Source organism: Oncorhynchus tshawytscha, linkage group LG02, assembly GCF_018296145.1.
Source record: "Oncorhynchus tshawytscha isolate Ot180627B linkage group LG02, Otsh_v2.0, whole genome shotgun sequence".
NCBI lineage: Eukaryota > Metazoa > Chordata > Actinopteri > Salmoniformes > Salmonidae > Oncorhynchus > Oncorhynchus tshawytscha.
In genome coordinates this window covers 72600568-72672656 of record NC_056430.1, presented here as the reverse complement: position 1 = coordinate 72672656, position 72089 = coordinate 72600568, and the positions used below count along the sequence as shown (strand labels likewise).

The following is a 72089-nucleotide window of genomic DNA, read 5'->3' as shown; positions in this document are numbered from 1 at the left end:
TTTGTGTTGGTCTCGGTTGATGACTTATTGTGCCGTTGACTCTTTCAGAAGCCGAAGTGGTCGCCAAGAAGCCAGTAAAAGCACGTAAGTCATTTATACAAGTTAAACTCGTAAAGCTACAGTATTGGACAAACCACATCTTGTGTACATTACCAATGTATTACATATGTAAACTTAACCGCTAGATGCCACTGGCTACACATGCAGACATGGTGTATTATATTATGAAACGTGGTGGTGGACAGTATGACATCACCATGTTTGTGTCACCTCATGTTCTAATTCCCATGGTCCTCTACAGCCAAGGTGCAGTTTAACTGGCGTGACGCCCTGGAGCTGGACGGCCTGCTGACAGAGGAGGAGGTGATGATCAGAGACTCTTTCAGGACCTATTGCCAGGAGAAACTAATGCCACGCATCATCATGGCCAACAGACACGAACGTAAGCACTGGCAGTGTGTAAGCACAGACACAGGCTGAGGCATGGTCATGGCCAACAGACACGAACGTAAGCACTGGCACAGTGTGTAAGCACAGACACAGGCTGAGGCATGGTCATGGCCAACAGACACGAACGTAAGCACTGGCACAGTGTGTAAGCACAGACATAGGCTGAGGCATGGTCATGGCCAACAGACACGAACGTAAGCACTGGCACAGTGTGTAAGCACAGACACAGGCTGAGGCATGGTCATGGCCAACAGACACGAACGTAAGCACTGGCACAGTGTGTAAGCACAGACATAGGCTGAGGCATGTTCATGGCCAACAGCGACAAGCTGAGGCACTGACAAATGGCCAGCGGACACGAACGTCAGCACTGACACAAGGCCAACGGAGATAAATGTCAACAGTGACACATGGCCAACAGACACAAATGTAAACACAGGCTGAGGTGCTATTCCTGGAGAGAAGACTTCTCATGTCATACAAGGAACTTCTCTATAAACTATTTATTCATGCTCACTTTCTGTTTGTTCACCCCCCACAGATTTCCATCGTGAGATTGTCTCAGAGATGGGAGAGCTGGGTGTCTTGGGGCCAACCATCCAAGGTAAATAACATATGAAACATGCATCATCCTGTTATTGATGTGTTCATACTCAATCTTCATGCTCAACTCGATTAGTCCAATAACTGTCCATCTTCCTCAACTTTGTCTCTTCTTCACCCAGGCTATGGTTGTGCCGGAACCAGCTACGTGGCCTACGGGCTCATTGCCAGGGAGGTGGAGAGGGTGGACAGTGGCTACCGGTCAGTCATGAGTGTCCAGTCCTCACTGGTCATGCACCCCATCAACGCCTACGGCACAGAGGAACAGAAGGAGAAGTGGTTACCCAGGCTAGGTAAGCAATAACTACTATATATTCCATAGTAAAATGACACATAGTATAGAAACTAGATCTGGGCGATATGGAAAAAATCCATATCCTGATAAATTGAAGTATCACAATAACAATAAATTCATAACATTAATGTGCGCCAGTTACTTTTTACATTACCCTTAAAACTACTACTACTTTAGATGTTGTAGCTATCGATTGAAGAAAGGAAAAACCCGCACTCACTCAGCTATCAATTGTCCCATTAGCAATAGCCCATATTAGCAGACTTACTTCATTTCAAACTTCACATTCCTCTAGTAAAGGATTCTTATCGTTATTATCGATATCAATGTCCTCAATAAATGGTTGGTTCAGTCAGTATCAATAATTTTCGGTTTAGAAACTGTGTTGGGTTTCAGTTCATAGGTATGAAGAAAAATAACGTAGATGAACAAACAACAAGTGTTTATACATAGTTAATATTGGCACATAGATAAAAGTCTAAGTTGTTGTACAAAGTAAATGTGGTGCGAAAGTGAGAATGAAACTAATGCAGACTGAAGCAGAGCTCATATTCCAGTTAGATAAGGCCTCTTCATAATCCCATCTCTCTCTGTAATTCTGCAGCTCGTGGGGAGATCTTGGGCTGTTTCGGCCTGACTGAGCCCAACCACGGCAGTGACCCCGCGGGCATGGAGACCAAGGCCAAGTACAACCCCTCCAGTAGCACCTTCACCATCAGTGGAGCCAAGACATGGTAAGGTTCTTCTAACCTGGGTACCAGTCTATCTATCTGACCAGTCGGCATGTATGTCTGATTGGGGAGGTTCTAGTCTGGGTTAACATACGTTTCTGCTTTAGTTAACTTCTTTGAAAGGCCAGGCTAGGTAGGTAGAGTAGTTATGAGTCAACTATAAAATGTCCCAATGAGGAGACATATCCCTTCAGTTATATGGCTGCTGAAAAATGCAGGTGTAACAAACAGTTCTTCCACAAGGTTTGCTGTCTCCACTGTGGGAACTTTAGGTGGCATGACATGAAGGTTAGATGTACGTGTGACCGTCTCATTATGGAAAGAATGTTATGAGAGGGACCTCATGCACAGCTTCATGCATAGCCATCCATATATAGATGCAGTAACCTTATACCAGTTGTTGGCAAAGCCCACGCCAGACTGCTGGCACTGTTACGTCTCTATATATGTTTCGTAATGCAATCAGTAACCCCATTGCCCTTGTATTAAAACTCAGGGCCATAATTATGAGCTCTTCTAGTTGGCCCTTTAGCTTTTCCCTGCCTGTCCCCCTATTATATACGCTTACCCTCATATATGATGTAGTTGAACCTATAATACCCTAACTCTCACTATGGGTAACTGACTTAGCGTATTCTCTCCCTATTCCCCAGGATCACCAACTCACCCGTGGCAGACATCGCTGTGGTCTGGGCCAAGTGTGAGGATGGCAGGATCAGAGGCTTCATCCTGGAGCGTGGCATGAAGGGCCTGGCAACGCCTAAGATCGAGGGCAAGTTCTCTCTGCGGGCGTCGGCCACGGGCATGATCCTGATGGACGAGGTGGAGGTGCCCCAAGAGAATATGTTGCCCAACGTCTCTGGACTGGCTGTGAGTAAGCCTAACTGTTGGACTCAAACACATAATGATGTTTAGAAATACTGTAAATAAAATGATGTACTATAGGAACAATTCTAACTCAATCAAGGTTACTGGCCGAGATACTGTATGTTTAGAGAACTCTTGAGATGGGATCTAGAAAACAAAGTCAGTTCTCTAAAGATGAAGAAAAGGTGCTCTGTTAAAATATAATACTGTATATGTCTCATTTCTGGTCAGGGTCCCTTCGGCTGCCTGAATAACGCCCGCTACGGTATCGCCTGGGGAGCTCTAGGTGCTGCCGAGTTCTGCTTCCATGCTGCCCGCCAGTACACACTGGACAGGTAAACACTTCTCTCCCTACTTATTATGTCATCAACTCTATTCATTCAGAGCACTTTTTGGTATGAACGGATGAAGTAGCTTGTTCAGGAAGACGTTAGCTCAGTAGCAAAGAGTATTGAAGGGAGTCAAGCTGCCATCCTGCCTCTTCTTTCAGCATTTTAGGACCCTATTATATGTTGCTGACATCTGATTCGTTCTCTTTTGTTTTGGTCCATTCAGGATCCAGTTTGGCGTGCCCCTGGCCAGGAACCAGCTGATGCAGAAGAAGATGGCTGACATGCTGACAGAGATCACCATCGGCCTGCAGTCCTGTCTGGCCCTAGGCAGACTCATCGACGACAAGAAGTGAGTGTAGTCCCCACTGAGTGAGCGAAAGAAATGTTTGCTTTTGGATGTGAGGAGAGACTGCAATGTGTGTTTATGCATTGGTCTGTGTACTAGTTTCAGTTTTAATATGTGAAGAGAGACTATCTCTGTGTGTGTACTGTATGTGTCCATCTTTCTTCATTATATTAAACACTGACCTCTATCCTGTGTGTCTTCCCTCCCTCAGAGCGGCCCCTGAGATGATCTCCATGCTGAAGAGGAACAGCTGTGGGAAGTCCCTGGACATCGCCAGGCAGGCCCGAGACATGTTGGGAGGCAACGGCATCGCAGACGAGTACCACATTATCAGACACGTCATGAACCTGGAGGCCGTCAACACATACGAAGGTGAGGAGAAGATTGATTGAATATGGTATTTAAAGGATGGAAAGGTTGGATAGGAGAACAGGTGATTGGAACATGAGCAGAAAGTAGTCTGGATTGGAGAGAGACAATGAGACTGGATGACCAACAGAGGTCAGTAGTGTACAAATGAAGTGTTACAGTTACTTGTTGGTTTTGTGGTATAATTCTCAGTCAGTGGAGGCTGCTGAGGGAAGGACGGGTCATAATAATGTCTGGAACGGAGTAAATGGAATGGCATCAAACACATGGATACCATGTGTTTGATACCATTCCACTTATTCAGCTCCAGCCATTACCACGAGCTTGTCCTCCTCAATTAAGATGCCACCAACCTCCTGTGCTCTCAGTATGTATGTATTATATAGCCCTACAATATCTAATGTAATTTAAATTAAAAAGTTTAGCCTCACTTGCACGTTTCTCTTATCAAATAATCTACCCACAATGCCTTTGTGTTTGCTTGTTCTTCTAGGTACCCATGACATCCATGCCTTGATCCTGGGCCGAGCCATCACTGGACTGCAGTCATTCACTGTTGAGAAGTAAACTCTCCTCCTTGTCCTCCTATTACAACGGACTGAATAACAGACTTAAAGTAGACTGGGAAAGCCTTGAGCTGCCCATCTATCTGCCTTCTGAGAAGTAATCACTGAGGGTGTGTGCCTGACTGCTGATGGACTTCCATCCCCAAGTGCCTCTGTTTGGTGAGAGAATATTAAAGTAAAATTCAACCTGAAAGAAACACTGGGTCCAAATATGAGACGGTTTTTGTTTTGCTTATGTACCTGTACTCAATCAATCGACGATTGAAATACAATGTCAGCTTGAATGTTGATACAGTAGCTTCAGTCTCCTACTACGAAGGGATGTCACAATGGCATGTAGCATGTTGATAAGGGATCTGTATCGATTAGAAAGATATGTTATGGAATAAGTTCACTTAATGGGTGAGAGGTTGTACAGTATGTATGTGTATCTTTAGAGATTTGTTCACAACTGGTCTATTTGATTTATTTCTAGGTGAAAGAAATGAACTGTACATAAAGCATATTTTGAAATGATGAATTGTATAATTTCGTAATTGTGATTCCGACGGCTGACCTAAATCAGTGCCCTGTTTGAGGACAGAGAATATCCCAATTCAATGATCTGCCATATTGAAATAGTCATAGGATTAGGGACTCATTTGCAAATGATTTTTTTTTTTCATTATTTCACATTATCTGGTCAAAAAAGCCATTGACACACAATCACACTAACTGAAATAACAAAGAAGCGAGCCTTGGCTTTGTAACAACACACTCAGGTTTATTAACCAAAACAGCACTTACAAAAGCACCAGACTTAAAACTACAGAGCAGGTATATTTAATCAGCTAGTTAACACTTGAACCAGCACCGTTATACTATAACCAACCACTGCACGGGACTGGCACAGTACAGTGGGGTCATCAATGGCTTTCCAAAGGCTGTCAAACTACATTTAGAAAAAGGGTTTATGGGTACTACATGGAACTAAAAGGATACTACCTGGAACCAAGAAGGGTTCTCCTATGGGGACAGGCAAAGAACCCCTTTGGAACCCTTTATTTCTAAGAGTGTAGTCACTCAGTACTCCGGTGCAGAGTCAGGCCCCTGTTGAGTCCTGCCAGGGCCTGGGAGACGGTGTGGAGCTCAGTGTTGAGCTTACTGCAGCTCTCCAGCACCAGAGTCAGCTCCTGGAGCGTGGCCTGCATGGCATGGCTGTTTTCTTCATAGACAGTGTACATGTGCTCCTTCATCTGCCCGCAGATCTCACCCACCTGATGGAGAGCATTGACATGGAATAGTATGTAGAGTACGCTATAATGAAACCGTTGGACAGTCTATGACAATGTAGTACAACACAACAGCCTACAAATATAACATAATATAACACTCATTTATACATATGTGCATTTAGTTTCTTGAAGTAAATACACATTGGGAAAGTACATTTTGAATTGTTGAGCAACTGGTGTGATAACTATGCCCTATGTACATAGTCATTGAACACTGGTCACTTTAATGATGTTACATACTGTTTTACCCACTTCATATGTACAGTGCCTTGCGAAAGTATTCGGCCCCCTTGAACTTTGCGACCTTTTGCCACATTTCAGGCTTTAAACATAAAGATATAAAACTGTATTTTTTTGTGAAGAATCAATCAACAACAAGTGGGACACAATCATGAAGTGGAATGACATTTATTGGATATTTCAAACTTTTTTAACAAATCAAAAACTGAAAAATTGGGCGTGCAAAATTATTCAGCCCCTTTACTTTCAGTGCAGCAAACTCTCTCCAGAAGTTCAGTGAGGATCTCTGAATGATCCAATGTTGACCTAAATGACTAATGATGATAAATACAATCCACCTGTGTGTAATCAAGTCTCCGTATAAATGCACCAGAGAAAATAAGCAGATAAGCGCAGAGAGCATCATGAAGAACAAGGAACACACCAGGCAGGTCTGAGATAGTGTTGTGAAGAAGTTTAAAGCCGGATTTGGATACAAAAAGATTTCCCAAGCTTTAAACATCCCAAGGAGCACTGTGCAAGCGATAATATTGAAATGGAAGGAGTATCAGACCACTGCAAATCTACCAAGACCTGGCCGTCCCTCTAAACTTTCAGCTCATACAAGGAGAAGACTGATCAGAGATGCAGCCAAGAGGCCCATGATCACTCTGGATGAACTGCAGAGATCTACAGCTGAGGTGGGAGACTCTGTCCATAGGACAACAATCAGTTGTATATTGCACAAATCTGGCCTTTATGGAAGAGTGACAAGAAGAAAGCCATTTCTTAAAGATATCCATAAAAAGTGTTGTTTAAAGTTTGCCACAAGCCACCAGGGAGACACACCAAACATGTGGAAGAAGGTGCTCTGGTCAGATGAAACCAAAATTGAACTTTTTGGCAACAATGCAAAATGTTATGTTTGGTGTAAAAGCAACACAGCTCATCACCCTGAACACACATCCCCACTGTCAAACATGGTGGTGGCAGCATCATGGTTTGGGCCTGCTTTTCTTCAGCAGGGACAGGGAAGATGGTTCAAATTGATGGGAAGATGGATGGAGCCAAATACAGGACCATTCTGGAAGAAAACCTGATGGAGTCTGCAAAAGACCTGAGACTGGGACGGAGATTTGTCTTCCAACAAGACAATGATCCAAAACATAAAGCAAAATCTACAATGGAATGGTTAAAAAATAAACATATCCAGGTGTTAGAATGGCCAAGTCAAAGTCCAGACCTGAATCCAATCGAGAATCTGTGGAAAGAACTGAAAACTGCTGTTCACAAAAGCTCTCCATCCAACCTCACTGAGCTCGAGCTGTTTTGCAAGGAGGAATGGGAAAAAATTCAGTCTCTCGATGTGCAAAACTGATAGAGACATACCCCAAGCGACTTACAGCTGTAATCGCAGCAAAAGGTGGCGCTACAAAGTATTAACTTAAGGGGGCTGAATAATTTTGCACGCCCAATTTTTCAGTTTTTGATTTGTTAAAAAAGTTTGAAATATCCAATAAATGTCGTTCCACTTCATGATTGTGTCCCACTTGTTGTTGATTCTTCACAAAAAATACAGTTTTATATCTTTATGTTTGAAGCCTGAAATGTCGCAAAAGGTCGCAAAGTTCAAGGGGCCGAATACTTTCGCAAGGCACTGTATATACTGCTTATCAGGCTTTTACTGTATAATTACTGCTGTACACACCTTTTCTATTCATATACTGTCCATAATGCCTATACACACCATCACATACATATATATTTATATTCTGGAGTCTGACATTGCTCGTTCTAATATTTTTCTATTTGTTAATTCCTTTTTTATTTTGGGGATTTGTGTGTATTGTTTTGTATTGTTAGGTATTACTGCACTGTTGGAGCTAGAAACATAAGCATTTTGCCACACCCGCAATAACATCTGCGAAATATGTGTACACGACCAATAAAATGTGGTTTGATAAACCGTGATGTTGGCAGTTAGCTACATACCTTTTCCACTAGCTTGTCCTGAAAGTTGTCCATAATCGTCTGGTCCATGGTGCGGCTGTCGTTTATCTTCCCAACCAGGTCCTGGACCTTCTTGCCAATGTCATCTATCCTGGAACTTAAAGCAAGAAAGTACATTTAGTTCATTCATCTTAAATCAACATTAACACATTGGTTGACTTTCCACAGATGACGTGACTTTCCTTTGAGTTTCTTCCTTTACTATATGTCCCCAAATCGCGCAATAAATGAGCTGAAACGGAGACTGGAGTAGGACTTGAACTATTCATAAACAAATAAAGAGTCTTGACTAGGGACTTAAATACCTTATCTGGTGTTCCTGGCTCTCATCCGTGCTCATGGTCATGGATGAAGATCTCTCACTGGTTGAGTCGTGGTCAGTGCCAAGACCTTCATCAGGGTCCATCTGGGGGCAGGAGGCATTCATCTGCAATCACAAGAACATACAGCGGAACTGTTAGAATCAACGATGTAAATCCGATTTAACTATCTACTGTAACTAGATATATAATGTCAGAAAAGGTCAATCAATAGCTGTACCTGGGTAGTCTCATGTCTGGGTTTAGGGGTTGATTGTGAGGTGGAAGGCAGCTTGTCAAAGAAAAAGGCATCCATTTGCAGATCTTCAGATTACATATGAGAAGTAAATGTGAATGTTCAGACTTTCGCCTTATATCTGGAGGTACAATGGCAATGCACTTCGCGTGACAGAACAGTGGGGGTCGCTGTTTCAGCTAACGTTAACTAACTGTTAGGTAGGTAACGGTAGTGGGTGGATAAGAAATGAACTAGCCAGCTGTGACAGTAGGTTGGACAAGAAACATTTTACTAAATGCACTGGAATGAAAAACGACGAACCCTATAGAAGACAGCTATTTGAAAAGTCTGCTTCTACAGGTAACATTACCTAGTTGGCTAGCTTACGTTATTGCATTTTGTCTTGTACTGCCGTTACATTAATTAAAACCTGTGGCTCGCTTACAGCGGCGATGCGGCTTGTTTACAAGCTAACGTTAGCTAGCTAGTTTTGGTACTATATCCTGGCTTGCAAGCTAGTTAATAATGGTACGACCTTGTTACAATTCTCTGAGTATAATGTTTCAAAAATAGCTGGCTACTTACTACAAGCGTCGTGTAAGAAAAATAAGCCTTTGATTTTGAGATGGAATGTCAAATTGCACGCCTGTTAGTTTCCCGGGAAAATAACTACCTAACATTCTCGAGCGCTAGTGGGGCAATATTGAGAGCCTTTCAGGGTCAGCTTTTTATTTTGAGGGAATAACATTTCATTTGAGTTAACACAACCACAGTCGGACATTATACAATTCTGCTGATTGTTAGTCTAGGTTACCTATAAGTAAAATTCTCTAGTGAATGAAGTAAAACATTTCCTGTTTTACTTCTGAATAGACTACCATAGTATGAGACCTAATTCCCATAAAACCTGGCAGAAATGGTTTTTCCACCATGCATTTTTTCCATAGGGGATTTTAGAAACACTTAAAATAAGGGCTGTGTTTTGTGTAGGCTTAAATATTCCGTCATTTGTTTAAGTTTAACCTCTATTTAACTAGGCAAGTCAGTTTAGAACAAATTCTTATTTAAAATGACGCCCTATCCCGGACAACACTGGGCAAATTGTGTACCACCCTATGGGACTATAGAATGTATCACATCTATATGTGATACAGCCAGGATTCGAAAAAGGGACTATAGTGAAACCTCTTGCACTGAGATGCAGTGCCTTAATCTGCTGCGCCACTCGGGTTTACCCAGGTATGATGTTTTCATAACCATTTATATCTCTCTAGGACAAGGTGACTACTATTACAACTTTCCAGAGTAAGTTAAAAGCTGGACTGAGTTCCCCCCTGCTGAGCCCGCACCCCACAGTTTGGGAACCGAGTCTAGTGGACTCCACTCCATAGTGAAGGAAGTTTATGTTGATTCCACCAACGGAGTGGTGCAGAGACCAGGCTTTGTGGAATCTAGCTCAGACTACATTGATATGCCCCAAGGTCAATATATATATTTTTAAATGAAACGCCTACCTTGTACTTATGTTTGTCCTCTGTAGTTGCATGCCTGTCTTTTTTTGGTGAAATCCATATTTTTTCAATAAATGTTAATCAAGTAAATACTGACTGTTTGCTCATTGCTGCTAAGATGACAACTCAGCAAAAATGCACGTGCCAATTGAATCTCACAAGGAAACAAATCGGTGGTGGTATTTGATTAACGTTTATTGAAAAAGTATGGATTTCAGCAAACAAAGAAATACACACAACTACAGAGGACAAACATAGGTACACGGTAGTCATTTCATATTATATATATATATTTTTAAGTATTCACCTTGGGGGAATCAATGTAGTCGCAGCTAGATTCCACAAAGCTTGGTTTCTGCTCCACTCCGTTGGTGGAGTCATCAGAAACTTTTTTCACAATGGAGTGGAGTTTAGTCCGCTATCCGTTGTCATGTGTTGCTGATAACTCAGAGGGTGACTTCCAGAGAGTGACGAGGGGATGAGTAAACTCATCAACTTCGAGACAGAATCGTGACTTGAATGATGCAATTCATGTTCCACTTATAAATAATGAAATGAGCATGAAACTCAAATGAACAAATCCCCCCTGTCGTTTTACAAGATATAACCCTTGGAAATAGTTAAACATTTAATTTAGGTGGTATTTAATCTTTTACACGTAAAATATAGAAATCAGACAGTCAAATGCACAAGGCATATAATTAGGCACACCTCTCAATGTTTTGTGTGAAATTACGCAAACTCAAAAATATATTTAATTTCAAACTTCACATTTTAGTATAGGCTTCTTTTCATAATGAACGTTATCAGCAAAATAGCTGTGATAAGTTATCGGTATAGACGGTGTTAATCATTTACAGTTTATCGTCCCAGCTCTAGTCTAATTAGTCTCTACCGTATTCCCTACATCATTTTCACTCCCTCAGCTTTGAGGGACACTTGTGCATATGGTGGAGGCGTGTATGAACGCAAATGGAGGGCCGAGGGGCATGGGAAAGGTGATTTGGGATTCTGTCATTACCTTTGTGCTAAGGAAGGAAGCAAATTTTGCCAATTTTGACTTTGTAGCTGTGGAATCTAGTGGAAACCTTTTATCATCTGCATACAGGCTTGAAAATCACTGCACCGCCTTCAGTGAATAATAAATGACGAAAACCCAAAAGCAGGAACTACTGCTGCTCCTAATCACAATTCTACGTGAGCCTTGACAGATTCTCACAGTTTCATCTGTCCACGAGAGATTATCTGATTGTCAACCGACACTACCTTCTTTTGCATTGACTTCTGTTCTGATCCTCTGGTTTGATCATGGGTGAGTGGATTAGGGGGCGGGACTACCCGAGGTTTCTTGTTCTCTCACAGTAATCCGCCAATCCTGTCTCAGTGAGCTATTCTCTCATCACTGTTCCCAGAGGGTACTGCCAGAGCGCCTTCAGCACCCTGGACAGTGGCCACCGCACGTGCTCTCCGACCTACGCTAGATCTAGCTCTCCTGCTAAGGAACCTCCCCTGCTTGCTCACCTAGGCAACACTGGAACACTTTTTCAAAGGGTTATGTGTGATCACATATCCCCAATATGATCGAACATAAAAGAACAGGTGGTTGTGAAGACCTGATCAAAGTTGAGGATTTTGGTGGACAGCATTCACTTTACAATTGAATAACTGAAATTCCAAGGTGAGCGTTTTATGTTTTTCCCCCAGCCTATTTGTGTTTAGAGGTGGTACTTGAAATCAGTCTCTATCAATGACTCATTTTCTTTTCATGATATTGAGTGAATAATATGCCACACATTTGCTTTTGTGTCCATTTGTTGAAATTAATACACAGTCAGTTAATGTACTTCTTATTCTGTGAATTTAAGTCTGCATGCAGCATTGACTCATTGAAAGGCTTGGATAAGAGAATCCTACAACCTCGGGACATTGTGGAGTAACTTTGTGGACGTTGTGAAGGAACTCATCGCAGAAAACATCCTGCATTACAAAGCAGCGGATCACCGACAACATGGACGTCGTGAAAAGTTTGAACTTAACAGACAAAGCAGGACATTTGATCAAAATCCTTATTAATGATGAGGATATTCTCTATAAGGAATATAAGCCTCCTCCTAGGGACATTATCCAGCTGCCTAAATCCATGCTATATCTGCTGATGGCAGCTGTCGTGGTGGTGGCTGTGGCTTACGCTATCGTCGGTCACCTCATCAAGGACCTGGCCCTGGACATAGCAGGTAGTTGGGGGGTGGGGGGGGGGACTTTAAGGACAAGGGATGTTACTTGAGATTGGGATTAACCTAACGGGTTACCTGCGCTCAGTACTATATTGATCAGAGTTTTAAAGAAAATCAAGGACCTGGCCCTGGAAATAGCTGATAGTTAATCTCTTGGGGGGGCGGATTTAAGGACAAGGAATGTTACTCGAGATTGTGATTAGCTTAACAGGTAACCAGCACATACTGTGATAGTGTTATAGTTGAAAGTTCCAGTACTATATTGATCAGAATTTTAAGTAGAAAGAACATACTGTATGTAGTGTACACTGGAGTGTATCAATCTATTGATGGATAATTGTACATTTGAGATATGTTTTAGCCTATTAGGTTTCTGACTGTACAGCAGTTGAAAGGGGGTTACCTAGAGGATAAGGAATGAGATTCAGACTAACATGTTGACTGCACACATCAGCACTGTAGGCTAGAGTGGAGTATTAATAGATCATTGCAATTGCAGAATTTCTTAGAGAAGATACTTTGGACCCATTGACTTTATGTTAGCAGGTCTCTGTGGGAAACGATTTTGACTTAAAGCAAATGTAATGCTTTTGTGGGAGAATCTACTGTATAGGAGGGATTGTGTAATACCGGCCCCCATTCGTTTCTATCCTACTAATCACAGAGAGCCGCAGATAGCCTATGCTCCTTGAGGCATGATCGGCCTAAGTAGGTACAAAGTAGGCCCTAAATCACACCATCCACCTCTCTCTATCCACAGACTGCCTGCTGAAGACAATTTGTACCCATTGAGTTTCTATTGTTTATCAGGCCTCTGAAAGATTTGGATGTGATAATAGCCTACATTTTATGAACTGGAGAAACCTAGGAGAAAGGAGTCATATCTCTAACCCCCATTCATTTCTATGCTACTAATCACACCATCTATCCCCACTTCTCTCTCTCCACACAGACTGCCTGCTGGGTCCCGTGGAGCCTGATCCCCTGAAGGATGGTGACCTGAAGCCCTGCGGTCCTTCCCACATGCCCCCCATCATGACCAACTCCCACCACAACGCCTTCCACGTCTGGGACACAGACAACATCATCATCCCCATGACCCCCATCGAGGGGAGCCCTCTGGCCAGCCCGCTGCTGAATGTCATAACCCACATACCCTCCTTCTTCCCGCACTCGCTCAGCGTCAACAGCCCTGCCTTGAGCCATTCCCTACATGGCCGAGAGATGAGAGAGTCGGACGCCTAAGGCCGACCACTGGAGGCCGGTAGCCAAGCGGTATGAGCTTTGGGCCAGTAACCGAAATGTTGCTAGTAATGGCCAACTCTGGCCTTGCCCCCATTCTCCGAGGGTGTCTCAGGGAAAGTGGGATATGCAAAATCACATTTTCCAATTCACACACTTGTACATGTGCGAATTAGGACAAATATTAGCACCCACCCACAAGATACGGTGAAATAGCCACAGAGAGAGCAAGAGGCCTAGGGACCACCCATGGGATGATGCAATAAGTACTTTATCAAAGGTGACCCACCTGCTCTAAAGATGGAGGATTGTTTAGCATGAGTGTCTTGTCTAAAATCATCTGAAGCCATTCAAGGCACAGTGCAATAACACTCATTTTATTGGTTCTTTTGAGGACAGTAGGCTTACAGTCAGAAAGGTACATTTTAATCCAGTACTGGTAAACCATATTTAGTTAGCTATTCCATTAGCGGTTATTCTGGTGTTCATCTTAATTTGATTCATATGGCTCATGTCATTTCCAGTACCAAACCTGTAGCATTCGAGCAGATCTCTATGCAGTACCAACCCTGTAGCATGCTAGCAGATCCCCATAGACTTCCAGTCATTGCGCTAACTCTTGTTAGCATTGGCTTGTGAAACTACCTCTAACTTCCTTCATACTCTTACTGGACACAGACATAAAAGTGGTATCCACAAGTTCATCTAACTCGGGGGAAGTAGATAAAGGGCCTCATTGCCAAAATCCCGAAGTATAACCGTACCAAACTTTCTTGTTTAGCCTCAACACATTCCATCCCAAAATGTCAGAGGAACAAAAGAAATACTTTTGAATGTTTTGGGCACATCATTGTGTATTCACCAGGTGAAAAGAAAATCACGGGACATCATAGGACTGCACACAATCGATTGACGGTTTTATGACGCTTTTGTAATTTCACCAACTTGGTTGGAGAGTTATAGATATCGGCCAAGCTTAATGTATTTGGATGGACCTTTTCTGGAGTTGGCCCAAGTGGACATATTCTTCACATCTTTCCAATCAAGGAAACCCCAGTTGAACATGCAGAGATACTGCCTCACTTGGCCAGGTTTCCCTTGGCAAAGAGGTCTTCTGACCTCAATGGGACCATCTGATTAACAAAAGGTGAAACTAAAGGGGTTCTGATTTAAAACCAAAGTTGGTGGGAGCAGTGCAATGATGGAAAGGGAGTGATGGAAGCGTTACCTATCATCCCTCTTTAAAGCTTGAAGGGATAGCTTCAGATTGACTGGCTGTTGTGTATTAATGGCCATGGGACAAGGAGAGGGATGCCGGACTTCCCCTGTGAACTTTCCATCGGATTTGTGACAAGTCACCACACTTCCTTCCTCTCTTTGACACCAACAGACTAGTGACTTTTCCTCCTCGAGCATTTAAACATTAAAACTACCAATAAACACACAGAAAAATGGCCACATCTGAGTATTTTATAATGAATCTGTTCAGTAGGCCTATATATCTATCTATATCTGTTATTTCTTTACTCGTATGGGTGTCAAAGGCAGCTGGTGGCATCTTCATTGGGGAGAACGGTCTCATAACTATGTCTAGAACAGAATGAATGGAATGGTATCAACCACATGGTTTCCATGCCATTATTATGAGCACTCCTCCCCTCACCAGCCTCCTTTGGTCAAACGTTATGGTAAAGTGAGTGTGGGTTAGCCATTCAGAACTTTCAACTTAAAGAGGACTTTGTGTAAATATATGTTCGTGCGAATATGGTATTAGATTTGTTCTGTTTGATAACACCTGATACTAAGGTTATTTCCAGGCTTCAGCAGGATTAGATTAGTTGATTTACTAATTAACTAGTAGGGTTGAATTAATTCAGTTAGTAGGGGTGAGGTTAGGTTAAGGTGAGTCTGTGTGATTCCCATACAGGTGGCCTGGGAAGATGTTCGTGATAGGCCTATCTAAACAGTATTTTAAGTGGAAACACACTACCTTATGCAAACAAATATTAGAGCGTAAGCACACAGTAGTAGAATTAAAGTACAGTGTAGTATATTTCAATCCTGTTGCTTCCTGTGGCTAGTTATGTTCCATAATTTATGTAGTTCTCCAGAAAGGCATAGTGTTACACAACTTAAAACAAACAATTATTATTTAAGCTGGATGTTACCTGATATTGCATGTAGGATTTGATACTGTTATGCTATTTTATAGCTTTTATCGTCAAGCTTGATGCCGACTGCGTTCATCCATCTGTGCGGGTCTTTCAAGTGCCTGTCTTCCTTTATTGAGAGAGCAGAAGAGGGGGATTAAAGAGTAAAGATTACACACACAGCTTAGCCCTCTATAATACAGCCTCCTTTTATTACTTTTCAGCCAGGGAATTAGAGGCTCAGAGAGCAGTTTAATCTGAGGCAGAAGCTCAGAGCCTCACAGACAGCTGTAATGGAATGATCTTATCAGGACTGCAGCTTAGTGTACCAACGGGAAATGAGATGTATTGTCACGTTAGTTTTGATGGATCCATCCACAGTGTTCTTCCATCTCAACCATTGACTGAACTCTGGCATAGTCTGCCATCCTAACTGAGCTTCTGGAGAGGAAGGTAACTAACTGTTCAGGGATGTGACCATGAGACCAATGGTGATTAAAACAGCTGTTTCCTTCCTCTCTGGCAGCTCAGTTAGGATGGCAGAACGTCACACTATTACTATGGAGACAGAACAGAAGTTCATCTGAGTTAATTTCATCCCCAGTTTTGGAGGACAAAGCTCAATCTCATATAGGTTAAACCTATCAAACTATTAGTGTTACTGTCAATTGGATTATAAGCCTTGACTCAGCTGTTTGACCATGACCAGATGATATGAACCAACTACTCTGTGCACATTTTAATAGGAAACTATATATGAGAGAATGTGTGTAAATTGACAAGAAATATCAAAGACGACACCTGCAGGACCTCTTGGGGTGTATATATATCACATTGTCTTGGGCAGTCAGCACATGCCTGAAGCTACCTGCAGTATTAAGAGCAGATCAAGGCCTAATAAAAATCATAAGCCCAGCAGTGACACTGTTTAGACATGTTGGTGTTGGGAATCGGTATCGCCCCACACCGGTAAAGAGGGCTTAATGCAGGACTAATGAGGACTCCGCAAAGGTCGTTCTGACTCAGACTAACCGGGAAACCTCTGAAGTCCCACTTGAATGTTCTAGAACTTATTCTAGAATTTTTAAGTAAAATTTCTAGAATGTCAATGTGTGAGAGACAGTCTTACTGGATTTTTAACCACTCATAAACGTGTTTTTACAAGGAAAATGAATTTTTAACTTGGTTATCCAGTAAAGATCAGGCCTGGATGTCAGTCCACAGTGGGAGAATAGGCCTGCTAGGTAGAGATACAGTATAACCAAGTGCGGCAGAGGACATTTTGGGATAATCCTAAAACAGATTGGAGATTGGAACATGTGACGAGTGGATTACCTATCCCTGCAGTTTGGGACATTGTAGTGACTGGCAGGTTTGGCCAAACTGGAGGATTCACATTTTTCTACACCTGTGATGGTGCATGCAAAGTCGTGCTGTGATTGAACTATTGTAGTGACTGCCAAATTATAGAAAAAGCACAGCTGGTTTGGGGGAACATTGTGTGTAGACAAGTGGTCTTTGACATCCTCAGCTATATGAGTAATGAAAAGTCTTCATAATGTTGCAGTTAACATAATACTGGAAGAGGTCAAGTTTCATGGCGTTGCAGTAAACATGCTACAGTATCTAATAATGTAAACATGCTACAGTATCTAATAATGTAAACATGTTACAGTATCTAATAATGTAAACATGCTACTGTATCCAATGTAAACATGCTACTGTATCCAATGTAAACATGCTACTGTATCTAATGTAAACTTGCTACTGTATCTAATAATGTAAACATGTTACTGTATCTAATAATGTAAACATGCTACTGTACCTAATAATGTAAACATGTTACAGTACCTAATAATGTAAACATGCTACAGTATCTAATAATGTAAACATGTTACTGTATCTAATAATGTAAACATGCTACAGTATCTAATAATGTAAACATGCTACAGTATCTAATAATGTAAACATGCTACAGTATCTAATAATGTAAACATGCTACTGTATCTAATAATGTAAACATGCTACAGTATCCAATGTAAACATGCTACTGTATCTAATGTAAACATGCTACAGTATCTAATAATGTAAACATGTTACAGTATCTAATAATGTAAACATGCTACTGTATCCAATGTAAACATGCTACTGTATCCAATGTAAACACGCTACTGTATCTAATGTAAACTTGCTACTGTATCTAATAATGTAAACATGTTACAGTACCTAATAATGTAAACATGCTACAGTATCTAATAATGTAAACATGTTACAGTATCTAATAATGTAAACATGCTACAGTATCTAATAATGTAAACATGCTACACATGTATCTAATAATGTAAACTACAGTATCTAATAATGTAAACATGTTACAGTATCTAATACTGTAAACATGTTACAGTATCTAATAATGTAAACATGTAAACTACTGTATCTAATAATGTAAACATGCTACTGTATCTAATAATGTAAACATGCTACATTATCTAACAATGTAAACATGCTACTGTATCTAATGTAAACATGCTATAGTACCTAATAATGTAAACATGCTACAGTATCTAATAATGTAAACATGCTACTGTATCTAATGTAAACATGCTATAGTACCTAATAATGTAAACATGCTACAGTACCTAAATAATGTAAACTTGCTAAAGTACCTAATAATGTAAACATGCTACAGTGTTTAACAATATAAGGGGCGGCAGGTAACCTAGTGGTTAGAGCTTTGGACTAGTAACCGAAAGGTTGCAAGACGGAATTCCACGAGCTGAAAAGGTACAAATCTGTCGTTCTGCACCTGAACAAGACAGTTAACCCACTGTTCCTAACCCATCATTGAAAATAATAATTTGTTCTGAACTGACTTGCCTAGTTAAATAAAGGTACAAAAAAACATGTCACAGTATCTAATAGTGTTTCACAAGGGCTACAAAGTCAGGTTGAAAAATATTTAATTAATGTATCTATTCATTAATTACATTAACAATTCAGACAACTCGATATCGTCTAAGGTTATTCGAAACAGAATGTTGTAACAAACCCTACCCATGACCCTTAAAGGGAATATCCCTCAACTCTTGTTTGGTATTTAAACTTGACTGCTGACATGCAAAACATTTTGGGACTGAATCAACAGTGGACTAATGAAAAAAATACCAAAATATCATTTTGGAGTGGAATTCCACTAAGGTTTTGACCCCATGCTAAGAGGACCTGGTTCCATGGTGTGACTGACTCGGCCATCTGGCTACATGACCTGTTCTCGGTAAGTCTCTGGCCCTATCCCGTTCTGTCCTGCTCTCAGGTCCACTAAGCTCAGCTCCCTACTGTACCTGCCAATACCGTGACGTGACGATTGCAACCGGATGATCCAGGCCTGCCTGGCTACTACACAATTGGCTTATATTTAACCTCTAACAATTTTTATTTTCTAGTGTACTTCATGATTTGCATATACATTGGTAAATAACAAATGGATTGTGCAATGTGGCCAAGGATAAGACGTTAAGGTATTGTAGGCTACCTCACACTAACCCACTCAACATGCATTGACATCAACCTAGGACAATACACACTGTACAATACTGGCACGGTGTGTTTGAGTTCAATCCTATTGGTGGGTCTTGACGGTGCCAACACCATTCAGCCCTGATCCCGATTGTTCTTCTTGTGGCAGCAGACCAGAGGCTCTCTTCATCAATGGACAAAAGTGCATGGTCAGCAGCACAACCAGACACATCCTACTCCCTCATTTTATCTGGTTCATATGCAGTCAATGAACTAAAGCAGACCAGACCCAGACGCTAAAGCATTGGTGCCTACAGTATGGGAGTGCCACCCCTTAAGAGGACAGTAACTGACCATTTTGTGCCATATTAAGACAGTGTGAGCGGGACATCATTTAGCCACCATCTTTAAAAAGAGCATGGTCAGCAGCACTCACCCACCTCTGCTCCCTACAGCCAGTGGGTGAACACCCTTCAGTTGGGTTATTACAGTCATCAACCCTGGTCAGAGCCTGGCCTTTTTGAGTCAATTCATTTTGGACACTGGCAAACGTGTTGTCCCTGATTCTTAACTGCAGTGCAGTGAAATAGCCTAGTCGCCAGAGTGCAGCATGTACAAGGATAAATAGATGATTTGGTCCTTCAATGTCAATGTAATGGGCTAATGCTGAGACCCAATGATCAATATAGCAAAAGCCTTGAAAGATTTAACAGATTGGCATCAATATGTACAAACTACAGGAAAACAAATCCAAAAGGTTATTTATTCTTTAAATGAACACAACAAAAAAATCGTACAACATCCTTTCCTTATTTATTAAAATACATTATTCTCCTTCATGCTACATTCAGGCAAATTCAATGCCAAAGTTGTTTTCTAAAAACTCAACCTGAACTCATCCATCCACCAAACATGAGCTATAATACCTGCCAGTCTGTATCCACACCTCAGCCATCCATCCTATTGTACATGGTCAATATCTAGCCCTTATGAAGGACTACATCTGAGTAAATTGTAATTTGACAGAATTGAACTGCTAAAGTAGAAGTATTGTAAAATAAATCAATGAGGTCCTTAATTTAAGGGCTCTGTCATATATATACACACAGGTCAATTGTGACCTTCTATTTCGTCATCGCTTCCACTAGGGCTAATCCTTGTCGTCGCTGCCATTTTGGTCATCGTCGATGTCCCTGCGTGGCAAGACAGTGCGGTACAGAGACGTCCCTTTAGCCTGGATGAAGGTGAGGGTCATCTTGTGCTTGGTTACCTTCAATACAATACAACTTTATTGATCCCCCTCCTCCAGGAACAGCAAATGTGCATCTGAAATGGCACCCTATTCCCCATGTAGTGCACTATTGATCAGAGACTATTGAGAATAGGCTGCCATGTGACACATCCAAAGTCAGTCTACAAGTATCAAAACCACAAACAGTATACAGATACAACAATTCATTAAAACAGTAGAATGGACAATTCTATTTATGACTGACCTCTCCGTGGACAAAGCCTCCCAGGGTAGAGGCCTGGCCTGTAAAAAACTTGAGGGTGTCTTTGGGGACATGGTGCCAGTGACGCGTGTCTGGGTCCAGGAAATTACCGGCACCGCTCACAACATAGCCCACACCAGACTCCTTCAGGTACTGAGGAGAGAATAGGGGGGGGTAACATTTTAAAACAGAATAACAAAATATTTTTTAATTGTGTTGAACATTTTTCTACAGTTTGCCATTCCGAACAATACCATGATGCAACTTAAAAACCGCTTAAGTATTCACCCCTTTTTTTTTTTTAAATTTTCACCTAAAATGACATAACCAAACCTAACTACTTGTAGCTCAGGCCCTGAAGCAAGGATACGCATATTTGTGGTACCATTTGAAAGGAAACACTGAAGTTTGTGGAAATGTGAAAGGAATCTAGAAGACTATAACACAATAGATCTGGTAAAAGATAATACAAAGAAAAAAAAGAAGTTATTTTGTATTATTTTGTATTTTTTTGTACCTTCATCTTTGAAATGCAAAAGAAAGGCCATAATGTATTATTCCAGCCCAGGTGCAATTTAGATGTGTCACTAGATGGCAGCAGTGTCTGAAAAGTTTTAGACTGATCCAATGAACCATTGCATTTCTGTTCAGAATTTATCATCAAGACTGTCCAAATGTGCCTGATTTCTTTGTTCAAAATTGTGCACTCTCCTCAAACAGAATGATATTATTTCACTGTAATAGCTACTGTAAATTGGTCAGTGCAGTTAGATTAACAAACATTTAAGCTTTCTGCCAATATCAGATAAGTCTATATCCTGGGAAATGATCTTGTTACTTACACCCTCTTGCTAATCGCATTAGCCTACGTTAGCTCAACCGTCCCGTGGAAAGGACACTGATTCCGAGGGAGTTTTAACATTATCCATCAATAAATCGAGAATGCTAAAGTGACACGCTAAAGTAAACAATCCATCTTCCATATGGCCTTCCTTTATCTAACAGCAACCCTCTGGTTGATAGAATAGAATAGTTTAGGAGAAGGAGAAGACTATGCGAAATTAAGTTTCAAAACCTCCGCAAACCTGCAGGTTGTGATCGTGACCACAGAAGTATGCAGTGGCCTTGTGCTTGACCAGAAGGGGGCGTAGTCTCTTCAGGAGGCACTCTGTGGGGCCGTGCTCGGACACTGACCACACCGGGTAGTGACCAGCCACAAGCAGGAAGTCAGCCTTGGACTGGGCCATCCTCTTTTGCAGCCAGGTCAGCTGGTAGGTGGATACAGTAAATTAAGACTTAGTTCTTGATCATTTCCTATATTACATTGTTTTTGGGATTTCTGATGGAGAATTTGTCAGCAGTTGCAATTAATTAACCATAAGGACAAGTGTAAAAAGTACATCTAGTTGCAACAATGGTCAGGTTGACAGAGTCGGTGGAACACAGTCAGTCAATAGAATCTCAAATCTTAAAGTGACTTTAAAAGTTCAAGCCCAAAACATTTTATTTAACAAAGCCCAGAATAATCTGTGTACCTGTCGGTTGGCTTCAATGGTACTGAGGGGTCCGCGAGGCTTCTCATCATCGTAGTCATCAGAGTTACCACACAGCATCACTGTATCCAGCATCATGATGCTCAGAGTGCGTTTGGTGTTGGGGATACGGAAGTTCAGCTCATAGTAGTAGTGAGGGAACCGCCTGAGGGGGGATTGAGGCTCAATGAATGAAGACTGATCAATGAAGGTTAAGATAGAAACAACTCAGTGAAACGGTCTGCATCCCAAATGGCACCCTAATCCCAACAGTGTACTATTTTAGACATATTTGGGATGCAGATTAGGGTTATGCAATGAAAAGACTGATTCTGCTGCATGATAAAACATTCATGATGAACAGATACGAAAAACTTTAAAGGTTTTATGCTGTCAAAGACTTGCATAAGGTCTAAGCAAAGACAGTGGATAAATGAAGATGTCCCACTCAGGCCGTTTACCATTGAAAAAAAGGGTCACAGTTCCGTTCTGCTGAAGGAGTGGCTGTCCCATAGGCACCAATGCATTATCAGCTGGGTCTTGTCTGCTTAGTTCATGAACCAGAAAAGAGGAGCGAGTGAGATGTCTCGCCTCTGTCTCTGGTCTAAGTGTCCGTTTCTTACCATCTGTCAGACTTGCGGCTGTAGTCGATCTGAGCCTTGACGTTGCCCGCGTGGTCGTGGTTTCCAGCCAGGATGTACCAGGGAATGTTGAGAGAGTCAGCCGTGTACACGTGCTCAAAGGTATCCTGAGAGGGCAAAGGTCATTTTAGATTGATAAACAAGCGCATTCCGTTTGCAAACCATACACATTTAAAATTCCTCAAGATGTAACACAGACACAGCAACTAACCATTAGGATCAGAAAAACATTCACAGCAAAGAAAGTAAGGATATTTGATCCATTCTGCCATAGCTGGAGTAACTCTGCTTAACAACTGACCTGGAATCTTGGGGAATCTGCACTGTTCACTCCAGAGTAGTAGAAGTTATCACCCAGGGCAAGAACAAAGTCTGCGCCCATCTGCTCTGCTATCTTGCCCATCTCCCAGGCTGTAGCCTTCTCCACCGGTGTGATGTAGGGAGGGTAGGGCACCCCGCCCCAGTCCCCCAGAGCCAGGAACCGGATGGACGTTTGGTTCTCTGGGGGAGAAACCACCACCACCATACATGTAGAATTATAGCCATTTAACAGACACTTTTAACCAAAGAAATGTACAGTTCAAGTGTACAAGGCCCATGCAGGAATCAAACCCATTACATCCTCCAACAAACACATAGCGTCTCAGAAAATGTAGTGTATACACACACAACTTACTATAACAGATTGATTTGTAGCCAAATGGGATATGTCAGTGGAAGTATAACTGAAATAGCAGTGGAGACTGGTGGGAGGAGCTATAGGAGGACGGGCTCATTGTAATGTCTGGAATAGAGTCAATGGAACGGCGTCGAACATGGGTTTTCCATATATTTGATACCATTCCATTTATTACAGTCCAGCCATTACATGAGACCCGTCCTCTTATAGCACCTCCCACCACTGTTCTAAATGTACATACTACTGCTTTGCTCCAGGTCCTGGAAGGCAGTGGGGAGGCAGTGGACCACAGGGAGGGCAGTCAGCAGGAGGGTGAACAGGGGAAGGGCCATCTGAAGGACAAAAACAATTCATGATAACTTGCTTTGGTTTTATTTGACAAAATCCAAGTACAATGTTAGGACCACAGAAGAACTGAAAATACTCTGATATGGCACTACAGATTGTAGCATTTTCCCTGACAAAGCACAAACTACAGATTGAAACTAAAACATGCAAACACTGCCAACTCAGAACAAGCAATAACCTTACATTGCACCAACTAAGCAAGAAAACTACCACAAGTAACCTCACATGTGTTGACAGACTCAATCTCTCTTCCCCAGAGTAAGCACCACTTCTTGTAAATTCAAAATGGCTGCTTATTGATTGTTTAGTGAGTTGACCAATCCCAGCTGGGACTCGCTGTTGCCAATCAGAGTTCTAGTACCACTGTGGCAGGGAAGAGAGTAACACAGCTTGTCAGAGTTGACCATTCATAGCCGGTTAGGATAATTAAGTTAATGTTAGGGTTAGCTAAAACGCTAACAAATTCAACTTTTGAATTCAATTTGACATAAGCTGTATCCGGTCGAACCATGACCCCAGGGAAGGGTCATGTCTCGTGATCTCATCTCTCTCATGCCCGTTGCATTAGAAGTGTCAAATAATTAATCTAGCAGAAGTTTTATACCGAACAAACTATTTTAAATAACCTACATCTCACCTACAGAACTACTTCTCCAAAACCTAGATACATAGTCAACTTTACATGGAGTAAAAACAGAAAATGCAGATCTATTTAGCAAAAAAACAAATAGCCAGCCGTAAAATGAAAAAAATCCTGAAAGTGCTGTTTTTCCTACACTGAAACCCTACAGGTTGATAAGAATGTAATGTAAATACACTCACTGTGATAAGTGATGAGTTGTCCTGAGTGTCCTACTGCAGCCGGGTCAACACTAGTCTGTCTAGTCAGTCTCCACTCCTCTTTTATCAGCTCCTGTCTGTCTGTCCTGATAGAACCAAGGTAACCCCAGGGCCAGCCCCTCCCAACCCCCAGCCCCAACCCCTCCCAACCCCCAGCCCCAACCCCTCCCAACCCCCAGCCCCAACCCTCCCAACCCCCAGCCCCAACCCCTCCCAACCCCAGCCCCAACCCCAGGCCAGTCTGTGATCAAACCCAGACCACAACCATGCCACTGAAGCATGACAGTTGCTCACACCCTTGACCCCGAGTCAGTCTTGGGACCAGAGAAGGAGTGCTGGCAGCATGTGACTGACATTGGTTATAAAAGCTAATGGTCAGACTCCACATTTTCCACCTCAGTGTTAATCAGTGTTTCTCCTTATCTCTCAAACTTCCTTCTTCCCCCCTCTCCTCTGTTTGCTCTCTCTCTCCTTATCCTCTGTTCACCGGTATCTTGAAGGCTTGATGGATTGCTTTTGAGCAAGGGGTCTTCTTCCTTTTCTTGGAATGCCCCCCCCCAAATCATATGTTTACATTGCTACATGCCCCCCCCAATCATATGTTTACAATGCTACATGCCCCCCATCATATGTTTAGAATCATATGTTTACAATGTTACATGCTTATAAATCACAGCTAGTTTCACTTCACTGATGTTTACTACTGTACATTTACCTCTATGACCCCACCAGGCCCCACCTAGCAGCATTGTGTGACCTTGCCATATTCACTCATCTGTCAATGTATGGGCAGATTCTCAGAAACATGACCTGAGAGGTCCTGAGGTCAAAGGAGCTGCACATCAATGATCTAACATGTCAAACCACAGATTATCCATTATATTGACCAGATACTCAATTGGCCGCTCTAACAATGAAATGACATGTCTTCATAATGGAAGGGATCAGTTGGGACCCATTCTAGCTAATGTGTTTGGACACACCTACTCATTCTAGGGTATTCTTTATTTTTACATTGTAGAATAGCACAGAATAACACTTTTCTGGCTACTACACGATTCCATTTGTTATTTCATCGTTTTGTCTTTACTATTATTCCACAATGTAGAAAATAGTAAATAAAGAAAAACACTTGAATATGATCCAAACTTGGTGTTCAAACTTTTGATTGGTACGGTCTATCTATATATCTACACACACGTATGTAGCAGCATTGTATAGATAGATATCTATATTGATTACTTTTTCAATGCTACTTTAAACTTATCCAATCACAGCTGTGAAACACAGGAGGGACTTACATGGTCTCCATGTTTGCAGCAGACACGATCACAGTTCAATAGAAAATGCTGGTGGCGAGTGATTGATCCATTTGATAAACTCCAAGTGTTTTTTTCTCAAATTTGCCAGGATGTTACCTGTCCTACTTATATCAGTAGGCACTAAGCATTACAAAAACGTACATTAGATCAAATAAGCCACACGCAGCAAATAAGCCATTACATTTTTTGTTAACCAAATTCGACACTCATTGACCTCCACACAAAAACTACTGGCTTGGCGAGCGAAAAAACACCACCTGATGGAGAAAACAGATTTTGGGCCGTTATCCCTCTCGCATCGCCTCTTCCTCTCTACTCAAGCTGATTCCATGTTAGGCTGTGGGTTCTTTCCTCCCATTTACATGATTGATGAATTAAAGGTCACTAATTAGTAAGGAACTCGGCCCACCTGGTAGTCTAGGTCTTAAACAACAACAAAAACAGCAGACAATAGGCCCTTCATGGAATGAGTTTGACACCCCTGTAGTAGTAGAACAGGACAGAGAATATGTATGGAGGTTAATCAGAATTGTGGGAAAAAGCTGTGAATAAAACAATATTGCATGTATATGGGGCTATATTTAAATGTAAAATGTACACCACAATGGATGTTTTTCCATTTGTCATATGGTTTTTGAAGAATGATTAACTGATAGTTGTAAGTTGCAAATAAACTCTTCTAGCTACAGTACATACAGTGGGGTATGGTAGGCCAGGCTCTAGAACCACAATGATGAAGTACATTCAGTGGCTATTGGCTAAGAGTAGAAACTCAAGCATAGCATACCTTCAGAGAAAGCATTTGGGTCATTGGCTCACAATGCATGAGCCATGATCGGCATCGTAATGTTACTTGTGATGAACATCCCTGGTATTTTAAAGTGATGCTCAAGATGAGCATAGTCTTTCTAGGGATGTAAAATGTAACCACTGCCAGTCAGGTCAACGATAGGATTTAGTCTATATTCCATCCAGAACTAAAGGTAATAAATAACAAGTTGGCTCGCAGCATGAAAACATGTGAGGGGATCGGTCGCCATGTTGAGAAGAAGCCTAAACACAGTAGACCTGGGTTCAATAACTACTTGATACCTTTCAAATACTTTGAGCATTTGCTTTAGGCTACCTGGAGTTTGAGTTTGCACTTTTGGGACCTTTCTATTGTTTGCATTGCAACAGGCAAGCACAGATAAAAGTATTTGAAATGATTTCAAATAGTATTTAAACCCAGGTCTGAAAAACAGTGGTCAGTGTATGTAAAGTATGACACCTTGCTCCAAAATAAAAGTAATTTATTCTTACAAACAACCAGATACAAGCCTTTTACCGAAACCTTCCAATGAAACAGCAATTAACACATTTCCATTGCTCTTTCACATAAAAATCCAAGTTACTGTCAACTTTTTTTTTAACCACACTGCTGGTCAATATAATAACAGTTAAAACATAACAGTGATTCAAATTGAAATCGAAAATAAAAATGTAAAGAAAACAAGTCTTTGAAATAAGAACAGATTCTCCGTTTACATTCACATTCAACCTCGGGTGGCTTGACAACAGAAAAAAAAAAAGTGTAAAAAGAAAGAAACTTGAACAAAACAAGAAGTCTATGACCCAAGATAGCATCATCCTGAAAGCACTATTATTATTATTTCCTTTTTGTAATCCCTATACAGAACTGAACTACTTGTTAGACACATGTAGGTTACATTTACCACATGGTAAATAAAGAAATAGATAGTCTGGTTTATGAAATATAGTGATGGTGAAAATGACTTGAGGGTTTAGGATTCATCAATATTAGATCAATATAATGAAAGTAGAGAAAGACACGAGGGTATTCTTTTCCTCTGGGGGAAGGCTTTAGAGGGTTGGTGGGGGGCTTGAGAGAGGGATGTGGTGTGTGTGTGTGTGTGTGGTACCCTCTATTTGTACTGATAGTTCATGTTTCCGTATGCCGTGGGGTAGGAGGTCTGTTGGGTCTGGGGAGTAGCAGCCGCCCCATAGCCCTGGGAGGAGGCGTTCCCATACATGCTGAAGCTCGATTGGTTGCCGTAGCCTACGGACCAATGAAACATCAATAAGAACAAGACATTAAATAATCAACCAATCAGATGCTCTACTAACACTCTTTAAGCCATTATTAAGACCACATTTGGATATCAAGTGACTACAGACAGAACCAATATCAGAAATAATACCAGATAAAAATCTATATATTAGTATACACACATACAGTGCCTTCAGAAAGTATTCCCACTCCTTGACCTTTTTCACATTTTGTTGTGTTACAGCCTGAATCTAAAATCAAATAAAATGAGAATTTGTTTGTCACTGGCCTATACACAATACCCCATAATGTCAAAGTGGAATTATGTTTTTAGAAATGTAAACATTTGAAAAGCTGAAATGTCTTGAGCTAATAAGTATTCAACCCCTTTGTTATGACAAGGCTAAATTACATTCCAGTATTTAATAAGTTGCATGGACTCACTCTGCAATAATGGTGAACATGATTTTTGAATGACTTCCTCATCTCTGTACTCCACACATCATTATTATCATCTGTAAGAACACTTTCTGAAGGCACTGTTACGTCGAGCAGTTACCGGTATATTAATGTGTGTGTGTATGAGTGTGTGTGGCGGTAGGGGCCTCCTTTGGCCCCTTATATAGATTTCCACTCACCGAATCCCCACTCACCGTAACTGTACATTTGGCCCCCGGTGACAGAGCTGGGGTAGGCTGTACTGTACATAGAGTAGTCCACCTGTTGCTGGGTCTGTTGGGCTTGAGACTGAGCTGCAGTCAGCAGACTCTTCTTATCCCCTCCGTAGCCATAACTATAGGGGCTCTGCTGGTCCAGGGGAGGGGGCACCGACTGGTAGTCACCCAGGGAAGATGCACCGACCTGGGCTTGGGCGGTCATGGCGGCCGAGGTGGTTATGGCCGGTGTGGTGTAGGATGATTCGGGTAGAAGGTGCCGTAGCCGGTGGTGTTGCCGCTGGCATCTGCCTCTGTGGAGGCGTCACCAGTGGAGATGGTTGTTGTGGAAGCAGCCTCTGTTGCACCCATACTGTACAGATTGTCTGAGGGAGAGATGGACAATGAAGTTACGATAGTGTGATTGGTGAAAGGAGGACATTTAGTATTGGTTGGAGGGAACACTTAGCAAATGCTTTGAAGGGGATATCTTTTTGAGAAAAACTGAGAAATGTATAGTGATCTCAGCCAAACAACTTCAAATAGGAAGTAAAAATACTGTTTATTTTCCTTTTAATTAGTCTTATTATACACTGCTCAAAAAATAAAGGGAACACTTAAACAACACAATGTAACTCCAAGTCAATCACACTTCTGTGAAATCAAACTGTCCACTTAGGAAGCAACACTGATTGACAATAAATTTCACATGCTGTTGTGCAAATGGAATAGACAACAGGCAATTAGCAAGAAACCCCCAATAAAGGAGTGGTTCTGCAGGTGGTGACCACAGACCACTTCTCAGTTCCTATGCTTCCTGGCTGATGTTTTGGTCACTTTTGAATGCTGGCGGTGCTTTCACTCTAGTGGTAACATGAGACTGAGTCTACAACCCACACAAGTGGCTCAGGTAGTGCAGCTCATCCAGGATGGCACATCAATGCGAGCTGTGGCAAGAAGGTTTGTTGTGTCTGTCAGCGTAGTGTCCAGAGCATGGAGGCGCTACCAGGAGACAGGCCAGTACATCAGGAGTCGTGGAGGAGGCCGTGGGAGGGCAACAACCCAGCAGCAGGACCGCTACCTCCGCCTTTGTGCAAGGAGGAGCAGGAGGAAAACTGCCAGAGCCCTGCAAAATTACCTCCAGCAGGCCACAAATGTGCATGTGTCTGCTCAAATGGTCAGAAACAGACTCCATGAGGGTGGTATGAGGGCCCAACGTCCACAGGTGGGGGTTGTGCTTACAGCCCAACACCGTGCAGGATGTTTGGCATTTGCCAGAGAACACAAAGTTTGGCAAGATTCGCCACTGGCGCCCTGTGCTCTTCACAGATGAAAGCAGGTTCACACTGAGCACGTGATAGACGTGACAGAGTCTGGAGACGCCGTGGAGAACGTTCTGCAACATCCTCCAGCATGACCGGTTTGGAGGTGGGTCAGTCATGATGTGGGGTGGCATTTTTTGGGGGGGCCGCACAGCCCTCCATGTGCTCGCCAGAGGTAGCCTGACTGCCATTAGGTACCGAGATGAGATCCTCAGACCCCTTGTGAGACCATATGCTGTTGCGGTTGGCCCTGGGTTCCTCCTAATGCAAGACAATGCTAGACCTCATGGGGCTGGAGTGTGTCAGCAGTTCCTGCAAGAGGAAGGCATTGATGCTATGGACTAGCCCACCCGTTCCCCAGACCTGAATCCAATTGAGCACATCTGGGACATCATGTCTCGCTCCATCCACCAACGCCACGTTGCACCACAGACTGTCCAGGAGTTGGCGGATGCTTTAGTCCAGGTCTGGGAGGAGATCCCTCAGGAGACCATCCGCCACCTCATCAGGAGCATGCCCAGGCATTGTAGGGAGGTCATACAGGCACGCGGAGGCCACACACACAACTGAGCCTAATTTTGACTTAAGGACATGACATCAAAGTTGGATCAGCCTGTAGTGTGGTTTTCCACTTTAATTTTGAGTGTGACTCAAAATCCAGACCTCCATGGGTTGATAAATTTCATTTCCATTGATAATTTTTGTGTGATTTTGTTGTGAACACATTCAACTATGTAAAGAAAAAAGTATTTAATAAGAATATTTCATTCATTCAGATCTAGGATGTGTTACTTTAGTGTTCCCTTTATTTTTTTGAGCAGTGTACATTATTATTATTATTATGACAAATGCTCAACATTGTGTTGCAGCCCAGCCCCAGCATTTAAGTCAACATGATGGAGAGAGATGCTAGGGTTTAAATAAGAGAAGCAATGTATAAGTGTTAAGTTTAGCAGTCAGGGCCCCCTTATCCCACTTCTGGGGCCCCAGAAGCCTAATCACTAATTCAATCATTACACATGATGCATGATATACAGGTGATGCAAGGGGGCACATGGCTATCTAATTTATGGATTTCTAGTGATTATACTTGAAGGAAGGAAGTACTTAAGGAATTCAAATGGGTACCAGCGACTCAATAGACTATAGTGGCTATAGAATAGATAAGGCTAAATACAAATTCGGCCCCCTTGACCTTTGCCACATTTCAGGCTTCAAACATAAAAATATAAAACTGTATTTTTTTGTGAAGAATCAACAACAAGTGGGACACAATCATGAAGTGGAAGGATATTTCAAACTTTTTAACAAATCAAAAACTGAAAAATTGTATTTGCAAAACTGAGAGAGTAATCAGCAGCAAGCAAAAGGTGGTGCTACAAAGTATTAACTTAAGGGGGCTGAATAATTTTGCACGCCCAATTTTTCAGTTTTTGATTTGTTAAAAAAGTTTGAAATATCCAATAAATGTCGTTCCACTTCATGATTGTGTCCCACTTGTTGTTGATTCTTCACAAAAAAATACAGTTTTATATCTTTATGTTTGAAGCCTGAAATGTGGCAAAAGGTCGCAAAGTTCAAGGGGGCCGAATACTTTCGCAAGGCACTGTAGATAAGTTACCAAACACAAATGAACACACCTAACCTATCACTCATTAGTTCCCTTGACAACAGTGTGGAGAAGACACTTACGATAACCAGAGCCAGCACTGCTTCCATAACGGTAGCTTGCTGTTAACAAGAAAAGAGATACACATTTATTACCTTAACGCAAAGGAGCACAAAAGAGTTGGACGATTTCCTAACAAGCTCTCTAGAACAGTCTGACTAAAGGCTTATTGTCTAATCATTAACTTATTTACTAAATAATCTAAAATAAGCCACATTTGAATGATTTTCTGACAACCTCATCTCTGTGAGAACATGCTCTTAAAGACCTTAAGGCCCGTCTAGATCCTGAGATAGACAGTCCAAGTGAAGCGTCCTACTTTGGTTGTAGCTGCTGCCAGTCGTAGGCTTTCCTCGACCCCTGCCTCGCCCACGGCCCCGGTTGTTAGGCTCCGTGTCGGTTGGAATGCCTCGAATAGTGCCAAAGCCTGGGATATGCTGTTGAGGGAGGGTCAGAGGTCACTAAAGGGTTCCTAATCATGGTGTGTGTGTGTGTGGATTAATTAATGGCTATTCCTAGTCATGATTCTATAGTATTGTGAGGTGCATTAGTGTGTGTACGAAAGATAAACTCAGCAAAAAAAAAGAAACGTCCCCTTTTCAGGACCCTGCCTTTCAAAGATAGTTTGTCAAATTCCAAATAACTTCACAGATCTTCATTGTAAAGGCTTTAAACACTGTTTCCCATGCTTGTTCAATGAACCATAAACAATTAATGAACATGCACCTGTGGAAAGGTCATTAAGACACTGACAGACGGCAATTAAGGAAATTAAGGTCACAGTTATGAAAACTTAGGACACTAAAAGAGGCCTTTCTACTGACTCTGAAAAACACCAAAAGAAAGATGCCCAGGGTCCCTGCTCATCTGCGTGAACGTGCCTTAGGCATGCTGCAAGGAGGCATGAGGACTGCAGATGTGGCCAGTGCAATAAATTGCAATGTCAGTACTGCGAGACACCTAAGACAGCACGGACAGCTGATCATCCTTGCAGTGGCAGACCACATGTAACAACACCTGCACAGGATCGGTACATCTGAACATCACACCTGCGGGACAGATACAGGATGGCAACAACCACTGCCCAAGTTACACGAGGAACGCACAATCCCTCCATCAGTGCTCAGACTGTCTGCAATAGGCTGAGAGAGGCTGGACTGAGGGCTTGTAGGCCTCTTGTAAGGCAGGTCCTCACCAGACATCCCCGGCAACAACGTCACCTATGGGCACAAACCCACTGTCGCTGGACCAGACAGGACTGGCAAAAAGTGCTCTTCAGTGACGAGTCGCGGTTTTGTCTCACCAGGGGAGATGGTCGGATTCATGTTAATCATCGAAGGAATGAGCGTTACACCAAGGCCTACACTCAGGAGCAGGATCGATTTCGAGGTGGAGGGTCCGTCATGGTCTGGGGTGGTGTGTCACAGCATCATCGGACTGAGCTGGTTGTCATTGCAGGCAGACATCCTCCTCCCTCATGTGGTACCCTTCCTACAGGCTCATCCTGACATGACCCTCCAGCATGACAATGCCACAAGCCATACAGCTTGTTCTGTGCGTGATTTCCTGCAAGACAGGAAGGTCAGTGTTCTGCCAAGGCCAGCGAAGAGCCCAGATCTCAATCCCATTGAGCACGTCTGGGACCTGTTGGATTGGAGGGTGAGGGCTAGAGCCATTCCCCACAGAAATGTCCCGGGAACTTGCAGGTGCCTTGGTGGAAGAGTGGGGTAACATCTCACAACAAGAACTGACAAATTTGGTACAGTCCATGAGGAGATGCACTGCAATACTTAATGCAGCTGGTGGCCACACCAGATACTGAATGTTACTTTTGATTTTGACCCCCCCTTTGTTCAGGGACACATTATTCCATTTCTGTTAGTCACATATCTGTGAAACTTGTTCAGTTTATATCTCAGTTGTTGAATCTTATGTTCATACAAATATTTACACGTTAAGTTTACTGAAAATAAACGCAGTTGACAGTGAGAGGACATGTATTTTTTTGCTGAGTTTATATCTTGTCTTACCATGGAAGTGTATGTGACTGGTTTCTTCTTCTTGGGGTCAGAGTGAGGGTTATAGTAGGGCCCCGCCCCCTCTGGGAAAAGTTTGTCCAAAGCAGCTAAGGCTGCGTAGGCTTTGGCCTCCTTCTTGTTGGAGCCTCGACCTTTGAACTTCTGTCCATCTACCTCTACCTGTGAGTGGCGGAGGTGGTAACACAGAGACACATGCCGGTTACAGTGTTTCCACATCCTGCTCTGTCAACTACATCTGGGCCCATATTCATAAAGCGTCTCAGAGTGGTAGTGCTGATCTAGGATCGTAATGAATAAGATTCTACATAAAAATGGGGGACCTGATCCTAGATCACTACTTCTACTCTGAGATGCTTCGTTGATACGAGCCCCGACCTTACTGGTTATTCATTTACTGTAGTTTCCAAATCCTTGCGCAATGAATCAATAGAATTGTCCCAAGCGTGCAAACCCCGCCCATCTGCCACTGACTGACCTCCATGACGAAGCACTTGTCATGGCTGCCCCCGGTCTCAGCAGAGAGCTCGTACTTCAGGCTGCGTCTCTTCTCGTTCAGCTCCATCACTGGGTTCTTCCCGTGCTTAGTGAGGATGGGACCGTTCTGATAGTATGGAAGACATAGTAGAACAGTCAAGTCCAATGAACATCATCAACAACAACTCTATTGCAACATAACTGCTTTATGAAAGTATACTGTGAGATTCTGGCATTTAAGACCTTGTTCTACGTACCCAGAGGCAGATGAACTCACGGATACCATTTTTATGTTGTTGCATGCAGTAGGAAGGAAGGAAGTGGTGGTTTCACAAGCTAATGCTAACTATCGATAGCGCAATGACTGGAAGTCTACAGGTACAGTAGCAATGCTTTGTGCTGCTTTATGAAAGTATATTAAGTCAACCATTTAAAAAAAGTAACAGGGAAAAGCCAGAGAACATAGAGAGAATGACTACCTCGTCAGATGCCATGGACGCATCACTTGCTGTAGGTGTGGATGGTACGTTGGCTCCTCCCTCTTCGCCTGGTTCAATCTTCACATCCGCCCCAGTGGGCAGGCCCAACTTCTGCAGGACCTGAGACGGGCAGGGAGAGAGGACTTGAAGGACGGCAGCCATTATAAACAGAGTCAATACAGACGACAAGGCATTCAATGCAAAACCAGTGGATTACATTCTTGGAGAACAACGACGTAACACTTTGATGAAAGCAAGCGAAGGTTACAGAGAAAGGAGAAACACTACTCTTTCTTTCAAAGAGAGTAACATTTGATTCCAGGGACCATCTTGTGTTGTACCAGTTAACCATCATTTTAAAGGGATAGTGTGAGATGTGTCTAGTTACCCAGAGTCGTGGATACCAGTTCTACGTGCAGTATGAAGGAACTTGCAGGTAGATTTGCACGCTAATGCTAACTAGTGTTAGCGCAATGACTGGAAGTCTATTGGTACAGCTTGCATGTTTTCTTCTAGGCATACAACCCCTTACCTTGGCAGCTAGGTGGAGTTTGGCGGTGCGTTTGGACGGCCCTGAGGCCTCGTATGTATCGCCGTCCACGTCTACAGACATGGTGAACACCGGGAAGTGCACTGGACCGCTCTGACCCGTCAGACGGTACTGCAGACCAGGCTTGTGCTGGTTGAGACGCATCAGGGCGTTCATGGCCATAGGAGAGTCCCCCGGGCTTCTCTTCTGTGGCTGGGGGAAGGGAGGGTGACAGAAAGAGAGACAGGGAGAGATAGTGAGAAAGAGATAGATGGGGAGAAAGAGGAAGAGAGCATATCAGAACAGGAACAAATGTAACCTCCTCAGAAAGAGCCTCAATGGTAGAATAGCTACGAAATATCCCATTCGAAGACCACTTCAGATACATACACGACTTCCTAGGAAATTTTGGATATTTCTGGAACTTCTGAGACTTCCTCTTCTTGCTGTCATCTCCCCCTTTGTCCGCGGCATCATGAGGTCTCTTGGGAGGGTAGGTGGAACTGGCCAGGATCTGAGCTGGTAGGGACATAGAAAAGGGACAAGGTTCAGGAAAAGTTCAAATTCACAACACATCAAGACTACTACTAGACAGCTAATATGAAAGTCACATTTGAGAAGCATGGGACAGGCCAGGAAGATCGCCAAAAACTGAGATACTAACAACCGTAGTTTCTGAGACCTGGTCCTATGGTCCTCCTTGGTTCCCTGGCAGGCAGGGAATCCATCCCTAGCACCTTGTACAGCTGTCCGAACGCAGACAACCTTAGGGCATGCTGACAGGGAAAAACAAACATAGAACACAGTCAATCACAAAAGGAAGCACATGGGAGAGAATAACACAATTGATATTTGATATTCTACCCGGGGCGTGTTAAGGACGCAACATAACAGAAATTTCAACAACAAAAAATCTTGTGTAGAACAGATATTATCGTTTTTCAAGTAGAGTAGGGAATCATGTCAGCTCCATTTGTTACAATTCTACCTGGAACGTTAAAGGCATAAATATTTCACCTAACCGAATCAAATTGAAGCCTGTTTTACCTGGGCACTCTGTGTAATGTCCTCACGTTGATGAGTGTCCAGGTGGCTGATGGCGTCCACCTTCTCCTTCTCACAAGGGTCCTTGATACCCGGACCGTCTTTGAACAACAGAAGAACATTTGAATTAGTTTAAATTTGGTGGACGTCATTTCTACATTGTTCTGAGAGGTGTTCTGCAAGGCTAAGCTCTATTTTCTCTATTTACCCAATACAGGTCTTTAGGAATAAAAGACTTACCGGCCATCAGGATTCCAGACGCCAAGCACTCGAGAACTCTGCGGAAAGACTCTCCTGCTCCCATTGGCCGATCGCATGTTCCAATGGCCTTCTCACACAGCAGCTCTAAAGGCTTGACAGAACAGAGAGAGAACAGTAGATAATGAATCTAGTTCAGACCTGGAGCCCACCGCTGCCACCCAATGTAATAATTTATTGTATGACATGTATATCATTATAGTCAAAATTACATGTATTATAGTAGTTTGACTTGACTCACCCATCCTCTGAGTGGAGCCCAGGTGGGGACGCGGTTACACAGGTCTCTCATGATACGGATCACGATGGCGGCCGACTTCAGGTCGTTGACCTTAGCCTGAGAGAGACAAGCACGGGCCGAGCGGAGTCAAAAAGGGTGCGATATCCAACAACCTACCTACCTACCTAGAGCACTGGTAAATTAAATAAAAGGGGTGCAATATTCCAGTAGCCTCGCGAGCCGCATGATCCCGCGAGCTTACAGCATGATCCCGCGAGCTTATATGATGCAGGCAGCTCACGAGGCTAATACACCTGGACAGCACAAAGGAAAAGCCTGATACGAGTCGAATTGAACCAGTTGTGTAAGTACTGAGTCATCAGGAATATTGCACCCAGAGGTAGCATAGGAAGGTTAGTGCAGTATTCCTCCAATATACCATTGGAGCCAAACACTTAATTAGGAGGGAAAGGGGATACCTAGTCAGCTGCACAACTTAATGTATTCAAACGAAATGTGCATTTAACCCAACCCCTCTAAACGAGCGATGGTTACATAGTGTGTAGGGATCCTTAAAAACAACGTAGCTACAATATCACTTGTACTAGCAAATAACAGCAATATAGTTCCAAGGAAGACAGAATGAAATCATAGAAAACAATGAGGCATTGTGAGAGCATACAAACTCACAACTCATTATGGGACAAGGCAGAATAAAAAGGCACATTTGAACACTTTATTGGACAAGTAAAGACGGGATGCAAACCTGGAACCACTTGGCGTGGCGGAGAGATGCCAAGGCAGTTAGGCATTTCTGCCTGTCCAGAACGTCCGCCGGCGCATCGCTGTCGACCGTTAGCTTTTCTATTGGTCGATGGGTGGGATAAGAAGACAAGGTACGGTTTGACCAAGGGGGGTTTCTGTCTCGAGGCTTGGGGAGGAGGTAGCTTTTCCCAAGGCAGGACAAGGACTTCTACATCTGCATTGCTTGCTGTTTGGGGTTTTAGACTGGGTTTCTGTACAGCACTTTGTGACATCGGCTGGTGTAAAAAGGGCTTTATGAATAAATTTGATTGAAGGAGACTCTCCGCATTTATAGAGAATGGATTTACCCACCCACCCACCCTGTAGCAAAAAACTCTATGCTAGGTCTAAGTGATGAGAGTGTACTCTAGCCATCAGATTCACAGTGGGTACCAGAGCATAATATTTCTCAATGTAAAGTTTTGCTGGGGGGATTTCTTAGTCTTAATCAAGCCTAGTCTTAGTACCCCTTAACTGGGTCATGCTGCTCTGCACCTTTCCGAGACAGAATGAGAGGCCAGTTGGTCAAAGGTCCAGCGTCCCTAAAAACTGGCACACTAGAAGGCTTAGTAAGAGAGAATCAATCAGGTTTGGAATTACTGTACAAGGCAGTTGGAATCAGAATGCATTTGTGGTCGGCTCGGTACTGCAGCAAAACTGATAACTGCTTGGCTTCAGCTTGGCTTCCCCCAGCAACCAAATCTGGCCTTGATCCAAGACAAGGCCATTCTCTTGGAGGACGTAGCTACTAAAGCGGATTGAACTCAAAATGCCCTTTTCCTGACTTTTAATTAGATCACATTCATCCCCTTTGCCTCTCTCACATACACCCCCATGCGTTACTCACTCACACACACATATTGCTCTCTCACATACACCCCCATGCGTTACTCACTCACTCACACACACATATTGCTCTCTCACATACACCCCCATGCGTTACTCACTCACACACACACACACATATTGCTCTCTCACATACACCCCCATGCGTTACTCACTCACACACACATATTGCTCTCTCACATACACTTTCCCTTCCATATCCTTTCCTCAACCAGGCAGGTCAAAGGAAGGGTCCAAAAACATTACCTGTCATGCCGATCAGTTTTGCTGCAATACGAACCTCACGTTACACTGTTCTGCATTAAAAACACATGCAATCAAATCTATATCCGCGCATTGGCTGGCATTCTCAGAAAAGCCTTCATTTCTTAACTTGAACAATACAATTAACTGTAAATTAAGTCGTACATTACTGTTATTAAAATCACATTATTACACAATGCATTATTAACGACTAAAAGAGGCATTGTAGCGACGAAGATTGTCGCCGTTTTGTTAAATAATTACAGCGAATAGAAGAACTCCAAGCTCCAGTGAAGAACCAATCAGATTGTTTGTTCACTGGCATCGGTTCTAAAGCAGCCACTGTGCAGGTTCCACTAATCTCTATATTGACTGATCAGGTATTTAAAATGGTGTCTCAGTGTATGGATCAGTAGGGAGCTGCACGGTAACATGCTTTAAGTGAATAGTAACACATAGATTACCAGCTGTAGCTGATCTGAAGTTGCCTGCTGTTAAGTGCAGTCCAGCGCTGCCTACATTCAGCAAAGTACAATGTTGTGGAACATTGCAGATAGAAGTATCACACATAATATCTATTGGTGCACATATCTATCACAAATAGATCTCTACATCATATTTCTATCTGAGACGTCCCACAACGCTGTGCCCTGAACACAGCCGTGGTAGTGCTGGGTAGTCCCAGCCTCCTGGCCAGGTTGGAGGCTGGTCCCTGGGGGGGGTCATACCTCCAGGTGGTTCCTCCAGGGGGGTGGTAGCTCCGGCACCCTCTGGCTCAGCCTCCATGCGGATCATGGGGGAGGTCAGGTGAATGGTTAGGGTCAGGACGGGCTCCTTGATGCTCTTGATCACAATCTCCGCCTCCTCTGGGATCTGGGTGACCTCATACTTGTCCTCTGTGACGAGCTTTAGTAGAGTTGGAATGATGGGAAAATAAATCAGTTAGGATTTTGGCTTACAGTACAGAAAGAGAGACAATATTAGCATAGAGGCAGCACCTTTCACAACCAAAAATACCTTTTTAAATATAGGTCCTATTGCAACTCTCTCAGTCCCTCTCATACTCTCACTTCAAAATTGCCAAAGAGAGACAACGTTAACATCATCGAAGGATATCGGTCTCCATTGGGAAAGAGGTCTTCTGAGCGCAATGGGACTTCCTGGTTGAGTAAAGGTTCAACGAAAGATACACTACCTCAATCTGGGTGGAGAGGTTCTCAGCCACCTTCCTGAGCAGGGTGACAGTGGGTTTCTCAGTGCAGAGCAGCACCAGCTCCAGGTCCATGTCTCCCTTCAGCAGCAGGCCCTTGGCCACCAGGCCCACCCTCATCACCCCACGCAGGATACGCTCTGGAGGGGGAGCCACCTCACTGGGACAGGGGAGGGAGAACCAAGGAAACGCTTATTCAGAGACAAATGCAATAAGTAATTCTACAAGATATGAAGAAGCACACATACCCAGGATTAGATATACTGTTATGCTTCACTTTCTTTCTCTCGCTCTCTAAAAATGCATCTTGCCTTCCTATATTGAAGTATTCATGACATCTTATCCAGAATGACTTACAGGAGCAATTAGGGTTAAGTGCCTTGCTCAAGAGCACCAACAGATTTTTCACCTAGTCGGCTTGGGAATTCGAACCAGCGACCTTTCGGTTACTGACGAAACGCTCTTAACCACTAGGCTACCTGCAGCCTAAGAGTCACATATCTTAATTGCTTGGATTAGTGAAAGTAATAGGATGTTAATTCTGCTCTCTGCTATCCAATCATGTATCAATCTGTGCTTAACTCAAGGAAATGAAGGAGGAAGCGTTTCCAAACAAATCAAATCAAACTTTATTTGTCACATGCGCCGAATACAACAAGTGTAGACTTTAACGTGAAATGCTTACTTACAAGCCCAACAGTGCAGTTCAAGAAGAGTTAAAAAAAATATTTACCAAGTAGACTAAAGTAAAAAGTAATAATAAAAAGTAACACAATAACGAGGCTATATACAGGGGGCACTGGTACCAAGTCAGTGTGCAGGTTAGTTGAGGTAATTTGTACACATAGGTGGGGGTGAAGTGACTATGCACAGATAATAAACAGCAGTGTACAAAAGGGGGGAGGGGGGGGTAGAAGCTGTTGAGGAGCCTTTTGGTCCTAGACTTGGTGCTCCGGTACCGCTTGCCATGCGATAGCAGAGAGAACAGTCTATGACTTGGCTCAATGGAGTCTCTGACAATTTTATGGGCTTTCCTCTGACACCGCCTGGTATAGGTCCTACAGTACCAAGGTCTTTGATCAGTCTTTCTTACCTCTCCTCTGCCCCCTCCACAGGTACAGGCGCCACACCGACTCCGGCCTCCACATCCAGCAGGTCGGAGACGGTCTTGAGGGCACACTCCACGTGGGAGATGACTGTCTGCACCGCCTCCAGCTCCTCAGACGATGGGTACACCGCTGCGTGCTTCGCCATCATGTGGCGGTCGTCGCTCACGAAGATACGCATGGGAGGCGTGCGCACCGGAGGGGCCTGGAAGAGAGAAGGTAAGATGGAAAAGGGTACGTGAGATGTGGGTCGTGGTCAGTTGGGCACACAGTAAGAAAACAATTTATAAAGGAAAACTGAAATCTATGTTCTTATTGTAATAAATCAACCGTGCGTCTTGCCTTTTTGAATGCCCAGCCATCTTTAGACAGCTGTTCGTTCCACAACACAAAATTCTAATACAGGCTAGTTTTGTCTCCTCTAGTCTCTCCTTATATTGACTGTTAGATGTGAAGCAGGCTTATTTTACTTTAATGCTTTTGGGTAAAGTTCGTTAACTTTAAATAAAACATTATGGTATTAAACAGTTATTTTATTTTCATGGCAGTCTTCATCCATAATCGTCGGTTACACAGTCATACAGTTACCGTGCCAGCCCTAAGCACTGCTTTCATTTGTTCCAATGGAATAGGATGTGTGTGAATGATCTGGAAAACCAGTATGACTAGTAAGTACAAATAGACCGAGGGGAAAAACTGTGACTGGAAAATTATAGTTACTGTATCATCTACAACTTCTGCAATTACATGCCTCTTAGCAAGAGGGGAAATAAAATATTTTATTTATGGCCATCATGTGGAAACAAATCATAGGACCATTTGTCCAACATATCAAAGTAGGTGCAATTGGCTGCTCGTGTTGTCCTTTAAATAGTATGCACCGCAGAGGAGGCTGGTGAGGGGAGGACGGCTCATCGTAATGGCTAGAACAGAGTTAATGGTATTAAACACATCAAACAGTTTCCAAGTGCTTGATACCATCCCATTCACTCCATTCCAGACATTAAAATGAACCAGCCTCCTCTCACCAGCCTCCTGTGCTGTACAGGTGAATTCAAGTAGAATTCAACACAACACCTAGGGATAATTCTGATTCTCCAATCCTTGTGTTCATTCGGAGGTGACAGGCATTAGTCCGCGCTACATTCACACACACAGGGAATTTGTATTGACGTGGAGAGAAACGGTCGAGGTGGAAGTTTGAACCTCAGTTTGGGGTCGGTTCTCCTCGATCTCCTGTATGGCTGCGATGTACTCATCGTACTGCCTCAGCTCCTCCTCGTAACAGAGACAGTCATACCAGTAGCGTAGCTCCTCATATCTGGGAGGGGAGAGAGACAAAGTAGTTAGAATAGAAACCAATTACAGTACTAAGTTTACCTCTGTAGATTCAACATCGACCAATTATGGCAGAGATTCGTGCAACATTTGGAGAGAATTGAAATGCCTTGTGTGTAGAAATACTACATTGTAGTTGTCCTAATGTAACATTATTATAACCAGGTGGAGTAAGAGTAAAAGGCATGGATGAGAGAAGGCACTGCTCTTCAGTCAGTGTCCCTTGCATTTCCCCCCACTAATGGTAAAAGGAAAATGCCACCCAAAAACTCTTCATCCGTTGTTGATTTAGTCCCAAAATATTTTTTGCATGTCAGAAATAAGAGTTTTCCAGACATATAACTTTCAAAACACATAAATACAGCCGGTATGATGCATTTTGCACCATATAATGCAAATCCATCATACTGGCTATATTTATGTATTTTTAATGTTTTTGTCTGGAAAACTCTATATTTCTGACATGCAAAACACTTTGGGACTATATCAACAATGGACTAATGAAACAAATAGCCAAATATAGTTTTAGGTGGAGTTTTCCTTTAAGGTTAGGATTGGGATGTGGACCCTAGAGCTGTACCTCATTGAAACTTCACCCTGGAGCGATACAGTACCTGTCAAAGTCGTGTGGTAGCAGGCGATGGCCACGCTGTATCAGGCTGTCCCAGTACAGGAGCTCTTCATAGGCCTGGCGTTCGTCCCAGACTGCATCTGGCACTGGCTCTGCTGCCATAGCCATGAGCTTGTCTTTTAACTGCCACCTGTGTGACACCTGCTGTAGCCATGGTAACAGAAACACTGAAAATCACTCTCTCTACAATGCACCACCTCATGATAAACACATGGCAAAGAAAACTATATACAGTTTGTATAAGAACATTTGGTGAAACTTTAGTGTGACGTACGGCAGGCTTGTACACCACGTGACATCCCTGCGGTAACTACCTTGCTAACGTTCGTAAACATACCAGGCAGTTGCACAAAAACGTGCAGGTAATATATACAATTTAAAAATCGAAGTGTAGGTAAACTATGCTAACTAACTGTTTGTTTACCACCAAATGTGTAAGCAGCTGTCCATACAGCTTTTGGTAATTTGGTTTTAAAACTAAATTAAACACGCTGCAAACCAATTGGGCTAACATAATTTGTTTTCAACCTGCGGTGCCGACGCCATTTTTATGGCAAGATAGCTAGCATGATACTACCAGATCAGAGACCGTATCAGATGCTGTGGTTAGCAAGGTAAGCTACTACATTTTTTATGTTTAATTCAGCACATAACTGCAATTAAATGCATCGCTAGCAGAACGTTTGTGTTAATTTACAAACACTAAAGCAACAACCTTTTCTATATCGTTAAAAACACTCACCTGAGAAGGAAGGAGGCACAGTAATGTCGCGCTGTTTGGGGGCGTGGAGCTGCGCGGTGTCGCGCAATAATGACGATTTTTTTTGTTTTTTTTGTTCTTCAACTCAACCAGTGGGTGGCGGCAATACACCTTTAGTGGTTGTAGTCCGCCATTGTCCCACAGATGAAGAATCCAGCAACACCAGGTGCATATGAAATGTTCTGGACAGTCCTGAATTTGGCCACCTCATTCTCTTAGCTTCATGGTTCCCACCACAATTGCAACATGTCACATTTTCCTCACTTTTAAAACACATTATATGATCTTTTCCACAACTTGGACATCTCGGCTTCTCCCTTCTGCAAACACTTGAAACATGACCAAAAGCTTTACAATGGCCACACTCCATTGGTCTTGGGATAAATGCGCTGACTCTGTAGTTTATATACCCCAACTGCACTTGAGTAGGGAGAGTCTCCATATCAACAAATAAAAGAACAGATAAACTCTTCACTTTTTCACCATTCATCACACAATTCATCCGATGTGCATCAATCACTCCAGGAATATTTTTAAATCTCTTCAAAATCAACTTCTCACGAGATGCCAGCTATAACCCCCTTGAGGGGTGCCCGATTCCGAAGAGAAACACACGACACTTCAAACTTATCAAATTGGGTGAGACGCAACACACGTTCCTTCTGATCTGCAGAAGCACAACAAATCTAAACAAGCCCGCCTCTCGTGATCCTCAGCCTTCACTTTACCCAGCACTCTCTCCACCAGTTTGGATATCTCAAATAACACCTGGCTGCCACCTACTGTAGGCCATATCTAGGCCTACAGTAGGTGACAGCCAGGTGTTATTTGAGATATCCAAACTGGTGGAGATACAGTTGAATTCTGAAGATGACATACACCTTAGCCAAATACATTTAAACAGAGTTTTTCACAATTCCTGACATTTAATCCTAGTAACAAGTCCCTGTCTTAGGTCAGTTAGGATCACCACTTTATTTTATGAATGTGAAATGTCAGAATTAAGTAGAGAATTATTTATTTCAGATGTTCTTTCTTTCATCACATTCCCAGTGGGTCAGAAGTTTACATACACTCAATTAGTATTTGCTAGCATTGCCTTTAAATTGTTTACTTGGGTCAAATGTTTCGGGTAGCCTTCCACAACCTTCCCACAATAAGTTGGGTGAATTTTGGCCCATTCCTCCTGACAGAGCTGGTGTAACTGAGTCAGGTTTGTAGGCCTTCTTGGTCAGACACACTTTTTTAGTTCTGCCCAGAAATTTTATATGGGATTGAGGTCAGTGCTTTGTGATGGCCACTCCAATACCTTGACTTTATTGTCCTTAAGCCATTTTGCCACAACTTTGGAAGTATGTTTGGGGCCAATGTCCATTTGGAAGACCCATTTACAACCAAGCTTTAACTTCCTGACTGATGTCTTGAGATGTTGCTTCAATATATCCACATGATTTTCCATCCTCATGATGTCATCTATGTTGTGAAGTGCACCAGTCTCTCCTGCAGCAAAGCACCCCACAACATGATGATGCCACCCCCGTGCTTCACGGTTGGGATCGTGTTCTTCTGCTTTCAAGCCTCCCCCTTTTTCCTCCAAACATAACTATGGTCATTATGGCCAAACAGTTCTATTTTTGTTTCATCAGACAAGAGTACATTTCTCCAAAAAATACAATCTTTGTCCCCATGTGCAGTTGCAAACCGTAGCCTGGCTTTTTTTATGGCGGTTTTTGAGCAGTGGCTTCTTCCTTGCTGAGCAGCCTTTCAGGTTATGTCGATTTAGGACTATTTTTTACTGTGGATATAGATACTGTTGTACCTGTTTCCTCCAGCATCTTCACAAGGTCCTTTGCTGTTGTTCTGTGATTGATTTGCACTTTTCGCACCAAAGTACGTTCATCTCTAGGAGAGAGAACGTGTCTCCTTCCTGAGCAGTATGACGGCTGCGTGGTCCCATGGTGTTTATACTTGCATACTATTGTTTGTACAGATGAACGTGGTACATTCAGGCGTTTGGAAATTGCTCCCACAGATCAACCAGACTTGTGGAGGTCTACAATTTTGTTTCTGAGGTCTTGGCAGATTTAATTTGATTTTCCCATGATGTCAAGCAAAGAGGCACTGAGTTTGAAGGTAGGCCTTGAAATACATCCACAGGTACACCTCCAATTGACTCAAATTATGTCAATTAGCCTATCAGAAGCTTCTAAAGCCATGACATCATTTTCTGGAATTTTTTTAAAGGCACAGTCAAATTTGTGTATGTAAACGTCTGAACCACTGGAATTGTGATACAGTGAATTATAAGTGAAATATTCTGTCTGTAAACAATTGTTGGAAAAATTACTTATGTCATGCACAAGTAGATGTCCTAACTGACTTGCCAAAACTATAGTTTGTTAACAAGAAATTTGTGGAGTGGTTGAAAAACTAGTTTTAATGACTTCAACCTAAGTGTATATAAACTTCCGACTTCAATTGTACATACGTGGCTACCACAATTTTATTCAGTGTGGCTTGGAGTCAAACATTTTATAGGAAAGAACTATGAGTGTTATTTATTGACTGCCATGGTCGATATAATTCGCTATTTAATTTACTGACTCTAAACCAGCATTCCTTTCTTGCTCTTGTCCCATGGGAATCACATTTCGAGCATAGTGTCCAGCATCTTATCATTTGGATGAAAAAAAAGACCAAGTCAGACAGAATATATGAATTGTAGACAAGACTGCGGGGCCCTGAGAAATAAATAAATCAAGCGTTGGACTTAGAACTGAACAGGGATGTTTTATGAGGTGTTATGATGACCCTCAGTCCTGGTTTGCTGGGTTGGCTTGTGTTGTTGCATGTGTTTTGGGAATTTGGTGTTTTGCTGACTTTGGCCTTTCTCCAAACGTATGATTTAAAAGCTGTGTCAAATATACAGTTATGTGAGAGGAAAGTTTTCAGAGAACTACGTAGGCGGTAAGCAGGCTGCAGCATCTATCTTCAGTTTCCTATCAAAGGAAATTCACTTGAGCATAATAGTCACTGTTTACTAGAATGGACCCAGTTACACCATTTGATTTCTTTGCATCGTGTGTTTTTCCACCGTATATTCAGGATACTGTACACCGTTTGAACATACTGTATTATTGTAATACTGTATTTAATACCTTGGCGGAGAGGAGAAAAAAAAGGACAACAACGGTATCTAATTCAGTCAAAACATTCTTCTTTATTTCATCACATTCAATTACGTTCCATAACTTCTTTACACTTCCCCAGAGAATTGAGGAAAAGTAATAAATATTTATAACTTGTTCAATATTTGACATGAAGTAGCATTTTTATACATCAGAAGCTCAGGAAAAAATCGTAGTTCTCCCTTTACTTAACAAGCAATCTTAATCTTAGCATAACATTTACATAGCATACAACTTCGTTTTTTTTGGAGTCGTTCTAGAATCGTTAGACATCGATGATGTTAAAATGTCATTGTTAAACCTTAACCAACAGACTTCAGAATAATCAAATGTAACGTTCCACAAATGAGATCCAATATGTTGAATGAATTGTGATATTCTTCTGCGTTACATTCTATTCATGAAGATATGTAGCTAGGCTTTGAACTTCTGATCTCTCAGATGAACCTCTGTGCTGATATAGCTGCACATCTTCATACGCTTCAAGCCTTTGACCTACTCACTATGCGAGTGTGTTTCTCAACTCTCCGTGTGTGGGGTATTGTGTTTCCCAACTCTCCATCTGTGGGGTATTGTGTTTCCCAACTCTCCGTGTGTGGGGTATTGTGTTTCCCAACTCTCCATCTGTGGGGTATTGTGTTTCCCAACTCTCCGTGTGTGGGGTATTGTGTTTCCCAACTCTCCATCTGTGGGGTATTGTGTTTCCCAACTCTCCATCTGTGGGGTATTGTGTTTCCCAACTCTCCGTGTGTGGGGTATTGTGTTTCCCAACTCTCCATCTGTGGGGTATTGTGTTTCCCAACTCTCCGTGTGTGGGGTAATGTGTTTCCCAACTCTCCATCTGTGGGGTATTGTGTTTCCCAACTCTCCATCTGTGGGGTATTGTGTTTCCCAACTCTCCATCTGTGGGGTAATGTGTTTCCCAACTCTCCATCTGTGGGGTATTGTGTTTCCCAACTCTCCATCTGTGGGGTAATGTGTTTCCCAACTCTCCATCTGTGGGGTATTGTGTTTCTCAACTCTCCGTGTGTGGGGTATTGTGTTTCCCAACTCTCCATCTGTGGGGTATTGTGTTTCGTTACTCTCCATCTGTGGGATAATGTGTTTCTCAACTCTCTGTCTGTGGGGTATTGTGTTTCTCAACTCTCCATCTGTGGGGTAATGTGTTTCTCAACTCTCCATCTGTGGGGTATTGTGTTTCTCAACTCTCCATCTGTGGGGTATTGTGTTTCTCAACTCTCCATCTGTGGGGTATTGTGTTTCTCAACGCTCCATCTGTGGGATATTGTGTTTCTCAACTCTCCGTCTGTGGGGTATTGTGTTTCTCAACTCTCCGTCTGTGGGGTAATGTGTTTCTCAACTCTCCATCTGTGGGATAATGTGTTTCTCAACTCTCCGTCTGTGGGATAATGTGTTTCTCAACTCTCCACCTGGAGTAATGTGTTTCCCAACTCTCCACCTGGAGTAATGTGTTTCTCAACTCTCCATCTGTGGGGTATTGTGTTTCTCAACTCTCCATCTGTGGGGTATTGTGTTTCTCAACTCTCCATCTGCGGGGTATTGTGTTTCTCAACTCTCCATCTGTGGGGTATTGTGTTTCCCAACTCTCGGTCTGTGGGATAATGCAGACTGACTGGTCCAATAGACCGTACTCGGACACCAGGTATGTCCGTACTCAACTCCTAGTTTTAATTTAAGAGATATCCAAAGGAGGATGATCTTAGCTTGCCAGTCACTGTGATAAAGAAGATTGAGAGATACTGCCATGGCTGAAGAACATGTAATCCTCATTTTCAGAGCATCGTATCCTTCACTATACGTGATAACAGAAATGTCCTCTTTTTCTGTCGGTGACCACCACAACTACCAAGGACCACGCTCGCTGCATGATGAGTAACCTTGCCTGAGACCTAAAGAGTTGCTTTGGCTCCCTGGTCAATACTAGGCTTTAGCTTAGTGGGCTAATGCAGTCTTCTTCTGGCATTCACTCGAACACCGTCGGTCACACAGTCATATCCTGTTGACTGTATTCTTCTCCAAGCTTTTATTCTGAAAGGGGTTCCACTCCCAGCGTAGCAGCACACTCCCCTTCATATCGGCCTGGCGCTTGGTTATGATCTCATATCCTGTTAACGGGACTGTTCTCCGAGCTCTTGCTCTGAAACGAGTTCCCCTCCCACCGTCGGAGCACACTCCCATTCAAATCGGCCTGGCACTTGGTGATGAGGTAGATCTTGCGGAGGACGGCCCGACGCAGCAGTATATAGACCCAGGGGTCCAGGATCTGGTTCCAGGAAGCCAGCCTCACGCCCATCAAATTCAACGTCTCGTAGGTGGCCATGTCAGCTTTATCAATGGAGCCCCTATAGGAGCGCATCACCGACATGAGCCCGAAGATCTGGGGCATAAGAGAAGAGATATAATTGTTCATTGTTGTACTTTGATCCAGAAGCATCATGCAACCTATTTTTTTTGATGGGGCATTGACGGCCTAATTCGATTTCTTTCAAATAATTATGTGTAAAATAAACTAGCTTGTGTATTTTCAGTGTACAAATGCATCAAACTGAAGGGGCCTGTGCTGGGTGATTTTTTTCTAGATGTGTAGCGGGCGTAGGGAATAGTTGTTGGGTGACTTTTTTCTAGATGTGTAGCAGGCGTAGGGAATAGTTGTTGGGTGACTTTTTTCTAGATGTGTAGCGGGCGTAGGGAATAGGCATGGTGTGGTGGATGGAATCAGTGGCATCAGCATCTACACTTGTTCATGTCCTAGGTTGTCCCACTCACCAGCAGAGGGCTCCAGCAGATACAGGACGTGACCATGATGCCCACCAGCTGCACCACCATCTCTATATCATGGCTCTTGGCCACTGAGCGGTGGCTGTGGGACGATGAGTAGCCCGATGGCCTCCGTCTCAGCCTGGCCAGAACCAGGGTCAGCCCGCTGATGGTGTTACACACCAGGGCCACCCCCAGCGACGTCAGGCCCAGCCCGGAGAAGAGCGTAACAAAGGCTACGTCCGCTTCCTGGGTATCGTTAGCTAAGACCTTGATGAAGGAGAAGACAGACATTTAGTCATTGTTGTATATAACTCTGTACTTTATCCTGTCTTATTGTACACTAGTGTTATTTCTATGAAGCTTTTGGTGGTAGTTTTAATGGTGGTAGTTTTGCTAAACGTCACATTGTTTAAATAACTGCCATAGAACTTTGAGCATGTTCAACCTAAAGCATTAGGGGAGCTCAGTATCTGGCTGCCAGGGCTGGGGTCAATTCGAATTGAATTAAATCAATAAATAATACATAAAAAAACAGCATCTATTTTTAATTACTTCTTAATAAACGGAGGAGTAGAAGCTATTTATTTCAAACGTTTTTCCATTTCTTCATTTTTTTATTAAAATCACTTTCTGAAGTGACAGCAGTCAATTCTAATTGACCCAACGCTGCTGGCTACTGACCTTGATAAAACACCAGCTGTTGGGGTGCTGGTAGGTGTATGAACCCAGCTGGAAACAGGGCAGCAGGGCCACGCAGAGGGCCACCAGCCAGATACCAGAGAGGGACAGCTTGGTACGGGTGGTGGTAACTAAGGAGGAGTGGAGCAGTGGCTGCGTGACACCCAGACAGCGCTCGGCGGCCATCGCACAGCCCAGGAACAGCGGGCACAGACCGAAGAACACCATAGATCCACCCAGGAACTGGCACATGGGGTCGGTCGAGCCGTTTGAGGAAGCGGCGGCCGCCTCGGGGAACACCCCTCCGGAGAGGTAAAGCCGGAGGACCAGCGCTCCCGGGATGATGTGCCCAAAAAAATCTGTGAGTACCAGGGAGCTGGCGAAGAGGAGGAAGGTGGCTTTGGAGCGTCGGCGCTGGTGAGAGTAGGCGTTGGCCAGGATGAACAAGGCCACGATGTTGGAGATGACGCCCAGGGTCATGGAGAGAGTGGCTGCAATCGGGCCTCCGGACATGGGCCTGTCCGAGGTGAGGTTCCCCTGGTGAGCCAGACTCTCCATTTCCACCTATACAATATGCAATATGCAATACAACTTTATGTCCAATCACAATCTGAACTGTGTCTTTTTGCTGTCTTATTTTATCCAAACCTCCGGACATCACACACACACACACACAGAAGTGCCACCAGCCTCCCTCCCTTAGCTAGTTCTGGCCCCCGGGACTTTAACCAGTGACCTTCCGGTTACTGTTCCACTTCTCTAATATCTGGCCTACCTACCATCTCCGTGTCCCACTGGCTGAGGTTGGAGAGGGGGTCGAGGGCCCCCGGGGGCCCGGAGAGGTTGTAGTGATTCATGGCTAGCATCACTGGGCTTTGAAGGTCAGGAACCCCATCACTGAGAGAGGCTGGGAAGAGAAGGAGAGAGACAATATGATTATAGTGGTATTTCAGGCTTCAATGACCTGTAAGTAACATGGGGAATGGGGTCATCGTATAGGTAGCAATATAAATGGAAAACACACACAGTCAATACTGGAATTCAGACTCTCAAGTTTCAGCAACACATGTCTTCTTCCCTATCTAGCTAACTACTAGCTATAACATATCATGATGATGAGGAACTCATGAATGACACCACAGAATCAGATGTGTCCAAATTCACACTGTTCTCTGTCCTATTTAACCCACATAGATAAAAATATGCTTTAAAGCCCCTTTAAACTTAAACTTGACAAAAAATAGCTATTTGCACCTCAGAGAACATCTGTACCTTAGATACTGTTTGCATTGACTCTCCACACATCCAACCCTTACACACAAGCACAAACACACAAGCACACATAAACACACACACACACACTTAACACTTCTGTTGTATTATATACCATTTATTCAACTGCGCAACCAAGACACTATCCACTTTATATTTGTAACACAGTCCTACTTGACATAACACATTCATTATCTATACTGTATATTATATTGTGTACATATCAGTTTTACTATGAATACTGCCTTCCTCTAATTACTCATTATTTTTTATTTACTTTTTATTTTTATTGATATTGTACTGCAATGTTGAGCGTCTATCACGCAAGCATTTCACTTCAACCTTTATACCTGCTGTAAACTGTGTACATGACGAATGATGATTTTACTTTATTTTAAATGTTTATTTGAGGTAATAGCGCCTAACCCCTAACCACAGGTCTAGGATCAGCTCATTCTACCCCAATTCCCAACATAACTATTAAGGAATCATTAAAATATCTGATCCTGTATCAGCGGTTAGAGACAGCTTCCACCTAATCCCACAAAACAGCTGCTCAATTCACACTATGGTTGTACAATTGAAAAACAACGCATTTGACACAATAGTTGTGATACAACTGATATTTTTGTGATACAACTGACAGATGGTTGTCTGCACACAAATATAGACACAACCATTCTGCAGTGTCTCCACACACTGGTGTAATGACTTTTCTGCTGAAAAACTCTCTGTTGTATCACACAATCTGTTGTACATTAGTCATACGCCGCTGACGGGTTAGAACTAAGGGCAAGTTATAACAGTTCCCTGTTGACAAGCACACAACTATTGAGACATTCCATGAGCAGCTTCAATCCCTCGGGCTCTATTCTAGATCAGGGAGGCGGCAGGCAACACACGTTCTCGCTCTCTCTCTCTCTTGACAAAATGGTTTCCTCACATTGACACTTGTCTTTGGGAAGCATGGAAACATGGACATCACATTGAGGCGATGGTTCTTTTTAAACCGCCTCAAATGGTCTGCGTTCGTTGGTGTAAAAGTAGACTTTCAAGCAATACATCTTCAGCAAAAACACACATTTCTGACAACTCTACACACGTGTTTGTGCTTCAACCGTGTGTCTATATTGTATTGATGTGGCAGACAGTCTAGAGGCTATGTTTCTAATACAGATCTGTCTGTTTTATTCACTGGTCTAATGTCACTGATAGAGGTGATATATGCTGCCAAGATTATTCTACCCAACTCATTGAATAACTAGGTTGTTCTATTATACTCAATTATATTCTATTATTGTCTGTTCTACTATAGTAAAAACAAATCCCAACAGGTCGTTTTGCACCTGTTTACATTCAGCATAAATGCATATATGCGTCATGAATAGACCTACATACTCACTAAACTTGAGGAAAACAGTTCTCCACGCACAGCTCACCCTTACTGTAAATGCAACTCAAATAGGTTTTCGTATCAAGTCACTGAGGATGAATCAGAAAACATCCAAAGACATTTTCTGGGTTGACCTTTCACCTTTCACTATCATCCTAATCACCCTACTCAATGACCTTATCACCGAGTCACCCTGTAATTATTATTGAGTTGACGGTGTGTTTAGCTATTTTGAATATGCACTACCATGCCAAACATACCACTGACATGTCTTTGTGGCTCTGAAACAATCTTAGCATCATTTCTTTGAGGAGGGTTATTTTTTCCCAAAGCTGTCCATTTGCTTACCCTTTATTAATACTGTTGCCATACACAAAAATAAAATAAAAAGCCATAATAATTATGATAAGAAAATATTTCATGAATAATCATTACCATTACAGATAGGGATGAATAATTCCAGTCAATGGTGATGTCCACCCTGTCAACGGAATAGTCCGCGGTATTATTCTAAATCCAGATTGCAGATAGAGATACAGGTATCTATATAATCCAAAGAAACCGTTGAAAACGAAACACATTCACCAAAGTCTTCCTAAACCGAGTGGTGCAGAATAAAAGTACTCTAAAAGAAGCACCATTGTTCCATGATATCTCTTCGGCAGGATGATGACATTGAGTTCATATTCCCCACTGTTCTCGGAAAACAAATGTTCAACAACTTCCCAACAGAATTGCCTTCCTCGCTTTTAAATCCGTTTGATTGGAGTTTCATGACCAGAGAGTGAGCGCGAGGAATATTCCAACACTGCGGATAGGCTGTACCGCAGGTTCTCTGACGCGTGTTTCTCAATAGCGTTTTATATAGCGCCGTGTCCTAATGGATAGGTAGCCCATGGGCGGCCCCGTGAGTCAAGTTTAAGTTGTATTAATTTCAGACATAGAAGAACACTTTTTCATGTCATTTGTCCATGTTTACATGCACGTTTTACGGTCACTGTTATACTAGGCTACTGTAGCCAATTTGAGTCACATTACTTTTGTATGTCAGTCTGTATATCCATGGTTCAGGAAATAATAACTCAAATAGCATTACAATAACCAGCTGCCAAACATCTATAGTTTAAAACAGACATATTTAAATATTGGGTTGTTTTTAAATAGCCATTATTGATTCATTTGATCATTATTGCTCAGTAAAAATGGCATGAACGTGTGATTTATAACCCATCATTATAAGAGGTGAAACACTACATGCAGTAGGTTAGACAGTATCGTGCAGCCTGTATAGGAAAGTGTCAAATGATACTTATACTTACTGGTATACAGTAATTCAGGCTATTTTCTGTGCTCCTGTAAAAATACATTTGTTGCAAGTATTTTTAACTACTGCCTTGAGGTATTGTAGCAAACAATGTATATGTTTTATTGTCACATACACCAGATAGGTGCAGGGAAATGTGTTGTTTTACAGGGTCAGCCATAGTATTACGGCACCCCTGGAGCAAATGAAGGTTAACTGCCTTGCTCAAGGGCTCATAAGCAGATGTCTCACCTTGTCGGCTCGGGTATTCAAAACAGCGACCTTTCGGTTACTGGCCCAACGCTCTATTCGCTAGGCTACCTGCCGCCCTAGTGAGATTAATCTGATTTATCTAGATCAGTGTTCTTTTTCCAGGTCCTAGGATCAATGCGTGGTTTCCAATTGATGATAAAGTGCAAACTGAGAGGAGAGGTAGCATTTCTCTCTTGCTATGCTGACGCTGCATATGAAACATGATGTTATAAATAACTAGAGGTGTCAACTATCAGGCCAGACCCAGTAAAAGTTGAATACTTTGCTGAGGACATACTGTAGGCCTATGAGGTAGGCAGACTGGTTCTCTAGTGCCGTTTTACTCTCCTATCTAAATGTATGATATAGGCTAATATTAGGCAAATATATTCTAAACCAGACACTTAATTCATGCAGTGATTGATTATGACAGGCTTTATTAGCCTGCTATAGATAGCCCAGATATCAGGGGAATTAATTCACTCTGATCAGCCCAAGAATGATTAATATTTATACTATTTACTGTAGGCCTGTGTCTTATCCCTCTCTGGTTTTAAATACATTGAATGTCATTTTACTACTCACTCATATGGTTACCCAGAGACCATGCAGCTTAGTTAGGGAAATCTTTTCCTTCCTCTACTACTAACATTATTCCTTTAGTGCTGAAACTGTCTGTCTTTCTCTCTTTGATTGACAGCTTAGCCTAAAAAGAGGTGATAGGAGGAATGTGTCAGGTGGTCCAACCAAAGCGTGGTGCTCGTCTCGTACTGCCCACTGGAGACAGGTGCGCGTGTTTGTTTAATTAAATCATTATTTGGCAACGCCAGGGCAGACACAGGCTTGTGGCTTGGCATTGGATTATGAGCAATAAGAAGTGGATGGAAAGGAGTTCAGAGAGAGAGAAAGAGAGGAGGGCGAGGAAGAGAGAAAGAGACAGAAAGAGAGAGAGAAAGAGAGGAGGGTGAGGAAGAGAGAGAGAGAGAAAGAGAGGAGGGCGAGGAAGAGAGAAAGAGACAGAAAGAGAGAGAGGAGGGCGAGGAAGAGAGAAAGAGACAGAAAGAAAGAGAGGAGGGTGAGAAAGAGACAGAAAGAGAGAGAGAGAAAGAAAGAGATGAGGGCGAGAAAGAGCCAGAAAGAGAGAGAGGAGGGAGAGAAAGAGACAAAGAGAGAGACAGAGAGAGAGGACATTCATGTTTGGTATGGTTCTGAGGGAATACTCTGAGACATTGGTTTGGTATTCCATTGGACTGGCCCAGGTCTACTAGACCTTCCAAATGATTCAAAACATCTCTCACAAAGAGAGGCTTTGTGAAGGCTGAAATGGCGAGAAAGATGTCTGGCTGAAGAGTAGTCTATCAAGAAAACCAGAGCACAACGTGAGAACCTCAACATCTGTTAGAGTGAAAGAAGGTGGGAGACGGCGAGAATGATCAAACGCACAATCAGAAAAACAACCTGTGTGTGAAAAGTAAATGGAATGCCGCATAAAAAATTGAAAAGGGAATTTAACGAGGTGCATCAAAGGAGGTTTTTGACCTTCTGATCTAAAAAATCTCAGAAGCAATCTCAGAGGTGAAAACATCTCCTGAAATTCACTTCCCATTTCCTTCTTTAAATTCCTTATTCCATTTTAATGTGACATCGGACCTGAAAAACAACCCGCGTGTGAAAGTAAATGGAATGTAACATTGAGGTACAGTATATTAGTTGTCACCTCTGATATAAAAAACGATTAACCTCCAAAGCAAGAAACATGAAAACATCTCCTTCATTTCACTTCCTACTTTCTCTTTAATTCCTTTCCCATTTTAACGTGACATTCCTGAAAATCAATCAATCAATGACATTTAATTATAAAGCCATTTTTACATTTTTACAGCACGGTGGCTAGAAAAAAACTCCCTAAAAAGGCTCCTAGGATGAAACCTAGAGAGGAGCCAGGCTCTGAGGGGTGGCCAGTCCTCTTCTGGCTGTGCCAGGTGGAGACTATAAGAGTACATGGCCATTAAGGCCAGAAAAGAACAACAGTAAATCGGTACCAGCCAGACTACCTTCACCTCACACATCCACACCAAACGGGCTTAACAGTGGCAGGAGGTGGTTTCTCTTTCAACGTTCCTCAGTAGGAGGCCAGGATCTGATAACACAAGCTGGAATTGCGTGACAACCGACTACCTTGATCATCAAGAAGCACGAAACAGCGCTGGAAGTTCAAAGGATTTGAACGGCTCAAACCTTCCCCATTAGGAACATTATCTGCGTCCCAAATGGCATCCTATTCTCCACACAGTGCCCTACTTTTGACCAGGACCCATAGGGCTCCATAGGTTGCCTTTTGCGATGCACCTCATCTCTAAGAGGGCCACAGTTGTGGGAATATTGATCTTGGAAGTTGGATTCGGAATGCAGGACCAAGAAGAAGACAACTTTCGTTATTTTTTTAATAGCTGGGGTTGTCGGAGTCAGACCCGTAGAGCAGAAGTCAAGTCAAGCACTTGGCCCCGACGAGACGTCCCCCCCCCCCGGCCCCATTTTTCTATGAAAAATGTTCCCCATTCCGATTTTCTTGGTAATTTGCGCTCGCAAACTTTGCCATTTGGCCTGTGCAATGGCCCCGTTGTCCTTTCCAACACCCAGTCTGGCTCTGAGGCCTCCTCGGGCTCCCTCGGCTCCTCAATCTCCCCACTGACCACAAAGTGGTCCTGAAAACCACTGACTGCTCTCCTCTCTCTTCCCCCCTTTTCTGTCTCAACAGTGAACCTGCCGGCCTTTGAAACGCTCTCCGATGGAGCAGCGAAATGGAGGGTTGGAAAAGCCAGGCAAAAGGTTTCGGATAAAGATCTCTGTCTGTTCATATCAAGTTGGAAATGCTAGACTAAAGAAAAGCACAGTTAAGTCCTCTTTGGTCACTGCATACCGCTTGCGTGCGCGGCACTTCGTCCAAATCTGCATCCCATGCGGTAAGAAAAAAACATAGTGTGTCTGTATCGCTGAACACCCCATATCTCAACCTGTCTCAGGCGTTTTAGTGTCACTCCCAAACCCAAGAATAGAGATGGTTGTGCCTCTCCGATCAGTTTCTGATGATAGTTCCTTCTGTCCAGGCTCTCCAGTCTTCATTTGCACTAAATCCTTCAATATCTTACGCAATAAACCCACCTGATGTTGAATGAATATGAATGAAATGAACCCTATCAGATACGGTAGCTGCTGACACCATGTCTAATGTGACTTTATAATGTGCTATTCTGTCTGTATTTTGCCTTCAGAACAACCTCTCCAACTGCAGAAATCTTGATGCCCAGGCAACAGCAGCTGCAGTCCTAAATAATTTGAACAGCTTTGTTTGCCAAACTGTCCACATGCACACAGCACCGTGAGTGTTATTTTGAATAAAACAATATGCAGTCATTCAATTTATTCACAGAGACAAGCAGAAACCACAAACCATGTCATAATCTGTCCCGCAAACGTTTTACAGTGAGATGTTTTGCTGTCATGATTGGAAAGCCATATGCTATCTAAGCCACTCTAAAATCAACAGGATAAATTGGACGCCTACTGGAATGTCTACAGTACATCACAATATGCAAATCAGAATCGTTGACTCTAAGCACTTAGTCCATTCATAAAGAGATGACTATGATGAGTGGAATGGAAGGAAGATGGAAGCTTGTTGGTTCTGGAACGGTTGGTTGGGTTCTTTTGGTTCTGCTGGCAAGCTAGGCTACCTCACTACTTTTCTCTGTGGGAGGGGGGTGACAGTCTGACAGACAGACACTCAGACAGACAGAGACACTAGGGGTTCTTAGATTTACCACAGCGATGGATTCATGGAATATTCCACACTTTCTATCCATCACGCAGTGTTTATCTACAAGCACTGAGCACTCACACATTTCAATCCCCCGACCTGGGGTATGCTAATATAGGTGTTTATCGTGGCCAGGCCTTCTCTCCACCAGAACCCCATTTTGAAACCAAGAGCAGAGACAAAGAGGAGAAAATGGGTTTATTGATCTGGGCACTTGGGGCTGAAATGCACTCTGGGTAGCCTTAGGCTTCGTCCCAAATGGGCTTTCCCTATATAGTGCACTACTTTTGACCAGAGCCCTATGCACTATGTAGGGAATAGGGTGCCATTTGGGAAGTAGGCCTTGTAGTTTCTGAACAGCACTGTCAGTGATGGATTGCCTTGGCTCCCACAGCTGACCATGGAGGAATGGACATGGGCTGATACAAGACAGGTGTGCATCAAGGAAAGGCTTGCCAATTAAAAATACACCTGTGTCTAGTTCACAATCAAATTCCTTTCAAGGACAAACATTTCCAGTAGTCAGTTTAGTTAGATCTTGTCAAAGAAAAGGGTCATGCATGTGTTTTTGATAAATCACTGCACTAATTATCAGTATATTCATATTTCAGTAACCAACAATCACACCCCAAAAAAACAATTATAATAAGATTGTACACCCCCACAATGTTTTTAAAAAATGTTTTACCTGTCTCCATTACCAATAAGAGGGGAGGTTAGCATTTGGGGGGGTATGATCTTTGTTTTTCTCTAACTTTCTCTTTCATCATTCTTCACGACTCATTCATGGTTATCCATCCACATGAATGTAGAAGTGTTCAGAAACATAAAAAATTAATATTTACAATAAAACTGACTCCAAAATAACACAATACATTATTCACTATTCTGTTCCTATTGGGCAAAACATAATCTGAAACACAATCAAAACAAATGCATCCAACAAGTTTGAAGAGTCAGCTTGAAGTAGTCATTGCGGGCTAGGAATATGGGACCAAATACTAAACTAATATACAACAAAAAATAGAAAATGAACATCAAACATATTTTAAAACCATATAATTATGTTGGAAAGCAACCATTTACCTACATAGTAACAAACATAACTCATGTACAAACCAGATGTTGAGGACAAGCGGAGGACATGTTATGTTGTTCAGTGGGTCAGTTTAGTATTTTGCTAACACGGAAAACAGCTGTCGTCATCATCCCAAGAGGTTTGAACCCACAGATATAGATAAATAGATGTAGCTCTAGGTTTGAACCGATAGATGTAGGATCTTAATTTGATCAGTTGCAAAAACGTATAGTGTATTTGAGGTTTAAAAAGGCTTCTGAAATGTGTAACTTCCACATTGAAATTTCAGACTTGATTTACCCTAACGAAAAATGTACCAACCCCTTCAAAAATGTCCAACATTTATAATCCACGTAATAATTATAATTTCCTGTTGCTGCATGGATTATTTTCCTGTTGTAGCAAACTGGCTCAAATTAAGATATGGCATCTGTTCAGCAGCATCGACTAGATTCTAGTTTCTCTCTCCACTCCACAACGTCACCAATTAGAGTGATATGAGCTCAAAGCAACACAAGCTGTTACGTGGAATCCCTGACATTTGTATAAAAGACCCGATCTCAATATTGTATTTAGCTTTCACACTAGCACACCTAACCAAACCCCCTGAAAGCTAAACCCTTTGTTCGTCTTCATACTTACTCAATGCACTGTGGCTTGTCGAAATGGTGCGCCGAAAAACGTTTTTATTATTTATTGCTTATGAATTTGGACCAAAGCCTCTGGCGCTCTTGGTGGTTCATACTTTGAACGAGGCCAGTAGAATTTCAACGAGGGTTCGAGATGGAGGAGAGGAGAGGCCAAGATAGATTTAAGCTGTGGGTCAGTGTGGCATTTTTTCTCTCTCTTTGCAATAACAACAATTAGCCTGAAATTCCAGGATATAATAGTATGCAACCCAAATGCTTAAAATGTTTAAGCCTGACACTTTAGCCCGATTCCATATCTGTCTGTGCTGTTTAGCCAACTCCCGTGGTCATACATGAAAACACAAACAGATCTGGGATCAGTCTAAAGTGTCTCAATCCTGGTCCTGGGGACCCAAAGGTGCCATTTTTGTTCATTAAAAAGGGATTTTCAACCGCACCCCTTTTATTAAATGTGTCACTAGGAAATGGTCACTAGAGGGACTACTAGACTGATTCCAGATCTGTGTGTGCTGTCTAGCCAACTCCTATGGTCATACATGAAAACATAAACAGATCTGGGATCAGTCTAGTAGTCCCTCTAGTGACACATTTCATAACGGATGCAAATTCCTTTCTGGCAGCTCGGCAGCATTTTGAGGAAAACCATGAACTTGTCTTTTCTAAATATCATGAGACTGTCTTATTATGCATGTGATTTGTGTTGTGATGGCTAACTCTCTCTAATGCCCATATGCTCCTGTCAACACATTTCATCACTTCTCACTTTTCTGGTCAAAGATCTGAAACCGAAACAAGGACTGTACCCAACTATTCTATTGTAAAATATAAACATTATTATATTGTCTTAGTATGCGTCAGATTTTTGTTGTGATAGCTAAGCTAGTCATTCCCACATTCCCACATGCTGTTATGTTGTCTCACATTTCTCCATCTTCTTCACTTTCCCTTTTCTGGCAAAAGACCATATCTGAGTAAACATTAGTTACATTTATCTATTGTGAAACATAAATAAACAATTCCAGAAAAGTAAGCGTGGAAGTATGTAAATCATTTCCTGTTACTCCCTTGTAGCCTACCAATAAGGCTTCAGTGTGGGCGGCAAGGTTTGAGGTCAAATTACTGTACCTTTGACCTCGAAGGTTGCACAAATGACGTTTTAGATTCAAATGAGAGAAAAGGAAACCTGAGCTGATGCCACAGTTGTTTCTCCTCCATTTGGTTACACAGCAGATCATATGGAGATGATCCTTTACAGTGAGTATATAGTGTTATCCTTCTGAACTATCCTTATCATTTAACAAGCAGGACATACAGCCATTAAACACTCCTTTAACTTGGTTATACATTTTATACCATGCCATCCATTGGCCTAGATATATGAATACTTACTTTGTAAAATACTTATGTCAAAAAAAATATATATATATATTTTTTAGCAACCTATTTTCTTTTTAAATCACGTGTCAAACTCATTCCACGGAGGGCTGAGTGTCTGCAGGTTTTCCCTCCTCACCTTGTATTTGATTGATTAATTAAGGTCACTGATTAATAAGGAACTCCCCTCACCTGGTTGTCTAGGTCTTAATTGAAAGGAAAAACCAAAAACCAACCGAGACTAGGCCCTCCATGGAATGAGTTGGACACCTCTGAATTTAAGTCAATCAACAATGGCAGTCAGTAATTTAATCCCAGTTCATATGCAGCAGTATGAGAGAAGCAGTAACCCTGTTGATCCAGTGGAAGCATGTATGGCTTTGAGGTCTGTGTCTGCAGTATCACTTACCTCCTGCATAAATCAGATTTAGATCCTATACTAGGACGCATGCACACACACACACACACACACATTATGTTCTTCTCGTCGGGACCTAAAATAACACACACACAAACACACACTCCAGCATAAATCATCCCCATCCTGTACTAAGACAGACCGACCAGAGAGACAGACCGACCAGAGGGACCGACCAATCAGAGTGAGAAAGACCGACCACAGAGAGAGACAAACCGACCACAGAGAGAGACAGACCGACCAGAGAAACAGACCGACCAGAGAGACAAACCGAGCAGAGAGACAGACTGACCAGAGAGACAGACCAGGCAGAGAGACAGACCGACCAGAGAGACAGACCGACCACAGCTGGGAGATCTTCAGAAGAATTCTTCACAGTTAATCTTTTTCCACTGTTGAGACCACAGATTATGGGTCTGAAGGGGGGGTCACAAGTGCAAAGTGTGTGTGTGTTGAAGCTGACAGTCAAAGCTGAAACAGGGGTGTGATTGGGAGGTCAATAGCCCCAGCTCATCCCTCTATCCTTCCATCCCCAAATTCCTTTTTTTCCGTTCATCTCTCCATCCAAAAACCGCTGTCTAGTACGCCACACGCACATAAAAATATCAGGGGTTCTGAAAAAAGAAAACATCCCTTCTTCCCCCTTTTCCTTCCACATCTCTGTCCTCCAGATGGAAAGGCCATGTGGGGCTTGTGGGTTTGGATGGTGTGGGATAAGCGGAGCTTGGAACATGGAATGCCAGCGCCTCCGAGAGAATAATAACTGATTGATATTGGTGACGTGCCACCAGGCGGTTTGTGAAGTGTTGAGAGAGAGAGAGAGAGAGAGAGAGGGAGGGAGAGAGAGAGACAACAAACTAGTGGGATGATGAAGACTAAATAAGATGTAGCTAAGAACATCAGACAGACAAAAATAGCTCTCAATCCGTCACAGCAATCCTGGATAATATATCTAGATCAGGCCACTTGTCTTCAAGCAGTTGACTCATTTGTTGCTTTCCTCATGGATCGACCTGTGATCTTTATAGCGATGTGGTCGTTTTAGAAAGCAGTGATCAATCGATACAGAGCCCGTGGCATCAATAAGTTACTGGTGTGTGTGAGGTGTTCGCGTTCCTCTAATTGACATGATGAAGACAGTTCCTGCTGGCAGTTGTCTTCCCTGCTGAGACATACAGTACAGTATGTTGACCTATAGGTGGGTTGATAACTCTCCACCAATCACTGAAGATGAGTGTGACTGTGAATTGTAATAATAAGTAAACCCATCCTCGAGGACAAGAACAGAACTTATCCAATGTGAACGACATAAACAAGGACCCAACAAGCTTTTGGTTTTGCTATTCAGGTCTCATATAAACCAGGCATCTTTTGATGAGCTTCATTGACATTTACTTTCAGTTTAACAGCCATCGGAATGCTCCAACATCACAGTTCCACTCTATGCTTTATAAAGTCACTGACTGGCTCTTTATCTTTCCAGACTAAACCAATGACAGCTTTCCACATATTTCCATAGCTTTCTAATGGGCACCGTCTTCCTCAAACATTGGTTCATTATTGTCGGCCATCTTTGCCCTCGCTACACAAAACCTAACCAGCATCCCTAAACAAACACACCACATCTCTCTCTTTCTCTCTCTCTCTCGCTCTCTCAGTTTTTATCCTTCTCTCTCTCCTGCTCTCTCACTCTCTCCCTCCCTCTCTCTTCCTTCCTTTCACTCTCAATATCTTTCTTTCTGTCTCTTTATCGACCTCTCTCTGCCTCTCCTTCTCCTTTCTCCATGAGAACTTGACTCGCATAATGTTTACTGTTCACACTGAACAGTTTGGCTCATGATATGGCAGCAACCACTATTGTTTTGCTCTTCTTGGCCCCATGCATTAGCCCCAGGCAGACCTGGGTTTATATACTATTTGAAATCATTGAAATTACTTCTGCTGAACATGGAGTCAGAACGTAGGACAAGAATTGGAGTTTAAAGATTTTTGTTGTTGTTGTCTTTCTCTGCAGTCTTGACATATCTTCCTTCCCCATTCAGGAAGACAGCCCAGAAGAAGGAAATACATTAAGAATACATTGCCAATCTGCCTTCGCAGCAGAGATAAGAGTGAATTGCTTTTGCAGTAAATGTCAGAGGGTGCGTTGATGCATGACACCCCCCCACCACTATACCTCATGGTCGTGCCGTGTTTTACTTCTCCATCGGTGGCTTTGCTGACGTTGGTAAGAACAACATTGGTGGTAACGGTCTGTGGGAGGTAGGAGGTGACAGTGACTAAGGAATGTCCTGTCGACACACACACAAACACACACACTGTCAAGGGATATAAAGGTAGAGGAAGCAGTGATTCAAGTGGACCTGCAGAACAGAGAGATTTAAGAACTGAAAGCTGCCTGCTAGCAGAGTCAACATTCAGCTAATTAATGACTGATGCCATGGTACCAACACACGTAGAAACACACACACACACACACACACACAGGTATGCACATGCCCTACACTACATGCACGGCGCCGAACACACACTACACACACACAGGTATGCACATGCCCTACACTACATGCACGGCGCCGAACACACACTACACACACAGGTATGCACATGCCCTACACTAAATGCACGGCGCCGAACACACACTATGCACATGCCCTACACACATGCACGGTGCGAACACAGTAGCAACACACACTAGTACAGATTCAAATAGGTATGCACATGCCCTACACTACATGCACGGTGCCGAACACACACTACACACACAGGTATGCACATGCCCTACACTACATGCACGGCGCCGAACACACGCTACACACACACACTATTACACACATATTTGTAGACATGCACATAGGCGACAGAGAGGAAATATAGTATAGACTCAAATATAGTATCGACTCAAATATAGTATAGACTCAAATATAGTATCGACTCAAATATAGTATCGACTCAAATATAGTATAAACTCAATTATATACCATGGGTATGACAAAACATTTATTTTTACTGCTCTAATTACGTTAGTAACCAGTTTATAATAGCAATAAGGCACCTCTGGGTTTGTGATATATGGCCTAAGAACATCCCTTAGCCGTGGTATATTGGCCATATACCACACCTCCTCAGGCCTTATTGGTTAATTATCCATTAGGCCATGCTCCATGGGGAGACAAACAAGATCGATGACGAGGCTCTCAGACATCAATGTAGAATAATTACTGAAATAAGCCCCTGCGAGTATCTTATGAAAACAAAGAGACTGAACCTGGCCTGAAATGACCATGACACACACACACGCGCACACACAAACAAGCATTAGTGTGTGCACACACACACACTAACACAGGAACCGTTAGCCAAGAACACTGGGAGCCAGACGGTATCGAACGTGTCCCGAATCCAAGTGGAACGGTTATTGTGTAAAACTGCAGGACAGAAATGAGATGATGAGAATTGGAGCTCAGAGGTAGAAGGAGATGTAATGAGATAGTTACAGATGTAGGATCTTAATGTGATCACCCTGTTGCAGGAGAACTTTCCTGCAATGCATGAAATTAAAAAACTTGGAATGTATTTGTGTTTCAAAAAGGCTTCTGAAGTTTGACATTTCAGACTTGATTTTCCCTTATGAAAAATGTATCGACCCATACAAAAATGTCCATGAATTATAATCCACAAATATATATAATAATATAATATAATATTCATTTCCTGTTGCTGCAGGATTATTTTCCTGCTGTAGCAAACTGGCTCAAATGAAGATCGTACATCTGTAAGGTGATAATTATGAAGACTCATAAGAACATGGGTCTAATGATCAGTTGCTTGTGAGGGGGCACTTTGGGCAGAGCAAAACGTGATTGAGGGTTGAATACCAAAAAGGTTGAAAAACACTAGTACAACTTTATCAACAACTTAACAATTCAACTTGATTATCTTTTTCAAAACTCATTTATCTTTTCCTTAGCCCCATTAGTAAGCCATTTGTTTGAATGACCACTACACTTGAGATGAATGACCACTACACTTGAGATGAATGACCACTATACTTGAGATGAATGACCACTATACTTGAGATGAATGACCACTACACTTGAGATGAATGACCACTACACTTGAGATGAATGACCACTACACTTGAGATGAATGACCACTATACTTGAGATGAATGACCACTACACTTGAGATGAATGACCACTATATTTGAGATGAATGACCACTATACTTGAGATGAAAAAAAATCTGAATTATTTTGTGGATTATAATTAGTGGACATTTATGTAGGGGAAGATACATTTTTAGTTAGGGCAAATTAAGCCCAACATGTTTATTTAGAAATGACACATTTTAGAAACCTTTTTAAATAGAAATTACACATTTTAGAAGCCTTTTTAAACTATGAAAACACTACAAGTTTGCATTTCCTGCTCTACAGCAAATTAGGATCTGACACCTGTAGCATATTGTGGAACTGTCTGTTCTCAACACCACTGGTCTGTCCCTGAAATTGAACCCTGTTGACAAAATTAGTCTGCAGGGCTGTGCCAGAGACCGTGTTTGCCTCAGTTTGGCAGTAATCAGTGTTGAGTTGAGCCCTAATGGTAGACATGTGTCTATTGGTTCTCTTGTTGATTTGACACACTCGTGTTCTGGTTTCACTTACTTATATCCAGTTTGTCTTAAACTGCATTATGTGGATCGACTAGCGATGTCCTCTGATTATCTCCATTTGATTGTGATTGTATTTAATAATTAGGGGCTGCTTATATAGTTCAGTTTCATTGTATGTACAAGTGGGTAACTGGTACTGGTGTGAGGTGTGAAATTGGAATGTGTTTTTGGCATATCCCATTCCCCCCGGAGACACCCTCAGTGAGTGGGGTCACAGCCAGGGATCAGCCATTATTGATGGCGACCCTGGAGCAATAAGGGTTCATTGCTTTGCTCAAGGGCAGAATGACATTATGTTGTCGGCTCAAGGATTCGATCCAGAATCCTTTGGGTTACTGGCCCAACGCTCCTAACCACCAGGTTACCTGCCACTAAATCACATACAGAGTGAGATCTATCACTAGATTTCTTTGACAGTACTCCTAAATGCTTTCTGATACTCCCAACATGTTTTGGTGAGATATTTAGCCCATGCTCAGATCCGCAGATATATTCTAATAAAGCCTCTGAACTAATGACAGAGACCGAAACTGATGTTCTTTTAACGTTCCTGAATTTCCATAAATAACCACAGGAAGATGTCTCCCACCCTGTCTAAGAATGTGTCTAAGAATTCTGTAAGGATTGCCACAGTACAATAACATTGGCAAGCTAGTGACTTGAAGATGATGTCCTCTTGTAGCCTACCATTGACATTGATGTGGCTTTAATACCAGTGCCAGCAGGGCAAGAAATCATACTTCCCTACATTTGAACCACTTCACCAGCTGTACTTGGAATTGAGTGGCAATATGCCTCACAAATAGTTTGATCATGATAGTAGATCCAGGCAATTGGCTGTATCAGAATTGGTGGCTGCAGGCTAAGTGTATCATGTGACAACCTGGTCTCAGACCATTTAGTATGATTCTGTATGTAAATCCAAGACAAACAATTTAGTATGATATTTTACGTTTTGTATGGTATGTATTCATTTGTAGATGTGGCAAATTACAATTCATATTAAATGAGGTTACGAATTTACAAACATACAATATGTTACAAATTTGCTAAACGTAGGATATGTTACGAATTGTATGATATGTTATGACTGCTGAAAAATTTATCAAAAGGCCACCTGGCCTATTTACATCCACCCCTTTTTATACTGCTGCTACTCACTGTTTATTATCTATGCATAGTCACTTTACCCCAACCTACATGTAATAACTACCTCGACAAAATGTACCCCCTCACATTGACACATTGACCAGTAAATATTTTCTTAATTCAATTTCTTGAACTGCATTGTTGGTTAAGGGCTTGTAAGTAAGCATTTCTCGGTAAGGTCTACACCTGTTGTATTCGGCACGTGACAAATAAAATTTTATTTGATTTGAATTTTAGCTAGGTGGCTAACGTTAGGTAGGTGGCTAATGTTAGGTAGCTTGCTAACGTTAGCGGGGCTAGGGGTTAGGGTTAAGTTTAGGAGTTAAGTTAAAGTGTTAAGGTTAGGGTTAGGGGAAGGGTTAGCTAAAATGATTAGGGTTAGGATTGGGGGAAGGGTGAGCTAACATTCTAAGTAGTTGCAAAGTAGCTAAAAAGTAGTAAGTAGTAGAAAGTTGCTAATTAGCTAAAATGCTAAAGTTGTCCATTATGAGATTAGAATTTGCAACCTTTGGGTTATACGCCCACCCATCCACCCGACCAATCACCTTCTTTTTGTTTTTTCTTTAAGTAACCATCTGTCTTATGTAACCATACCAAACATAACGTAGCGTACTTTTATTTTTATTTAATTTGCTAAATGAAGTTTCCACGGATTTACGTATACAATAATATGAAATTCTCTGAGACCAGGTTGCATGTGGATGCAGGCAATGGTCCATATCATCACATAGAGATGAGAACACATAGCTCACTATTCTCCACCACTTCCAAGGTCCATATCATCACATAGAGATGAGAACACATAGCTCACTATTCTCCACCACTTCCAAGGTCCATATCATCACATAGAGATGAGAACACATAGCTCACTATTCTCCACCACTTCCAAGGTCCATATCATCACATAGAGATGAGAATACATAGCTCACTATTCTCCACCACTTCCAAGGTCCATATCATCAGCTAGAGATGAGAACACACGCTCTCTTAGGACACCCATTTGAACATGTTCAAAATTAGAACATGTTCCCCCCCCCCTGAACTCTCTCTCTGAAGATAGACTAAGCTGTGTTAAACTAATGTTTATTTATTTTAATAACACAGAGAGTATGTTGACATTTATCATGCTGTGTTGAGCTTACCTCAGCCCAAGTTTATTCTCTCTCTCTCTCTCTCAATATTTATCTCTCTCTCAATATTTATCATGCTGTGTTCTCTCAATATTTATCATGCTGTGTTGAGCTTACCTCAGCCCAAGTTTATTCTCTCTCTCTCTCTCTCTCTCTCTCAATATTTATCATGCTGTGTTGAGCTTACCTCAGCCCAAGTTTATTCTCTCTCTCTCTCTCTTTCTCTCAATATTTATCATGCTGTGTTGAGCTTACCTCATGGGATTCTCTCATTTATGGCATTCTCATTCTCTCAATTCAATTTAATGGCATGGGAAACATATGCATACATTGTCAAAGCATGTGAAATAGATAATAAACACTGTGAAATAAACAATCAAAAAATTACAGTAAACATTACACTTACAAAAGTTCCAAAAGTTCCAAAAGAATGAAGACATTTCAAATGTCATATGATGTCTATATTTTTTATATAATATTTTACTTAACCTTTATTTATTTACATTGTTGTAATGATGTGCAAATAGTTAAGGGAGAGTTTATCAAAATTTGGATTTGTTTTTGAATTCTTTCTGAGTCTGTAATCTGAGGGAAATATGTGTCTCTAATATGGTCATACATTTGGCAGAAGATTAGGAAGTGCAGCTCAGTTTCCACTTCATTTTGTGGGGAGTGGGCACCTAGCTTGTCTTCTCTTGAAGACGCCTATCCCACGGTAGTTATTGGGGTCAAATTTGTCTCCACTTTTCTGGATTGGGGTGATCAGTCCTTGGTTCCAAATATTGGGGAATATGCCAGAGCTGAGGACGATGTTAAAGAGGTTTAGTATAGCCATATGGAATTTATGGTCTGTATATTTTATAATTTCATTTAGGATACCATCAACCCCACAGGGCTTTTTGGGTTGGAGGGTTTGTATTTTGTCCTGTAGTTCATTCAATGTAATTGGAGAGTCCAATGGGTTCTCGTAGTCTTTAATAGTTGTTTCTAAGATGTGTATTTGATCATGTATATGTTTTCGCTGTTTGTTCTTTGTTATGGAGGCAAAAAGATTGGAGAAGCCATACGTCTCCGTTTTGGATATAACTCTTCGTGTTGTTGTTTGTTTAGAGTTTTCCAATTCTCCCAGAAGTGGTTAGATTCTATGAATTATTCAGTTCCATTGACTTGATGTCTGATGTGCTGTTCCTTTCCCCCATAGTGTATTTCAAATCAAATCAAATCAAATTGTATTTGTCATACAACAGGTGAAATGCTTACTTTACAAGGCCTTAACCAACAATGCAGTTTTAAGAAAAATACCTAAAGAAAAATAAGAAATAAAAGTAACAAATAATTCAAGAGCAGCAGTAAAATAACAATAGCGAGGCTATATACAGGGGGTACCGGTACAGGAGTCAATGTGCGGGGGAACCGGTTAGTCGAGGTAATTGAGTTAATATGTGAATGTCGGTAGAGTTTTTAAAGTGACTTAAGCATAGATAATAACAGAGAGTAGGAGCAGCGTTAAAGAGGGGGGCAATGTAAATAGTCTGGGTAGCCATTTGATTAGATGTTCAGGAGTCTTATGGCTTGGAGGTAGAAGCTGTTTAGAAGCCTCTAGAATTGGCGCTCCGGTACCGCTTGCCGTGCGGTAGCAGAGAGAACAGTCTATGACTGGGGTGGCTGGAGTCTTTGACAATTTTTAAGGCCTTCCTCTGACACCACCTGGTATAGAGGTCCTAGATGGCAGGAAGCTTGGCCCCAGTGATGTACTGGGCCGTACGCACGGCCCTCTGTAGTGCCTTGCGGTCAGTTGCCGAGCAGTTGCCATACCAGGCAGTGATGCAAATATTTGAGTGATTTACCATAGTGAAGGCGTAGGCTCAGGTTTTCTGGGTCTCCGTGTTTTTGGTTGTATAGGTTTCTCAATCATTTTCTTAGGTTGTCTGCTTGAAATGTTTAGATTTGATAGGGAATCTGAGTGGTCAAATATACTGTTTAGGTTTTCTACTGCCAAATTTACACCTTCACTATTACAGTGAAACATTTTGCCCATGAAATTGTCTAGAAGGGATTGAATTTGTTGTTGCCTAATTGTTTTTTGGTAGATTTCCACACTGCTTTCCTTCCATCTATAGCATTTCTTAATTAATGTTACTTAGTTCCTTTGGCTTTGATGCCTCATGATTGAGTATTGCTCTGTTCAAGTAGACTGTGATTTTGCTGTGATCTGATAGTGGTGTCAGTGGGCTGACTGTGAACGCTCTAAGAGACTCTGGGTTGAGGTCAGTGATAAAGTAGTCACAGTACTACTGCCAATAGATGAGCTATTTGTGTATCTACCATAGGAGTCCCCTCGAAGCCTACCATTGACTATGTACATACCCAGCATCCGACAGAGCTGCAGGAGTTGTGACCCATTTTTGTTGGTTATGTTGTCGTAGTGGTGTCTAGGGGGGCATATGGGGGAGGGAATGCAGTCACCTCCAGATAGGTGTTTGTCCCCTTGTGTGCTGAGGGTGTCAGGTTCTTGTCCAGTTCTGGCATTTACGTCGCCACAGACTAGTACATGTCCCTGGGCCTGGAAATTGTTGATCTCCCGCTCTAGGATGGAGAAGCTGTCATCGTTAAGTATGGGGATTCTATTGGGGGGATAAAGGTAGCACACATGAGGACATTTTTCTCTGTTGAGATCATTTCCTTATTCATTTCTAGCCAGATGTAAAATGTTCCTGTTTTGACTAATTTGATAGAGTGGTTTAGGTCTGCTCTATACCAAATAAGCATACCTCATGAGTCTCTTCGCTGTTTCACACCTGGTAGTTTGGTGGATGGGACTACCAGCTCTCTGTAACCTAGAGGGCAACCAGTGGGTCCGTCTCCTTTATACCATGCTTCTTGTAGGATGACAATGTCTGTATTTCCAATTTCTTTGATGAAGTCTGTGTTCCTGCTCTTTAGGCCAAAGGTAGATGACCTCAGACCTTGTATATTCCAGGATGAGATAGTAAAAGCTTTATGTTCCATAGTGTCTAGTGTTGTTTTTGTGTGATTTAGGCCCGGATTTAGGATCTGATACATACCTCTTAGGTTGCAGGATGGGGGATGGGCGGGTGTAATAGTGGGGGTTGGGCCTGTTGCTCTGCTCACAGCCTGGACATTATGACC

General features: G+C 42.4%; 4 protein-coding genes across 6 annotated transcripts in view; 1 reads left to right on the top strand and 3 right to left on the bottom strand.

The window, feature by feature from the left end:
* Positions 1–5075, top strand: part of gcdha (glutaryl-CoA dehydrogenase a) — a 5912-nt gene extending 837 nt beyond the window's left edge. Inside the window, exons 3-12 of one of the 2 annotated variants that reach the window (XM_042304340.1) lie at positions 49–84; positions 302–442; positions 992–1054; positions 1176–1346; positions 1953–2082; positions 2733–2949; positions 3178–3281; positions 3502–3627; positions 3836–3996; positions 4487–5075. In XM_042304340.1, coding sequence (XP_042160274.1) covers positions 49–84; positions 302–442; positions 992–1054; positions 1176–1346; positions 1953–2082; positions 2733–2949; positions 3178–3281; positions 3502–3627; positions 3836–3996; positions 4487–4560 — 1223 coding nt within the window. In that variant the 3' untranslated portion in view covers positions 4561–5075. Of the gene's footprint in view, positions 1–48; positions 85–301; positions 443–678; positions 713–991; positions 1055–1175; positions 1347–1952; positions 2083–2732; positions 2950–3177; positions 3282–3501; positions 3628–3835; positions 3997–4486 lie in introns of those variants that run through there. The other variant, XM_042304345.1, reaches the window with a different exon arrangement.
* Positions 5076–20001: 14926 nt separating this feature from the next.
* On the bottom strand, positions 20002–24901 carry acp5a (acid phosphatase 5a, tartrate resistant). 2 transcript variants are annotated; one of them, XM_042304360.1, is made up of 8 exons: positions 24768–24901; positions 23839–23929; positions 23220–23419; positions 22901–23025; positions 22281–22443; positions 21831–22013; positions 20749–20898; positions 20002–20522 (listed from the first exon to the last, which is right to left on the bottom strand). In XM_042304360.1, exons 2-8 carry the CDS (start codon positions 23927–23929, stop codon positions 20403–20405), a joined length of 1032 nt encoding a protein of 343 aa, XP_042160294.1. In that variant the 5' UTR covers positions 24768–24901; the 3' UTR covers positions 20002–20402. The 2 variants fall into 2 exon arrangements, with proteins under 2 accessions (XP_042160294.1, XP_024252176.2); XM_024396408.2 differs by lacking the exon at positions 24768–24901 and adding an exon at positions 24171–24310.
* A 2481-nt stretch (positions 24902–27382) lies between these two features.
* LOC112230093 (interleukin enhancer-binding factor 3) lies at positions 27383–43840 on the bottom strand. Its single transcript, XM_024396299.2, is given in 21 exon segments — positions 27383–28166; positions 28811–29196; positions 31825–31863; positions 32121–32238; positions 33832–33999; positions 34316–34441; positions 34794–34913; positions 35326–35516; positions 35518–35535; positions 35713–35841; positions 35987–36098; positions 36370–36467; positions 36607–36718; positions 36866–36961; positions 37611–37708; positions 39466–39643; positions 39933–40107; positions 41041–41258; positions 42260–42374; positions 43006–43166; positions 43765–43840. Coding segments are annotated over 19 exon segments (2382 nt in total). The 5' UTR covers positions 43131–43166; positions 43765–43840; the 3' UTR covers positions 27383–28166; positions 28811–29050.
* A 3938-nt stretch (positions 43841–47778) lies between these two features.
* On the bottom strand, positions 47779–53946 carry ptger1a (prostaglandin E receptor 1a (subtype EP1)). The gene is made up of 5 exons (XM_042304354.1): positions 53530–53946; positions 51209–51336; positions 50433–50993; positions 49758–50018; positions 47779–49368 (listed from the first exon to the last, which is right to left on the bottom strand). The coding sequence occupies exons 2-5, from the start codon at positions 51293–51295 to the stop codon at positions 49090–49092; spliced, it is 1188 nt and encodes a 395-aa protein (XP_042160288.1). The 5' UTR covers positions 51296–51336; positions 53530–53946; the 3' UTR covers positions 47779–49089.
* Between the last annotated feature and the right edge of the window lie 18143 nt (positions 53947–72089).

Excerpts from the sequence above, each read along its gene's own strand:
- acp5a (XM_042304360.1), bottom strand. The coding sequence starts at position 23,929 with ATGGCCCTTCCCCTGTTCACCCTCCTGCTGACTGCCCTCCCTGTGGTC. Across the intron at positions 22,444-22,900 it reads AGCCGCAAGTCTGACAGATG|GCGGTTCCCTCACTACTACT; the intron begins GTAAGAAACGGA and ends ATCCCCCCTCAG. Across the intron at positions 20,523-20,748 it reads GAGGCTTTGTCCACGGAGAG|GTAACCAAGCACAAGATGAC; the intron begins GTCAGTCATAAA and ends ATTGTATTGAAG.
- ptger1a (XM_042304354.1), bottom strand. The coding sequence starts at position 51,295 with ATGCTAGCCATGAATCACTACAACCTCTCCGGGCCCCCGGGGGCCCTC. Across the intron at positions 50,019-50,432 it reads ACAGCTGGTGTTTTATCAAG|GTCTTAGCTAACGATACCCA; the intron begins GTCAGTAGCCAG and ends TCCTTCATCAAG. Across the intron at positions 49,369-49,757 it reads TCTGCTGGAGCCCTCTGCTG|ATCTTCGGGCTCATGTCGGT; the intron begins GTGAGTGGGACA and ends CTTATGCCCCAG.